The sequence below is a fragment of the Plasmodium brasilianum genome, chromosome 7 (assembly GCF_023973825.1).
Source record: "Plasmodium brasilianum strain Bolivian I chromosome 7, whole genome shotgun sequence".
Classification (NCBI taxonomy): Eukaryota; Apicomplexa; class Aconoidasida; order Haemosporida; family Plasmodiidae; genus Plasmodium; species Plasmodium brasilianum.
Window position 1 is genome coordinate 1,859,008 of NC_090120.1, and position 71,666 is coordinate 1,930,673.

Below are 71,666 nucleotides of genomic sequence, written 5' to 3' on the forward strand. Positions count from 1 at the left end.
GAGGGAACGACAGTTATCAGTTTATTCTGTATTTATCTTCGCTTACATCAGCTTTTTTAATTTTGTTTACTTTTTATCTCTCGTACAAGTTTGCTTGACAAGACCTTCGCGCACTCGCATTTCGCTTGTTGGCGTGTTTTTCAAACCGTGTTGTTAACATTAGTGCATTTGCTAAATTTGCGAAGTTTGCTAAATTTGCTAAGTTTGCTAAATTTGTTAAATTTGTTAAATTTGCTAAGTTTGCTAAATTTGTTAAATTTGTTAAATTTGCTAAGTTTGCTAAATTTGCTAAGTTTGTTAAATTTCCAAACTGTGAGTATGTGGGAAGTGCCTGAGCATACATGTAATAGGTATATATATACATACATATTTACATAACACATGGAATACTTATGAGAACCACGCATGTATGTGCACACATGACATACCGACAAAAAAAACCTTAACCGTTCAGGCGTTTTTGACTTTTTAAAATACATTATATATATTACATTTCGCAGTTGCTGCATTTTTTTAGTAATTTATCTTACATTATTGTGCGGTACTCCTAGCTTATTTTCGTTTTATTTTACTTTCGTTTCGTTGTTACCCTAATTTATGGCATCAACTCTGGAGTTTGCTTTTTTTTTTTTTTTTTTGTTTTTCTGTTTCATCTCGTCATATGAACATGAAACTTTTTTCATTTTAGCTGGAAAAAAAAAAAAAAAAAAAAAAATTCTAAACAAAGTTATACTGTTTAGAAGGGTTAGCAATTATGCGCAAAGGGGTAAGTGTAGCTATGTAAAATAAGGCACTAGGAAAAAAGAAAAAAAAAATGCGGATAAATGGGAAAAATAATTGCTATTTTTAAGAAACAGAAAAAGAGAAAAAATAAAATTTATATACGTTAACATGTGTACAAAACGTTATGTACATGGTAGCTGACCTTTTGCATAAAACAAGGACGACAAAAAGAATCAATTGCCGCCATAATAAACCCAGGGAAACGAAATAGAAAGTTCTATACGAAAAAGTATACATTAGACGAAAAAAGGCTGCTACATGTTTACGGCACGAAGGGACAAGATGAAACAGATAAATATAAAGAATTACATTGTAAAAAAGATGAACATATTTTGCTGCAATTTCTTAAAGGTAAACAAAGGGTACATGCATGTATTATTTACAAACGAAAAGAAAGCTTACAATAAATTTTTCATTTTTAAAAGTGGCATGGAAAATGAACATAGCAGTAAAAGCAAAATAGTGTTATTTAATATAGAAGAGGAAAGAAACAAAATTATAAGAAAAAAAATTAATAACTCACTTATTGGAGGTGTAATAATATCCTCACTATCTATCTGTTTAATTGAAATAAATATAATTTCAAGTTTATGTGGCTTTGTAATATCTGCTGGATTAATTTTATTTTATATTTTTTATTTTCTCTTTTACAACTCCGTTATATTAAGAGCAGTATTAGACATTGAGAATAAAAGTTTATTGTTATACCCTTATATGATATTAAAAAGAAAGAATTTGAAAAAACAGATTATTTTGTCATTGCATGAAATTAATAAAGTCAACAAAGTTAATAACTACATTCAGTTATATTTGAAAAAGCCCAAAATAAAAATTATACCCAATTTTAATTTGTTCATACCTCTGCATATTCCTAGATATAACACATCAAAAACTAGCAAACCGCAAGAAATTGCTAATTCTAGGGATGTTCTATATCCATACGACTACAATAACTTGAACATCTCTGTGTTCAGCCAACGTAAGCACATGGTCAACGTGCCTACAATTAAGAAAAACGTCGATGGATACCCCCTCAACGTGGCTGAAGAGAACAAGTTAATTTCGCTGCTCAGTGTGTAGCACAGGAAGCCGAATATAAGCGGCAATCCAATAGCAATATAGCAACAATCCAGAGGCATTGACCATGTTAGCGGAATGAACGACACTAATAAAGCCCCTGTAGGCGTACCTGCGAACGTTCGTGCACACTCAACGGTACTCCCTATTTACAAATTAAAATAAACTTTAGCTTGTTTGTTTTGCTTGTAAAAAAAGACTTTGCTGAATTTTACACACATGGATGTTTATGTACCTGTACGTGCGCATTTTTTTTTTTTTTTTTTTCCCCTTCAAAATAAAGCAGAGTGAGTAAAGCACTGCTTCGTATCTGTCTCGTAATAAAGAAATAATTAACTTAAATTAATTTAATTTAAATAAAAAAATGAAGTTGAATAAAATAAAAAAATGAAGTTAAATAAAACGCAATATATAATTAAATAAAATAAAAATAGCAAATTAAATAAAACGCAATATATAATTAAATAAAATAAAAATAGCAAATTAAATAAAACGCAATATATAATTAAATAAAATAAAAATAGCAAATTAAATAAAACGCAATATATAATAAGGGCAGTATAACACAGCGTTGCGCAGCATAATATACTGCGGTGAATAATTCGCCCGCGAAGTGAAGAAGTGTAAGACTAAAAAAAATGAACATACACACACATACGTTAGAATATGCGATATATTTAAAAAGAAAGGAGTCAATTAGAAAAAGCAATTTTTGCTAAGGAGCAAATATAAAAGCGTGCGTTGGTGTATCGCAAATATTGAAGTACACTTTGTCGATTCTTCATTTTTGCAATTTTGATGTTTTAAAGAGTAGCACGTTAAGACACCACAAATTAGATAGAGTTCACGTTCCCTTTTTTGGGTTTACTCGAAATAGTGTTGATATGGTGCACCTAATAAGTTGCAGCTGATAAAGTGCTGTTGATAAAGTTCTGTTGATAAAGTGCTGTTGATAAAGTTCTGTTGATAAAGTTCTGTTGATAAAGTTCTGTTGATAAAGTTCTGTTGATAAAGTTCTGTTGATAAAGTTCTGTTGATAAAGTTCTGTTGATAAAGTTCTGTTGATAAAGTTCTGTTGATGTCTACGTTTTCTTCGACGTTCCACGCAGGAGGCGGAGGGAAGCTGCGTCTCCCCCTTTGGTTCACTTGTTCATCATCTTGATCTGCTTTGATATGTTGAGCTTTGTGTTTTTCGTCTCGACAACTTTTGATATGTTGACGTAGTAGAGGTTAAAGTCTAGTCTTGCCGCTAGTAATCGAAGGGAGTGGAGTTTATCCCTTTTTGTATTTTTTGAATAAGCATGAATGTATTTGTTTTCACTTAATAGAAGACATATAAATTTATATATATAATTTCTGTAATACTTGAGTAACATTTTAATATCTTTTATAGTTTTTTCTCCTATAATATTATAATTAATATAATTGTTTATATAATCAACATCATTATCAAAATTAGTTTTGTTTTCTTTTCGTTCTTCTGTTAACTTTTTAATCTCTGTATAATTTTCACACACGGAGGAGATTAAAGCACTGGTTAAGTTTATAAACCTAGTTATGATATCTAGAATTTTGTTCAGGCAAATATGTGTTTCGTTTGGTTCATTTTTCCTGTTTTCTTTTGAGAAGCCGCGATTTCGTTCCCGAGTAGTTACTGCGCTCACTCTAATGTTATTACCATCATTGAGGTTGTTGATTTCACTATCATTGTCATTATGATTGTCTTTTCCACTTCCACTACCACTGTCACTTCCAACTCCATTATATCTACCGTTATGCTCGCGTGGAGATGCATATAAATCACTCAGGCTCCCGTCTGCGTCTAGTGAGCTGTTGAAATAGGCGTGCCTTGATTCATCATCTGACTCGTTAAACGGACAAGAGTTTACAACTAAATCGTTGTAACTTCCTAGGAATAAATCGAACTGTATTTGCGTTATATAATTGTAATGTTCTTGTATAAGTTGATCTAGATCATTACAAGAAAAGAGTCTTTTTTTAAAATCACTCCAGTTCATATCAATAATGTCATAATAAAAATATGATAAAATATTATGTACAAAATGGAACATTTCATTTCTAATTATATTGCAATAAATAAATACAGAGTTATAATAAACTATATTAATAATTTTAAAAAGATGAGTAAAAAGGTACCATATATTAGACAATTCACAAAAAATTTTTTTAATTTTTATTAATAATACATTTATACTTTTATATATAGATTTGATTTTTTTTGTAAATATTATATCAAGTGGTTTTTCAACTAAAAAGTCAAATACTAATACGTCCCATCCTATATCTCCTCTTCTAATATTAAATTTTTCAAGTGTTAACTTCTTTATTATATTCTGATTGGAGGTAAATAGAGAAGAAGATTTTATACATAGATCTAGTTTACTGTTAAGGTAATGTCTTTTCAATTCTTCTGCATTCATATATAAATCTGTTTTCATATTATCAAATATGGTTTCGAATAAATCTCCATCTACTAATAAAAGAAAATAGCGAAATGCTCTTAAGTGTTCATACAGTTCGTACTTTTTTATTAACAAGGTTATTAGTTTTTTATTTTTCCTTTCCGAAATTTTCTTAATGTAATAATCGATACTGTCAATGTATATGTTTACGTCATTTATGCAAAATACATCATCTAGTAAAGGTTCATCCTCCGGGTTTTCATCATCTTCACTGCTACTATATGGCGATTTAATACTGTAGTGCACACTTCCTTTGAGGCCCCTATTGCTTCTCTTCCGTGATATATCATGTTTGTTCGTATACTTGACCTTATTACAAATATTTCCCATTGTAGTGTATGTACTACCGCCCCTAAGATCAGCACCTCCAGCACCACCACTGGGGCATTTTAGCAAAACAATATTTTTCTCCTTTGCTAGAGGAAATACATTACATATAGCGTTCGCCGCTAATGCAGTGTGAAACTTAAAAGCGTCGTCATTGCTTGAGGAGTATAGACCACTACTCATGTTTGATGCACCTACTACATTGTTGTTATTCCCAAATAGGTTAAGCAGGTATACACTCTTTCCAGTGAGTAGTATCTTCTTAGCAGTATTGACACTTAGAAAAAGTGGAACATTGTTAAAATTTAAGAAAAATTTATATGTCCATATCTGTTCAGATGTAACTGTCTTATTTGTTGATATAAAGGTTTCATTATATTTATCTTTTAGTATACCATATTCAGTCCACTGTTTTAAAATTTCATTTATTGGTTTTATACATTTCTGTAAAATTTTTTTATAAATTTTTTGTTCTTCATAATCATACGCCTGTGATTTTGAATATAAAAAAGAGAGAAATCTACATCCAGTATTTCTTAACGATTCATCTACTACGTTTACTAAAACTCTCAGAATTTTGTATGACTCCTGTAATAACAAATACAGCTTGTTTATTCCAATATACACTGTATTTTTATGTATGTGTTCGTTAAGATCACTCTCTATGTATGATAATAATTTATAGTATTCATTCATGTATTCCCTTATAATTTGATGCAACGCATCAACTACTAGGCTCCCTTTCCTCCGCGGGCGAGCGATGCAGTTGCACTTACCGTTGTCGCAGTTGTCGTATTTGCCGCATTTCTCGCATTTGTTGCAGTTACTGCTACCGCTGTTTATGTTCATCCCCTCCATGTGCTTCTTACCACCACTGATGGGGTAATGGGATCTACTATCATCCGGATGGTTATTGTACGTGTTGGACACCCCGTAACTTGCCTTATCCCCGCTATGCCCACTATTATAAATGTTATCCATGTAATTCTTTCCATTGTGCATATTAATCATGTCGTTGTTATTACAATACACATCGTCCAGATTAATGTTATCATCACTACTATAAGCAGCATGATCATCTTCATAGCATAAGCTACTCGCCTTGCCACTATCGTTACTCCCAGAATGGTTTACATACATCTTTAACTTCTTAAATAGAATGCCTACATAGCTAATGTTATTTATAATATGATGCATACCTATGCTAATCTTTCTATTGTGTACAAAAAAAGAATTTTCAGTTTTATTATATTTAATGTATTCTCCATTTAATCCTTGAAGAGGGTATATAAGATCTTTTAATAGGAAACTCTCTTCTATATCCAAGTAGTGGAATTTGTTGTTCAGAATTATCGTTGCATATAAACTTTTGTTTATTAAATTGTTTCTGTGTAGAATGGAGTTATCATTTCTTCCCCTTCCACTTTGTCTCTCTGTTAGTCTCTCTGTTAGTCTCTCTGTTTTTCTGTCTTTATCCCTACCCCTAACGGTTAGCATTTTGTTGGTGCTTCCAACACCTCCATTATTGCTAATGCCGCTCCTTTGCGTTCTATCATTGGGTAGTTCTAGTTTATTCCCCTCCTCAGTCTTGTTAATTATAGTTAATTTTTTATACCCCTCATGGTTGGACATATTACTGTTTTGATTTGTGGTTAAGTTTCCATGCCCTACATCCCTTTTGGGGTTAACTGACGTTTCATCTTGCACATGTATATTATTGCTAATGTAGTTTACGTTATCATGTTCGCTTCTTTTGTTTTTATTTTGCTCATCTGTGTTTATACCATCACTCAACGGGTTAAGCGGCTGTACTGGATTATGCAGCTGCTGTGGATAGTGTGGTTGTTGTGGATTATGCAGATGAGGTGCATCCACTTTAACATTTCTGCTGATAGTCATAATGGTATTCCTGTTTTCATCCTCATATTGCTTCAACTTGAGGAGTATATGCAATATGTACTTGTAATTGATATTGCTCTCCTCGAGCTTCTTTAACATAAGTCTTATTTTATTCAGTGTGATATTGCTCTTTTTTAAACATGCATATTCAATTTCTTGCTTTATATTTTCATTTTCATTATACTGTAATACGTTAAAATTGATGAGAGACGAAAGTATTTTATTAAGTTTGTATATTAAATGTTTTACAAGCAATTTGTGCAGTTCTTCGTTTGGAGTGGTACCCGAAGTGGAGCAGGAAATGCCAGAGGTACCACCGCCATCACCTGGAGCACCACCACCAAGTGCAGCTCCATCTATGTATGCTACCTTTTTAGCTATAAAGAATAGGTACTTGGCAAATTGCGTAATGCTTTTAAAATTTTCCTCTTTCTTTTTGTTCTGATCGTGCATATTGTTATTTCCATCATTCGACAATCTGTGCTTCTCCTTGTCCATTCTGTATATCTCCCTTTCTTGTCGTTTTTTACCATACTCGATGCTTTGGTTGTATTCCCCATCTTTACTGTAATGTATTGCCTCTTCTCCTTTCACGTTAATATTATTAGCATAATTTTCTTTATATACATATGTATTTACCCCCTCTATGGTATTATTTGCCCCTTTATTTGCATTATTACCGTTGGCTATATTTCTATTTATGCCCACCTCATTCAGCATATTTGTGGGGGAAAAGCTCATTTGCGGTCAGGAACAATTTAACGAAATGGGCAAGAAATGGAAGAAAAACGGAGGAAGGGGACGGAAGGGGAAAAAGATGTATGATAATGGAAGAAATGGGAATAAAATGGAGGAAAAGGGATGGGAAAAAAAAAAAAAGAAGAAAAAATAAGAAAAAATATGAAAAAATATGAAAAAATAAGAAAAAATATGAAAAAATAAGAAAAAAATAAGAAAAAAATAAGAAAAAATAAGAAAATATAAGAAAAAATAAGAAAATGTATGAAAAAATAAGAAAAAATATTAAAAAATAAGAAAAAATAATATAATAAAATATAGCGAACACTCCATTTCTAAGACATTTTAAAAATATGCTTTCCTCTTTTAAAATTAAAATTTCCCCATTTTTTCATAAAGTTTGCTAATCGCATTTTCCTCTGTGTGCTATTCTTTTTCGTGAAGCAATTTTATCTCACCAAGTGGTTATGGGGATGCACAAAAAACGAAACAGACATATGCTATACCAGCATGTACGTAGTGGTTTGCTTAAATTTTTTTCCTTTTTAAAATGGGGAAATATTTTATTCTTTTACACATTGAAAAGGTATTCCAGATCAGAGGATTACTGCCTTTACTTTTGCTTTTGCTTTTGCTTTTTCTTTTTCTTTTTCTTTTTTTTTTTTTTTCCCTTTTCCTTTTTTTCCTTCCCTCTTTTCTTTATTTTTCCTTGCAGAAGAATGATTACTCGTGGCGCAGGCCAATGTCGAGTTCCCGTCGTTCTCTGCACATACATATATGTGTAATGTAAACGTGTAAACGTGTAAATGTGTAAACGTGTAAATGTGTATGTGCGACAAGTCCGCAATTTGGAAGAACAAATAAAGTCACTTGACGTAGTTTGTGTAAATTTATTTTACATGTAAGACTTAGAGGATGTTAAAAAAAAAAAAAAAAAAATATAGCCCTTTCCTTTTATTCTTTTTTAAACACAAGGGAAAAAGCATATTTCATTATGACTACCGGCTGGGGGTATTTTACCTAAGCTTGTGCGTATGCTTGAAACGTACTTACGCGTAATACGTATGTGAATACATACGTATAAACGCGTGTATATATATATATATATATATATGCAAGCATGTATACACTTTTTTGCCTTTTTTCATGAAATTCCTTCTTACGATATCCCTTTTTGAATTCCATTACAGTCCTTTTTTTTTTCTTTTTTTTTTTTTTTGTATTCCTTTTTGCGATAATGTATAAAAACATTTATGTATATATGTATTCACGTATTTACTAATTAACCCATATTTTTTTTTTTTTTTTTTTTTTTGAAGTGCACACCACTTGTCCTTTTCTCTTTTTACCTTTCCCATATTTACCGCAGTGGGGAAAGCAAAAATGGAGTTTACATTTGTAAGTTGATTCCAGTATGCGAGTGGAAATGTCAAACAGTGGAGTTGAATAAGTACAGTGAAATATTTTTATTTTATTATTTCATCGTTCCATTATTCCATTGTTCCATTATTCCATTATTTTATTGTTGCATTATTTTATTATTCCATTGTTTTATTATTCCATTGTATTATTGTTGCATTATTTTATTATTCCATTGTTTTATTATTCCATTGTTTTATTATTCCATTGTTTTATTATTTTATTTTTTTTTTTTGAGCTATTAAGCAGTAATAGCGGCATTATTGTATGTGAAAAAAAAAAAAAAGGAAAATAATAAAGATTGGCAAGGTGCAAATGGTTAATTAATTACTTATGTCGTATTTAGGTATGCTCCTTTATATACGTCTTGTTCGTCCAATCTTTTCCAGAAAATATGCAATGTGTAAACGGGTATACATGTATATATATATATATATATATATATATATATATATATATATGTATATGTACATATATGCAGGGAGCAAACTTTTGTAAGCCTGCTAGAGCTCGTCCAAATAGCTCTTATCGCGATTTATAACTGTTATAAAGCATTATATTTTTAATTAGAAAAATGTAAATTGTTTGAATATGAGGTTCCCTTTTTGATTGTCCTTTCGATGGTGAAGACTTTGCTCTACGGGTGAGGGCATTTCATCAGTGCTCGTGAAGAAGCGTGCTCACTCTTATTTTTCAAGCTCTATCCCACATACATGAGGAAATGTACAAACATATGCAAATATGTAGATAAATACGAAAATGTACATCCATATGCAAATACACACATAAATATACCACGACATACGTTTTTGCACTGACCATATGGAGCTGTTGATGGGTGTATGTAAACAATATTAACATTGAAAGGAAAAAAAGGAAGAAATATACGAGCACGTGCGCAGGGAAATAAAAAAAAAAAAAAAAAAAAAAAAAAAATGATACATTTAATTGGCAATTTTAAAAGATGCCCGTTGCACACTAAGGGAACTTCCTTTCGGGCATTTTGTATGTATTACGTTCTTCGCTTTTTTCCACTTCTTATCCTTTCTTACTTTCTAAGAAGATGTGCACACAATGATAAACACCTTCCCCCTGCCCCTCCCCCCAACCAATAGCAGTACCACACTAATATCTCAACCAGTAGGTTTTTTGGCGTAGATCAATGTACTGAGGCATACCATGCAATGCACCTATGGCAGCAACAGCTATATCGCGGTCATGGAGGTATTTCCAAGCAACTCTCTTTACTTCATCTGTGTCTATTTCATTTAATCTTAAAATAAATTCTGCTAATGGAATTTTTCTTCCGTAAACTAATATCTGTCTTGACACTTCTTCAGCTAAGGTAGATGATGATTCAAATATACTAATAAGCTGCGTTTTTAATTGAATTTTGGCTAGCTCTACTTCCTCATCTGTAATACTATAACTTAAGGAAGTAATACCAAACATTAATTCACCAAGGGCATGCTCAACAGCTAGCTCATCGCATTGTACATAAAAGCCAAATAGACCTGTGTTATTATAACATGTATTGAAAGAAGTAAAATAGTCAGCACATCCTATTGTCATCTTATTACATATATTATTAACAGTTCTGTTAGCAGATAATTTACCTGGTACTATACCCTCTTCATTTTTTTTGTAACTACCAATTATACATTGCATTAACATGAAGGTGATAGAGTCAGGTGATTTCCATTCTACTCCTTCAAATGCAACTGCTACATGTGCACTTGGCCCTGAGTCATCATCTCTAACAATGATTTCGGAACCGCAAAAGAATGGTTTTTCATCTATATTATTTTTTGTCAATATAGCTTTTTCCTGCGGTTTGAAGTGACCAAAATTCTGTTCAGCTAACTTAACAATCTGTTCATGTTCTACATTTCCAACTGCGCATAAAACCATTCTATCGGATGTATAATTTTTCTGTATGTAATTTAAAATTTCTTGCCTGTTCATATTTTTTATATTTTCCACAGGTCCTAAAATAGTATATCCTAATGGATGATCTCTAAAAGCAGTCATGTGTAATTTATCAAAAATTACTTCATCCTTTGACTTCTCTACTTCTTCCATCTCTCTTAGTATTACATGCTTTTCCATTTCTATTAAATTTTCATCAAATACACTATTCGTTAGTATATCCCCTAACAGTTCAATACACCATTTTATATCTTCTTTAAAGCATTTGCAATAGTAACCCGTCTGTTCTCTAGCTGTATATGCATTTAAATGTGCTCCCATGTTTTCTATCTCTTTTTCTAACTGTATTCTGCTTCTTTTACGTGTTCCCTTGAATATCATATGCTCTAAAAAATGTGCAACACCGTTGTTATACTTGTTTTCATATTTACTCCCACTACTTATCCATATACCTACTGTAGGTATTTCACAGCTATTTTTTACTGTAGCAATTTTTAGCTTATTCGGTAATTCACTAACTTTTGTAATTGTCTGATTGGCTATTTCTTGCGCTAGGTTTTGTGTTGTTTTGTTCCTTCGAGCAAAAGAGAAAATGCTCCCCCCGTGGGTCCAAACAATGGTACTTTGCACTCTTTTCCGGAGAAGGAGCATCTTATATGGAGCGTACTGAGGTAGGGGGATAAAATGTGTTTGCGCAGTGTGTAGTATGTACTATGTATAGTGTGTATTTGTGCAAAGTGCACTATCGAAGTATGTAATGTACACTATATGGCGTGTTGTTCGCACTGATGTTACCCCAAGCGACTATCTCAGATAAAGATAGTTGAAAACACGATGCACCAGAACGAATACGCTTCTACATCATATCATTCAAGCATTAACGTAGTAACATAGCACGAAGAAGAGCCGAGTGGAAGAGATACTATTTCGCTCAAAAATGGGAGGCACAATGAGATATAAAAAATTATTTCTTTATACATAAATAGTAGTATGCATATACATATATACATACATGAGCCTATATGTATGCACTCCCCCACACAAACATAAAATGCTTTATTTCTTATTCTGGTAGGCCCCTTTCGAAAATAAATAAAAAAAAAAAAAAAAAAAAAAAAAGGGAATACGAATATAAAAAAGCGTTTAAAAGTGGGCCCATTAAAGCTGGTGTACACTGCGCGGCAAATGCATAAGTACGTAAATAAGTACATACATATATATGTATATAAATACATACATACAGGCAGGTACATATATTCAACTACTCACTCTTAGATGTTCAAACAAATTCAAGCATACGCGCAGGAACTCGTTTCCAGTGACGCATATGCTTTTGCGTATGCCCGAATGAGCTTACCAATTTTTTTTTATTTTAATTTGAATTGGCTGATAATGTTTTTTTAAAAAGAATTACGTTAAAAAGGGGAAGCACAGACTTATGACTGTACATCAAAAAAAAAAAAAAAAAAAAAAAAATAAGAATAAATAAAATAAGAATAAATAAAATAAGAATAAATAAAATAAGAATAAATAAAATAAGAATAAATAAAATAAGAATAAATAAAATAAGAATAAATAAAATAAGAATAAATAAAATAAGAATAAATAAAATACTCAAAATAAGGAAAACACGCAAAATAAGGAAAATGCATAAAAAAAAAATGAGAGAATAGATGAAAAAATAAAATAAAATAAAACAGGACGTAAATCTGATTATTGTACGTGCATAACCATTTTGAAAACAAGTATGTACAAATGATAAGGAACAAACTGTTCGTTCACAAAATTAAAAGAAAGCAGGGGCAATGATACTACTATACATATAGTATTTATTTGTGCAGGCTAGAGTGAAAAAAAAAGAGAAAAAAAAAAAAAAAAAAAAAAAAAAAAAAATTATATTTTAAATACTAAAACAGTGTGAGGCATATTACTTTTAATGAAATATTATCGGAAAAACTGAAAATTCGTTTTTTATCCTTTTTTTTTTTTTATAATTATTTCGAAAAGGGACTTTGCCACGGGTACAGCTTGACAGATCACCATTTCCTATGCTACATGTACTGTCGTTCAAATATGTACACAAAAATTGCATACATTACATGTACATGTATGAACGTATATATATATTTATTTATTTATTTTAATAAAGTGGCTTCTTTATTTGTAATTATCCCTTTCCCAGAGGTACTTTAACAAAGGAGGGTCGTTCAACGTAAAGATGATACTTCCCCTTACGCAAAGGGATAGCAATGGATAGGTTCGTGCGTTCATATATTTTATATATGAACAAGGAAGAACGAACTCTACAGATGTGTAAAAGTGTTTTTGGAATGTACACGGATGTTAGTACCCATATGTAGTGAAATTTTGTATAAAAAAGGAAAAACTTTCATTCTGCATGGGTACTTGTTTATTTAGGGGAAAAAATACCATTTGCGTTTATTCCTCCTAATTGCCCCTTTGTACGTGTACAAGTGTATGTATATGTAGGTGTACATGTACACACATACATATACCCATTAATTTTTTTTTTTTTTTTTTTTGTTTATCTGTCATTTCACGTACATGCTAATGTGGAAACAAAACGTGGCAGCTAAATTTACCGAAACATCTTAATGTTACTCGCTCTTTTTATTAAAACCATAAAAATGGAAAATTTTCAAACTGGATATCCAGTCTTTATATAACGTCATGTACCATGTTGTTAATGCGTTCACCTGACCGAGAAAATGAGGATTGTTCATACTTAATTAAATATAAGAAGGAAACAAAAAGAAAGAAAAGAAAAAAAAAAAAAAATGGTCTTGACTGTTGTTTCATTAAAATTAAAATTTTCACGCTGATGAGCAGTTCAACAGAAGAATACATACATAAAGAAGCGCTCGTATGTATACACAGACATACACAAACATACATAGACATACATAGACATACACAGGCACACACAGGCATACACAAACATACATAGACATACACAAACATACATAGACATACACAAACATACATAGACATACACAGGCACACACAGGCATACACTTATGTACTGACAAAATGGGCTAGACTGGTTAAGTATAGGGGCACCTTTTTTTGGAGCCAAACACCTAAATATCTATCGACTTAATTTTTAATAAAGGCAAATGTAACACAATCTTATTATGGGTGAGAAATGCATTTTCTACGTACAATAGTTGTACATTGTTTTCTTTTTTGGAGTTTATCAGTTTTCCCCTTATGTTCCATTTGTTCTCTTTCGATTCCTTCAGTTCATTTAACGTGTCAGTTATTGCCTGATCCCGAAAAAAAAAAAAAAAAATAAAGGGGGGGGGGAAAAAAACATACATAGAAACATGCATACGTACGTATGCGCAGAAATATGTATAATGTGTGCATATGCAGATAAGTATACAAAGGTTAACGTAGGAACACACCTACAGAAATGGCGTAAAAATATTAACAATGTCTTTGCATATCCGTATGAACGATGAGAAAAAGCACAAAGAGGGATAGTTGTCATGTATTCTTTCTTCTTTTTTTTCTTCTTTTTTTTCTTCTTTTTTTTCTTCTTTTTTTTCTTCTTTTTTTTCATCTTTTTTTTCATCTTTTTTTTCTTCTTCTTTTTCTTCTTTTTTTTCTTCTTCTTTTTCTTCTTTTTTTTCTTCTTTTTTTTCTTCTTCTTTTTCTTCTTTTATTGTTTTTTTCCATTTTGTATGACTTACTAATTGAAATGAAAAAAGAATTTTATTATATAAGCTCCTGCTTATAACTCTTTTCTGTAAATACATATTAAGAAGGTAAATAAGGGACTCCCCTATAACAAAATGGAAATGAATATCATCAATGATTGGTATTTTTATATGATAGCACTGTCCATTATATCTGTTAATATTTATACACAAATAATGCTTATCATTGTTTTTGTTCTCTTCATTTGGTTTGCTCAACCCTTTGAGTGAATCTTCATCATTATTTTTATTCCTTCTACATCTGTTGAACTTTTTACATTCGTCTGAGTGTTTTATTAATGGTGATGGTAAGCTATCTTCATTGATGTTTTCAAAATTTTGAAAAAAAAGTTTGTCATCCATCCATGAAGGGGCGATAGTAAAGGTTAGCAGCAGGGGGGGAGGAAGTACATAGAAGTGTATATACGTAAGGATGCTCTTTAGTACGGATGCCTTTTAGTATGTGTGCGCTTATGTATGAGCTTACGCACGTATGCACATGTACGTATGTAACATTAAGTATAAGCGGGCTGATTCGTACTGTATAAATGGTTAGCCGAACTTCTGGGCACTTGACTTGCATTATGCTCTTAAGTAACGCAGATTGTATGGAATGTTATCCCACTTATTTGCTGCCCCTTATGCTATATTTGATGTATTATATTATTTTATTTCGTTATACATTATTTCATTTCATTATACATTATTTTATTTTATTATTTTTTATTTCATTTCATTATATATCATTTTATTTCATTATACATTATTTTATTTTATTATTTTTTATTTCATTTCATTATATATCATTTTATTTCATTATTTTTTATATCATTTTTTGAGGTATTTTCTTCACTTTCCCGAGAAGCTTTGTACTCATCAGAGTCAAGTTAAAAACATCATAATATAGAATGATGTGTATGAATTGTGTATGTATGCACATGTATGTGTTCTGCTTGATCACCTATGACAAAAATGTAGAAGTACGCTAAATAGATAAGAGGAAAACACTTCTCTTTTTCGACTCTTATATGTCAAGAAGAAAAAAAAAAAAAAAAAAAATAGAAAAAGCACTATCTGTAAAAAATATATTTTTTATTTTTGTTTTGTTATGCTTTATTATGTTTTATCATATTTTATCAAGTTTCGTTATGATTTACCATATTTTTTTATGTTTTATGTTTTATTTTTTTTTAAATCAGGTTAAGGAAAAAGGTATTTTTGGCTAGTCAGTAGTACATAGGGAATAGAGAAAAAAAAAAAAAAAAAAAAAAAAAATTTTCTACACATTGAGCAAAAAAAAAAAAAAAAAAACCCCTCTACACATAAAGCGCTATAAAGACAAGGTAATAGAATGCAAACAAAATTAACTTATGACAAAACAGAAGTTTATAATTTTTTTTTTTTTTTTTTTGATTAGTTAAATTAAATTATTCATTTAATTTGTCAAAGTGTGCATCGTTGGACGCATTTATGTTTTTGTTTAATGAGTACAGGTTTGCGTGAGCAACACAGGTATTGTGTATTCGGCACTCTGTATGTGTGTGAACGGGCAAGTGAATGGGGGTATAAATATGCACTAGATAAAATATGCCCCCATTGCACACATGCGCACGTGAAAATTTGTATGTACGTATATGTGTATGTGCACATGCCTCACGTGAATACACTGCACGTACATATGCTTCTACAGTAAGACCATACGTTGTACGCTTTCTTTTTTTTTTTTTTTTTTTTTTTTTGGGAACTCTCTATAAAAGTATAACTCACTTCCATCATGACGGTGCTGACCATTCAAGTAGGACAATGCGGGAATCAACTCGGCTTTGCATTTTTCGACATAATGTACAAACATATATGTGCATCAAAAAATGAAAATTTTAGAAATATGTTAGTTAATATGTATTTCGATGAGGAATGCCATTACGAAAACAACCTCTTTCCAGTCATTGAATATGATGCATATAATTATAACAAAGGAAGAAAATGCTACATACATGAAAATAATAACATACCTTGTTTAAATAATTATATTGCAAGGTGCATTTTAATTGATATGGAACCTAAAGTGATTGAAAAGTGCTTGTATTCAAATTTATCAGACAAAAATTGCAACGATTGTAGTTATACAAGCAAAAAAAGTAAAAAAACGAAGGAAAATTATGATCATGGTCAGACGGAAAGGACAACAGGAGGGGAGACGGGTCAGAAATATGTTTGCGGTCTTGAAGAATATTATGAACCTGTAAATAATTTTGTAAAAATATTTAATAAGGACCATAAGGGATGTACCGGGGGGGAGAAGTCTTATAATGGATCTGAAGTGAAGCAGTACAGCCACTCCTATGGGCAGTATAGTGAACCCGATGGGTCGAATAATTTCCCAGATGAGCAGTTTAATTTATCTGAAGTGCAGCATAATTTTCCGGATGGGCTATACAATGGGGGAGAAAAAAAAGGTAGAAAAATCAAAAGTGAATATTATATCAACGAATGGAAATATAACAACACCAATTTTGTGTATGGCTTGAACGGGTCAGGAAATAATTGGTCATACGGTTTTAATGTTCATGCAAAAAATATTTGTGAACATTTTATTAATTTAGTAAATAAAGAGTTCGAAAAAAATGATATGAAAGAAAGTATAGATAATATATTATTGTTTCATAGTTTAGCAGGCGGTAGTGGAAGTGGTATCAGTTCGTATATATCGTACATGTTAAAAGATGAATTTCCCAAAATCAATTTATTTAATATATGCGTCCTTCCTTATATGTTTGGGGAAATTAGTGTACAGAGTTTGAATTCTATATTATGTTTGTCCTCCCTTTATGATGTGTCCGATTGTTTGATCCTTTTTGAAAATGATAAATTTGAATTAATGTGTAAAAGAATTAATAATGAAAATATAAATACAGATGAGATTAATAAATACATTAGCTTATTTTTAGCTTATACCATTGGGTTACCCATAGATTTTACTAATTTAAAAAATAGCAATACGTATAAATATTCGAATATTATGAATTGCATATTGGCAGATCTGTGTTGTCATCCTAACTATAAATTATTATCAACACGTTATCTACCACAAGTTTTTAAAGAAAATATGAAATTTGAACAAAATTCTTTTAACATGTTATTAAAGCGAATGCATAAAATGGTAATAAAGGGTAGTATACTAGACTCTGATGTGACGAATACCAAAGGTATGATACCAATGACTGAGTCGTCTAACTTGGATGACTACTTTGCTCGCTTGCCGTCCAGGAGTTTACATAAGAGCGATATTTTTTCCAGAAATATACACATACCTATATATTTAAACGAGGCTCTTAGCAAGTCTTACGTGAATAGAGAGTATAACGCAATATTTTTAAAAAAAAATGCAAAAAGTTATTCGTCCAAAGGTCAAACCAGTCATCGCACACATCAGGCTCAACACATGCATCATTTAAAAAATATCACAGAGCCCCTATCCGGAAACAATTACACTCATAATAATATCATTTTTAACTGCAAAATGATAATGCGGGGAGAAATTAACGAAAATATTAATCTGGACTTATTTAAAAACCACGTTTTATATAATAACAAATCATTACATCCGATGGAGGTATATATTGATGAAAGCAAACACTTTTCCCATAACAGTTTATCTATGATATCGAATTGCTTAAGTCCAATACCAACTTTAAAAAAAATTTTGCAAAAAGCCAAAATGTTATATGCAACAAATGCGTATATTTATCAGTACAACAATTACGGTGTAACACATGACCATGTTCATAATTCTTTGATGTCCGTGGAGCAGATTGTTAACTCGTACGAAAATTTATCCTGTGAGTAGAAGCTTCATGAGGGGGGGGGGAGAATCCATACATCCACATCCAGATCGCATGAATGTACGTATTGAAGTGAATGCACATGTATGTATATATGAATGTACTGAAGCAAGTATATATATATGCATGTACAATGGAGGAGCAGTCTCGATGTATTTCTGTTTTTTAAAATTACTTTTCACATTTTCCATATTTTTCACATCTTTACAATGTACACACATATATTATCACGTATGCGTGAGAAGAGAGCCATTTTAACCCTAACTACACTTTTATACTATATCAACCACTTAAATTTCCTGGTTTTGCTTAAAAAAGTTAATGAAATTTTGGAATTGCGTTAAATCTTCGTTTTGTTCTAAGTTCTCTGTTTCTTCGTTTTTTAATTTACTGTTGTTGGCACCTCCGTTACTGTACATGTAAATGTCACTATTTCCACGATTGTAACTATTATGAACATGGTCATAATTTTGAGTAAAATTGTTCCTGTTGTTTGTATTACGGTCATTGGGAGGATTTTTATTTAAATTAATTCTGTATCCGTCTTCATTCTTAAACGGGTGCTTATTAAAATAACTCTCTTCTACCACACTGGACAATTTGTCTTTATTGTTAAAATTATTCATCATACTATTTTTGCTATTTAAAAATTTTTTTTTCATGTTTTTTGCGTATTTCATATTATTAGCATTATGCATATTTTGCATATTTGGCGCATTTCTGTATTTGACATTTTTCGAATATAGTAAGTCCTCCTCAAAACGGGGTTGAGTGAAAATACTGGTTTTTAAATTATCATCATAAATATTATCGGCATTTTCAATTTGGTAATTTTGTTGTTGCTCTATTCTCCTATCAATATGTTTTTGTACCCAATCTTTGAAGCTATTTTCATCCAAATTATAATTGAACCACATACTTTTGTCTGCGTGGTGAGCCCACGGCTTTTCATGAGTGTAGTCATATTTCATGAAAACCTTATTTTCTTTTGTAGCTATTTGTACTTGTGTTTCCAAATTGACATCCTGCTGTTCCTCATTCTGCAAAGGTGGGAAAAAGGGGAGGTGTTAACTGCGCTAGTTCGTTATTCTGTTAGGGCATTTTTGCTTCATCACTTTGATGTTCTACTGATCTGCAGCTCAACTGCTTTATTGTTTTATTTTATCATTTTACCGTATTATCAATTTATCATTTTGTTATTTTTTTTTTCATTTTTATTTTCACTTAATTTTTTATTTTAATTTTTATTTTCACTTAATTTTTTATTTTTATTTTTATTTTTATTTTCATTTTTATTTTCATTTTTCTTTTTTTTTTCCTTTTTTAACCTCCGCTTCCTTCCTCGCGTACGCATTGCCGTTCAGATTATTTTTGTTCCCTACATTAATATAGAAAAAAAAAAAAAAAAAAAAAAAAAATATATTATTTCAAAATTTAGATCTTTTTTGGTGAATTTTCATATTTGCCTTTTCCTTTACCTTCGTTTTCGTCTTTGCTTAATTCGGTTTCCCTGTAGAAATCATCAAAATTGGCTTCGGTTGAATTTCCAAACACAATTACCTGAACACGCAAGAAAAAAGTTCACCCATGTGTGTAATCGCAAACATGCATTTATGCTCGTATGCACATATTTATTCATGTATGTAAATATAATATATATATTTATATATATATATATATATATATATATATATATATATATATGCACATATATGTATATAAATATGAGTGTACGTGTGTTCCCACGTAGCAAGGAATAAATGCAACCGCGTAGAAAAACAGACTTGTATGTTATCTTCTTCATCGCTGTCCTCCATGGATTTTATTCTTCCAAGTCATAAATAATGGCACTTGTGTAACTGTAGGGCTTATATTTATTACTTTTATATGCATAAGTGCAGAAAGAATGTGTGATGAGCTTGAATTTCTTTTTCTTTTTTTATCTGAAAAAGCATTATAACATACAAGAATTATTACATAGCGTTATGTTAATACATCATGCTGACTTAAATGTGGACCCTATGCAATACATACTTTTCAGAATTTTACAATATATTGAAATGATAAAAAGTAAAATTTAACTGCTATTTGAACTGAAGAAACTTCTTCTTTTTTTTACTATTCAGAAGGTATTGCAGTTTGGTCTGTATTCCTTTGTTAAAAATATATAGTAAATAATTTTTCGTATGAACAAGTCATAAAAAAAAAAAAAAAAAAAAAAAAGAAATTGGCTAATACATGGGGAGAAAGGAATAAATTAAGAGGTATTTTGAAAAAATTAAAGAAAAAAAAAAAATTCAAGGAAAGAGAAATATTTTAATTGCACTCTAAAGAGTAAATCATAGTTTAGTAAGCTAAATGTAAACAGGAAAATAGAGGTTTTAAAAAAAAAGAATAAGGAAAATATTCGTACAAAAAAATGTTAATTTTGATTTTAATTCTCAAGGATATAATTTATAAATGGTGAGAAAAAAAAAAAAAAAAGGAAAAAGAAAATAAAATAAAAGAAATGAAATACAGTAAAATATAATAAAATAAAGCATGACTAAATAAAAACACGTACGACGCAAAAACAGGCAAAAACAAACATGCAAAAACTAAAAAAAAAAAAAAAAAAGGAAAAAAGGCAATGAGTTCAGTAAAATGGCGTATCAAACGTGAATAATTAATTAAGATGGAAAGGGGCTGATGGAAGAATTTATAACAGCAATGCGTCTAAAGTGCAATTGCTTGAGTGCTCAAAGTGGAGAAGCAAGACGTAGAGAATTTACACATATACATATATATACATATATGTATATACTTACATGGCCTCGTATACCTTTACATATATACACGTATGACTGTAACCAAATGACGGCGCCTACTCCTTTACCCAATTACGCATGGATTAACCGCTAACCGTAGAACGATAAAATATTACTCGAATTTACAATGTCCTGTTTTCCTGTTTTCAAATTTTTCAGGAGAAATAGTTTATCGTTTTCTTCGAAAAATAGAAAATATTCGGCGTGCAAAGCGTTAGCTTTTTTTAAAGCTTTAGATAGATTTAGATTATTTTGCAATAAGGCGTAAACTTTAAGGTTGTTCCTTCGTAGTTCATGTAAAATTTCGTAGTATTCTTTATGTGCATGTTCATGTATATTTTCTTGTGCGATATAAGGAAAAAAGGACACGATGTTTATATTTTTTTGTAAATTGTTGAACTCATCAGTATCGCAGTCATTGATGTTTCTGCTTCTGCTTCTGCTTCTGCTGCCCGTGTTCTTCTGCTTGTTGTTCTTGTTGAAAAGTATTTCAGTTATTACTACATCACCCATTCCAAAGCCTACAGCTGGTATTTGCCGCTTGTTCAATGAAAAATCGTAACGACCACCTCCGCATATTGCTCTATACTTTTTAGGCTTGTAAAAAACTTCGAAGATGACTTTATTATAATAATCCAACCCTCTTACTGTTGTTAAATCTATTTGAAAAAAGGAGTGAAAATTAATTTTTCTTAAATAAGATAAAACGCTTTTCAAATCAGTTAAGATGGATGTATTAAAGTTAAGGAACAATTCAAGATTATTATATGACTGTATATTTTGAAGAACTGTTGTAAAAATATTTACTTCGTTTTCCATTAAATAAGGAATATATTTTTTTAGTAATAATTTAAAAGCATATTTGGACACCTTATGGTATTTATCAAGTATATGTAATATTCTCTTATGTGTTTCATGTTGTATATAGTTATAAGAAAAATTGCTTAATGAATTTTTAAAAATCTTACATATAATATATTTTATAATTCTTTTATCATTAATTTTTATGACTATGTCCTTTTCTGTTAATTTAACATGATGAAAAAAATATATCAGTATAGTGAATAGTTCGATCTCTGCATTAATATTATCTATACCTAATATGTCAACATTCCATTGGTAATGCTCTCTTTTTCTACAAGATGATGTTTGTTCATATCTGAAGCATTGTCCCACTGTGCACATTTTATGTACCTTTTGAAAATTATGTACTAAATATTTCTTTTTATTTAAATTATCAAAATTGGTACTACTACTACTACTGCTACTGCTACTACTACTACTACTGCTACTGCTACTACTACTACTACTGCAGATTGTACTACTCTTATTGCTATCTGGTTTGGCCATGATATTACATACATGGTTACGTACGTGGTTACTTCCATTTATCGTATTTCCCTCTTCTTCCCTTTCCTTTTCTGTTATGAACCCATCTTTTAAAAACAAGTAGTTAATTAGCTGTGGTGTGATTTCTGGGCGCAGTATTAAATGCCTTTTATTTTTAACAAAATCATAAGCCTCATTGATATTACTCTTTTGAAAAATTTTATAATTTTCTAATACTGGCAAATCATATAAACTAAATGAAAAGCTCTCTGATAATTCTTTCCATATTTTAAATAAATATTCTCTTCTTTTGTAATTCTTGGGGTTAAATTCTCTTATACCCTTTACACTGTATACTACGATTTTTCGACTTGCTCGAAAATGGAAATTAATTTTTTTTTTTAATACGTTATGGTATAAAAAAAGAAATCTTTTCTTTTGATCGGTGCCTCTACATGAGCTACGAACTTTTAAAAACACTGCAATAAGGTACAGGATTTTCAAAAGCATATTTTATGGTTATAGACATGGGGGCAGGGGTGGTACACACATACATACATACATACATACATAATACATACATAATACATACATACATATATGTGTGCATATATGTACATACGTAGGTACGTGTGTATTTATGTATTCAAATATTCAAGTATTCATGCACTTATGCAATTACGGGAAGCAACTCGTGAAGCAGTTTTTCATTTTTATAATCCCATTTAAGGAGCTATTTCAGCATTTCAGTGGTACTAATTTATTAAATGTATACTACCAGGTATAACTCATTTTAAATTTCGAACCTTCAAGAATTCAAGAATGGTATAGCATAATATAAAATGGTACACGTGCTAAGAAAATTTGTAATGCATCGTACTGTAATGGACTGAAGTGTAATGAACTGTATTATATGTTCGTACTTTCTTCTTCATATGTTCTTTGTTTGTGCATTGTTATGAACAGGAGCTATACGAAACTCTTGAATTTATTCACCATGCCTTTAAGTTTTTACTTGGTTGTTCCTTTCTTTTTTTAAACATCAGTCGTATCGCCTACCTTTCTGAGTATTCTTTGTTTTCTTTGTTTTTTTTTTCTTTTTCTTTTTCTTTTTCTTTTTCTTTTTCTTTTTCTTTTTCTTTTTCTTTTTTTTTTTTTTTTTTTTTTTTTTTTTTTTTTTTTTTTTTTTTTTTTTTTGTTGTTTCCTTCCATATGAAGTATACCAAAGTGGGCCTTCATTTTTTGAGCGAGTTTGAAGAGAATTTATTTCAAGAGGAAAGGCAGTTAAAAATTGCAAAATATTGCACAAATTGCACAAATTGCACAAATTGAACAAAATTGTAGAAATTTACGCATTTTGTGATACACAATATTAGGGTTTAGGAGCAAGTGTAATATGTAAGTTCCCTGTATTCAGTGAAAAAAAAAAAAAAAAAACACAAGCGTCCATGTTTGAAATAGAGGGAAGAAGTAGCAATTTTAGTGAAAGGGGAAAAAGGTTAATCCCGTGAATGTTATTTGCAAATATTACATGACCCATTCAGGAAAAACATTACTTTTACCGAGAAATCGCATGACTCGTTCAGGTAAAACATTACTTTTACCGAGAAATCGCACGAGCGGCTTGGTAAATATGCGAATGTACGAAGAAAACATATGCATGTGCGCGAAAATGCAAATGCAAACGCAAATATAAATTTTTGAAAAAATTGTTTATTTTCAAAAAAGGAAAAATGGTTGTTTTTTATTTGGACGATCTGGAAGTATTTTTCCCTTATGATTACATATATCCTGAACAGTATGCATACATGAAATATTTAAAAAAAACGTTAGACAGTGAAGGGCACTGTGTTTTGGAAATGCCAACGGGTACAGGAAAAACAGTGGCTATTTTTTCCCTCATAACATCTTACCAATATTACAAAAATGATGAAGGCAAATTTATTTTTTGCACTCGAACTGTTGCTGAAATGGAAAAATCCCTCATAGAGTTGAAGAAAGTTATAATGTACAGAATTAATATAATCAAGAAGAGAAATGAGAAGAAGTGCAATGCAGATGGGGTACCAGAAAGGAAGTTGAACAGTAGTGAATGTGCAAAGGAGTCAAATTGTATACTGTATACAAATCAGTCTGATGGCATGCCAAGTACGGATCAACCAGATGGTATGATGCATACACAACAACAGGGCGAAGTCAAAAGTTTGAATAACAACTTAGCTGCTAATGAAAAGTTCGGTAAGAACAGCGAAATTTTAGCCATTGGAATAAGTGCTAGGAGATGTATGTGTGTTAATGAGAAGGTTTTATTAAAACATGAAAGGGAGAAAATTGATGAAGAATGCCGTAAATTGACAGCTACATTTGTAAGAGAAAAAAAGTATATCAATCGGAGGATTGATCAGGTTGGTCAGGCTGATCAGGTTTACCTGACTGACGTGGACAATATGGCTGCCCAAATTGACCGGACTGATTCAACGAATCGAGGGGGTGGGGCAAGTGCTGATAGGTTGTCCGAGTTCATTTTGAAAAACAAACATAACATAGATATAGAGGATTATTTTGATATATATAACTCGAAAAATAGTATAGAAGAATACGATAACATGGGCTTATGTGGGTATTTTGAAAATTTTAAAAAAGAGTTCGTGTATGAGTTAATAGAACCGGGTGTTTATACTATAGAAGACTTAAAGATTTTATGTAAGAATTACAAAAACTCCGAGAATGTGAATGTACCTATATGTCCATATTTCTGTGCAAAGAAAATTATTGAAATATCTAAGGTAATAGTATTAAACTATCAATATGTTATTGATCCAAAGGTTTCTAAGTCTATATTTTTAGGAAAAGACATGAGTAATCGTGTTAATTTTCATAAAAACGATATAATAGTTTTTGATGAAGCACATAATATTGACAGTGTATGCTTAGAAGCGCTAAGTGTAAACATTGACAGAAACATACTCAATAAAGCATCTATAAATATAAAGCGATTATTAAAAAAAATAGAAAATTCTAAAAGTTTGAATGAAAAGAAACTAAAAGAAGAGTGCAATAAAATTTTACAAAAAATTAAATCGCAAAAGTTGTGTAGAAGTAGTAGTACCCCCCAGGGTGAAGGCCCACTTGAAGAAGCACGTACTCATATCGAGACACACTTGAGTGTAGCTGCATGTCCAAATGGAGATGGACCTATTCATATGTTAGAGTTGGAGAAAAAATTATCAGGGGAAACGTCGAACGAATTGATACAAGGTATGGCTCAAGATGTGGGTGATAAGAAAGAGGGAACGGTACCAGTTTTGAATGAGAAAAATAATCTAACAGTTGGCCTTGTTAGATTTGATGATAGAGAGCACAGTTTGGAAGGGAACAGAGAAGGGGCTGCAAAAAAAAGGAAAGTGGAAGGGGGTGATGTGTACTTTGACGATGATATGAATCTCGTATTTTCGGGCATGTTGGGGGATAAGAACTGCACAACAGGAGACGATAAAACTGGATATGATAATGCAAAGGGGGATCAGGTGCAGCACATAGAAAGGAGTACATATAATAGTAGTAATAGTAACGAAGCTCTGATCGATGACCTGAGGAGAGTTCTCTCCCAGTCGGGGCATTCTGAGCAATCGAAGGAACAACCACAGCATCCATCGAACACGCCGCTTAACCATGGGAAGAGGGACTCTGATGATTTGTTGGTGGAGGGGAATCTATTCAAGGAAGGAGCAGGTCAGGGAAATTTTGATGGGAAAGCGGAGGAAGACCTTGCCGATCTTCATTATAGCCCGTTGTTGGTAGAAGATATAGTAAAAAATATAGTAATCCCGGGAAATATTAGAAAGTCGGAGCATTTTCTAAACTTGATGAGAATAATAGTGGTGTATTTAAAAAAATATATAAACATATACGAGATAACATCGGAGGGTCCTTTATCTTTTTTATATAAATGTGAGAAGGATACAAAATTGGATACGTCGTTTTTTAAATATTGCTTCGACAGGTTGAAATCGTTATTAAATGCATTGCAAATAGTAAATATAGATGATTACTCATCTTTAAATGTTGTTTGTAATTTTTGTACGTTACTGGGTAATTATGTAAAAGGATTTGTAATAATATGTGAGCCATATCCAGAAGCAACAGGAATATATGACCCGGTTATACAATTCGCATGTTTAGATTCATCTATTGCTATGAAATCTGTTATAAATAAATATAAGTCCATTGTATTAACAAGTGGGACTATTAGTCCATTAGAATTATATCCCAAACTTTTGAATTTTAAAACAGTCTTAACAGCATCTTTTCCAATATCATTTGATAGAAATTGTGTATGTCCACTTATCGTAACAAAGAGTTCAGATCTAGTACCATTATCATCGCAATATACATTACGAAACGATATGAATGTAATAAAGAACTATGGTATGTTATTAGTAGAAATGTGTAAAAATATACCAGATGGCATTGTTGCTTACTTCCCATCATATATATATATGGAACAAGTAATATCTTCATGGTATGAGTTGGGAGTTATATCAAATATATTGGAATATAAATTAATTTATATTGAAACAAAAGATATAGTATCAACAACTATAGCTTTACATAATTTTAAAAGAGCATGTGATTTGGGAAAGGGTGCTATATTTCTTTCTATCTGTAGAGGGAAAATTGCAGAAGGGATAGACTTTGATAAACATTATGGCAAATGTGTAATTCTGTTTGGTATACCTTATCAATATACTTTATCTAAAATTCTAAAATCTAGATTAGATTTTTTAAAAGAAACATATAATATACAAGAAAATGAATTTCTTACTTTTGATGCCATGCGACAAGCTTCTCAATGTGTTGGTAGAATTATTAGGAATAAAAAAGATTATGGCATTATGATTTTTTCGGACATTCGATATGCAAGAAATGATAAAAAAAGCAAACTTCCTCCATGGATTATTAAGTGTATGGACATATCGAACGTTAACTTGACTGTTGGGACAGCTGTTAACATTTCGAAAAAGTTCCTATTGGACATGTCAAAAGAGTATAAAGAAACGGGGCAAACGAAAATATCGCAGGAGCTTCTGCACAACCAGAGGAAGTGCTGGAGCATGGTTAAGTCGGTGCTCAACATGGACGACTTTATTTAGGTTGGTCATGTAGAGGTGGCTCTTCGCTGCTGGATAGGTTATGGGGTTCACATATTAGTATCATTTTTGTTTCTTTTGTGCATATACACACATATATATATGCATACATATATATATATATACATAAATACAAGTACATATATGTGTTATAGTTTATGTTGTCCATTTTTTTTTTTTTTTGGATCGTTGAGTCGAGTCGAGTCGAGTCGAGTCCTTTTTTTGGTGGGTTCCGTTTTAAGTAATGCCAGTTTTTAGGAGACATCATTATGGCATATATTTTTTATTTTATTTTATTTTATTTTATTTTATTATTTTATCGTTTACACTTTATTATATCATCGCTTTTATTTTATTATTTTATCGTTTACACTTTATTATATCATCGCTTTTATTTTTAAAACTGTTTTTACGTAACTGTTCGGTTTGGTATTACAGTTCCATTAGAGGATGGGGGTATGTTAATAACACTTCACAAGAAATGCAGGGCGAGCATAATTAAATGTAATCACTCGCTTGTTCTGACACACATGAAATGATACAAGGGTAATGCATTTGCGCACACCGTTTGACTAGGATAAGAACTTTCTGGAGAGGGCGTAGTGCAAATGCCTGTCCAACTTCTGATTTGTCAGTGGTATAAAGTAATCGAAAATATGCAAGAAATTTTTATTATTTACAAATGTGGATCCATCAGCTATAAGCATTTTTGGAATAAAGATGTTTTTAATGTAAGAGTAATATAAAGGTAGATCTGTGCAAATAAGCAAGTCGAAAGTCTTTGTCAAATTGGTTAGCTCATTCAAGTTGCATGTTTCTTTGTGTTGAATATTTGGAAAATAATTTTCTAGTTTTATTTCATTCATTTTATTTCCTAATATGATAATTTTGCCATTATTTCTTTTTAGTAAACTAAGGTATTTGTACGTTCTCTTCATGTATAACATGCTCACATATGGGTCTATTACATAGCTGGTATTTATTTTACTTCGAATTATATTATAGTGCATTTTTGCCTTATCTCGTTGACCTTCGTCTATTTTGCTTGTACTGATAGCTCCTTGTCTCGTTTATCTTCTTTTATCTATACTGTTCATCCCACGTTTTGCATAAGATTTGTGGTGTGTGCTATTTTTTCTTTTTTCTTTTTCGTCCCTCCTCTTCTATGAGCTAAAGTGGGGTGGATAAGTGGCTACGCCAAGATAAACGTCGAAATGTAAGTCTAGCAAAATAAATGCAAAGTTAATAAGTGCATAGTACAAGCGTTCACTTGAGGAAGAAAAGTTGAAGAAGCGATAAAGTAAAGAAGCAAGGAAATAAAGAAGCAAGGAAATGAAGAAGCAAAGAAATAAAGAAGCAAAGAAATAAAGAAGCAAAGAAATAAAGAAGCAAGGAAATAAAGAAGCAAAGAAATAAAGAAGCAAAGAAATAAAGAAGCGAAGAAATAAAGAAGCGAAGAAATAAAGAAGCGAAGAAATAAAGAAGCAAAGAAATAAAGAAGCAAAAAAATAAAGAAGCAAAGAAATAAAGAAGCAAAGAAATAAAGAAGCTCTTAAATAGAGATATATTAAATTGACAAAATAGCTAACAAATGAGATAATGAAATAATTTTCTGATTACTGGCGGGGTTGGAGTCACACGTGTGTGCTACAATAAATTGCAATACGTTGCAAGATCGGTTAATCCTTTTTCAAAATGGAACACTAGAGCGAAAAAAAAAAAAAAAAAAAAAAAAAAAGTAAACATGGCAGTAACCGTAATAACGGAAATAATGGCAATGTATGATAAAGAGGTAAAATCGACTAAACATTTAAGTATTTATTTTTTCCCCCTTTCAAAATAGCTAAAAAAAAAAAAAGAAAAGTTATATATTTTTTTGTTAGTTAATTTCTCCCTTACCACTTTTACTTAGCGTTTATTACCTTTTTCCATGTGTTCTCATCTTATTTATCATTTAAAATTTTTTTTTTTTTTTTTTTTTGAAAACATGAAAATTCCATTCAACGGCCTTGTGAAATGCCTATATCACTAATTCAGAAGAAAAAAAAAAAGAAAAAAGAAGAAAAAAAAAGAAAACAAACTTCATGCATCATCATTACAGTTATCTCCTTTTTAAGCAATAGGATAAATATTATTCTTAACTTGTATACAAAGGGATTTTAAGGGCAAGCCTCAGCATGTGTGTTGTACCGGCAATTTTGAGACATACACACATGCATACGTATATATATATATATATATATATATATATATATATATATAGGTATTTATGTTTATGCCGCATCTTTGAAGGCGCGGGCTGCAATAGATTTACGTTCCACTTAAACGGTAAAAGCGCAAGGGGTTCGAACAAGAGGACAGAGCACGGTTCATTTAAGGGGAAGAAGGATTAACATATATATATGTATATGTGTATGTGTAGGTATATATACATATATGTATGTGAATACACAGCTATATGCAACTACATACGTGCGCGATTGCAATAACGTTGACCCTTAACTCGCGAAAGAATGAACACATTTAATTTCTTTAAGAGATGTTGGTCTAATGTATTCAGGAAAAATGCATTACAAATAAAAAGTCGAAAGTTTGTTAGTACAAGAAAAGCTGTTGGAGGAGGGGGCGTAGGAACAATGCTTTTAATTTCACCTGTTTTATTTGAACAAAAAAATAAAGAAGAAGAAAATTCTCCGAAAAGTGAATATATATTTATGGCAGGAAAGAGTATCGACTTTTTAACACAAAAAATATTTGAAAATGAGTTTGGAACGTCTATATTATATTTAGCATTTGTTGTTGCATATTTAGCATTACTTGTTCATGACAATAAAATAAATTTAATGGTTCAGAAATTGAAATTCAAATATTCCAATAATATGTTTTCTATTGGTCATCCTAATTATAAGAAGTATTTGCATCAAAATGGTAACATGAAAAAGGATTAAAGCGGTAAGCAAAGGAAAGGACAGGGGAACGAACCACGAGCAGGTTACTGGATACACTCTCAGATATGTATGAAGAATTATATGCTCACATTTCTGGAAACGTCGGTTGCTGTTCTTCCCTTTGTTTGCGTATCACATAGTGTGGATGTAACAAATGGGGTATTGCAGCTTTTCCGCACGGCACAGAAAGCAAATCTTTATTACGTTTTATTAGGTGTATGTTTTATTAAGATTAGTTTTATGTTATTACATTTTATTTTATTATTATTATTATTTTTTTTTATTTCTTTGAACTTTTCGAAATAATATCTTTTGGCAAACCCCTACTCAGTTTTTACACAATTGTTTCTTTCCCCTTTTTTGTATTAATTCCTTTTTGTTACTGCTGCACATATTATGCTTCGCTTGGAAGTACTCACCCTTTTAGCTCTACCTATGCAATGGACTGTACATATACATATGGTACATAAGTATGTACACAAATATAGAATGAACTTTTTTTTTTTTTTTTTTCCAATTCTGTGTTATAACTCATCGTAACCTTATCAATTTTTTGCTTTCCATGCGAAACATTTCTTTATTTTAAAAGGATCGCCCTCCCCCCCAATTCATCTCGTTAAATCGTATCACCTTGTATGGTTCACTTGTTATTACTTTATTTTATTTTGTTAACATGGAATATGATACATCATAAGCGGTGCACACACACATATGTACATGCACATATGGAGTAGTGGCAAGTATCCCACTGCCCCCCCAAAATGGAAATGCTGTGAGTTATGTTAGCCTCTGTCATCTCGTAACATGATCAAAGGGGATGTTGAACGGTTAGGCAGTCACTACAATATGTATTTACCCATATTTACACATATATATACTTATGCATATTTACACATATATATACTTACACGTACTTACACGTACTTGCACGTACTTACACGTACTTACACGTACTTACACGTACTTACAAGTACTTACAAGTACTTACACGTACTTACAAGTACTTACAAGTACTTACACGCACTTACACGTACTTACACGCATACATAAATGTGTACATTATTCGCATGCAAGGATACGAGGTCGTTCGCTGCAAAATTGCGGGCGTTCCGACATCCTACTTCTTCTTCCCCACAGTGGTAAAGGGAATGTAAAATTGTTTTAATCTCTATTTTTTTTCTCTCTCTGCATCATTTTATCCATTCTGCATGATATAGTGTTTAACATTACATTTCTAATGAAGTATATTTTGTTTTTCTCGTCCCTTTCTTCTTAAATTTAAAGCCTTTGCAAGCTTTTAAAATGGTAAAATTTTTTTTACCTGAACATGTTCAAATATAATAAATGGGCATTTGTAAGACGTACTTACAAGAATTTTGTTACTCTCCGTTTTAAATGAAACCAATGCATAAATAGTTGTGCCTACATACGTAGAAACAGAATATATGTGTATTATTTATAGTAATGGGAATGTGCTTATTGTGTACACTTTTGTTTTATATGTATATTATTTAAAAAAAAAAAAAAAAAAAAAAAAAAGAAAGCGAATAAACTTTATGTATTGCAATTTTGCCAAAATAACGAATGGCGAATGGTGAAGAAAATAAAGAAAACTCTGGATATGTTCGCTTAAATTATGTAAATTTTCCTTTTCCCCTTTGTGTAAATTGTAGTTAGCAAAAAGCAGAAAAAAAGGCGTATCAATTCTTTGAAAAATGAAACACGAGGAAATACAATAAAGCGCATAGAGAAATCGCGAAAAATCAGCTACTTGTACTTGGAAATATTTTTGCCTGATTAATTAATAAAAAAAAAAAGAGCAAGAGAAAGGGAAATAGGTAGAGAAAGAGAAAGGGAAATAGGTAGAGAAAGAGAAAGGGAAATAGGTAGAGAAAGAGAAAGGGAAATAGGTAGAGAAAGAGGTAGAGAAAGAGGTAGAGAAAGAGGTAGAGAAAGAGGTAGAGAAAGTGGAATAGAAAGAGAAAGGGAAAGTGGAATAGAAAGAGAAAGGGAAAGTGGAATAGAAAGAGAAAGGGAAAGTGGAATAGAAAGAGAAAGGGAAAGTGGAATAGAAAGAGAAAGGGAAAGTGGTAGAGAAAGAGGTAGAGAAAGTGGAATAGAAAGAATAAGAGAAAGAACAAGAATAGGAACAACCGTTGAAGCAGGAGCCACCGCAAGAAATGCCAGGAACAATTATTCACAAGTCAGGTAGTTTACTAAATTCGTTGGTGAACAGAAATTTATGTACACTGTCAGGTATTTTTTTATCAAAGCATCCATATAAGCCCAAAACAAGAGAAATAATTCATCCCCATATGACCCCACCTGAATACCTGACTCCGTCAGGTTGTTTTAGTGCAAAAACGAATGGACTACAGCAGTACATTCCAAAGAATTATTATCGAATTAAATGGATCGAATCGATGAGAAGTGGTGAATATTTAGGGGAAGATTATCCATGGAATTTATTGCCCAATTGGAAATATTGGAAGAAAAGAAAGTATAATGTAACATATAATGAAATTCCTTGGTTCATTTCAAAAATAAAAGGAGTTTCCTACTATCAAAGATTGAATGTATGGATGGTTCAGTGGGTTGAAAATGGCGTTCATAGAATTCGAAGATTCAGGTGTGCTTTTGGAATTTTACAAGCAAAGCTAGCTGCTGAACAGTTCAGGAAAAATTTGGAAGAATCAGGTAGAGTAGACAACAGGAAATCAGAAAGACAACTAAGAATGGATTATATACAAAAGAGAGAGGAGCGAATACTGAGAAAGAAAAAATACTCCAAAATTTCCAAGGGTCAGTTTTAGTCCAAATGTGCGCACGGGGATGGATGGAAGTATGCGTATACGTGCGTGTATGTGTTTGCGCGTTTGGTGGGGTTAAAAATGTATTTTTCATCATATTTTTTGTAATACTTTTTCCATATTTTTTGTAATACTTTTTCCATATTTTGTGTAATACTTTTTCCATACTTTGTGTAATACTTTTTCCATATTTTTTGTAATACTTTTTCCATATTTTGTGTAATACTTTTTCCATATTTTGTGTAATACATTTTCCATATTTTGTGTAATACATTTTCCATATTTTTTTTTTATATTTTTTCTCCTTTTTTTGTTTATTCTTTTATTTGATAGAAGCGACCAGAAGTTTTATGTATAAATTGTTAAGTGCATACATGAGATATTCTATCGACTTGTGGATTGTAACATTACAGCTGCAAATATGTACAACCGCGGAAGTGCTAAATTGCACATTCACACAATCGCACTTATGCATATGTATACAAACCTGGGCAACCCTCCCCCCTTTCTACCCCATTCTGATTTATCTCTTTTGTATTAAAGCTTGTCGCTGCATTGAGGGAGGAACGTAAAAACGAGAAATAAAATTGAAAAAGACGGGGGAAAAAATAAAGCACAAAAAATATAGAATAAAAAAAAGTACATTTTAAATATAATAAATGATATATGGAAAAAAGTTGTTACGACCAAAAAATGAAACCCATCTGGGGCTTATTAAACAATTTCTGGGGTACCTTTATTTTTTATTTATTTATTTATTTTTTTTTTTTATTTCAAAAGGGAGAAGAAAGTTTTGTTTCTCGACATGTACATGTATATGTACGCATATATACGTGTGCATATACATATGTAACGGCTCACATTATCTATTATGCGATACTGCATAGCCCCTTTTTTCTTCGTAGCTAAAATATTAAAAAAAATTTTAAAATTCCTTCTAAACGTGTATACGCTGTTCATTTGAGCTAAAATTAACATATCACTTTTTCTTATTAAGTAGGAAGCACAAAGAGGTATGATCGGGGGAGTATACCATAATTCGCTTTACAAGTGTATAGAAACAGTTTTCTCATCATATGTACTTCAATCTGTTTGTACGTATATATAATGGTAGCCTTCAGAGGACTACGCAAAAGGGTGTATATGCATATGCATATATATATAGAAGTAGATCCATCTGGTCAGTTGCTTAACCGTCTCCTTTTTTTTTGTTCACTTGTTCGTTTGTTCACTTGTTCGTCTGTTTACTTGTTCGTCTGTTTACTTGTTCGTCTGTTTACTTGTTCGTCTGTTTACTTGTTCGTTTGTTTACTTGTTCGTTTGTTCACTTGTTCGTCTGTTTACTTGTTTGTCTGTTTACTTGTTTATTTTATTTTATTTATTTTTTTTTTTTCCCTTAACTGACCGAAACATTTTCAACGCGCAATACCATTTGACGGCTTCCAAACCTGCAAGATGTTCATCTCATTATAGAGTTTCGAAAAACATTCTTTTAATTTCTGGAGTACAGTATTCTATAGCAAGCTTGAGACGGACGTCCAAAGTGTTATCACAGTTTATTTTCCTATTTGGTGTGGTTAAAATAATTCCACCAAGGCATGAATTTCCTTCATTTTCATTTGAGGGTGGTGGAGGTAAATAATTGCCTGATTTGTCAATTTCTATTTTTACACTTTTGGTAATATTAAATTGTTTTTTTAATTTGTCATTATATTTTTGAACTGCTTCATTTAAAGAACTTTCAACAATAGACTTATCAATATCTCTACAACGGACTATAACATGTGGTTCTTGCATATAATATAATGACTGAACAATCAAATCTATTATAAGATTTTTATATTTCTCTTTATCTTTGTACAATTCCCCTAATCTATCACTACTTATTTTATAAATTTCTTTAAAAACTTGATCCTTTGCACACATTTTTTTAAGTCTAGCTTTATTAATAGCTGAAGAACGACTAATTGATCTTTTCACTTCCATCTGTTTTGCTTTTTTTTGAAACTCTAGTCTTATTTTCTCCTTCATCTTTTGGACTATTCTTAATTTTTCTATGTTAAAATCTTCTAGTGCCTTGGCCTCGATTTCATGCGCTTTATCTTTAGCTTCATTTAGGATGAAGTTTACCATTTGCTGTATTTGCTTCTGCGCTTCTGCATCGTCCTGCGATGTGATAAGGAACCAATCGCGGTGGTAAAAATGTATGTATGATGACAAGGTGAACATGTTAAGTAACTACGATACAGTGTCCAACACAGTGCCAAATACACATCCGTATAAAACGATTTGTTAATATGCATACATGTAATACACAGACAAAAACGAATGCATAAATGAACTTAATTCAGTTTCTTCTTCAATATGCAAACGTTTTGCATTTCTGCTAAATGGTAAAGTGCGTTACATGGACAAAGACATATATACGTTCTGGTGGTTGCTATTGCAAGTAAATGCAATGCCTTATGTGTAATTGAATACTTATATATATATATATATATATGTACATGCAATACATGTGAAAACACTCAATGCATATGTATGCGTCTGCCTCACGGGATACATAACAAAAAGTGCAAATTGAAACACAAAATTCGCTAAATTTGAATGTACTGCGCTATGTTAGAATGGTGTAATTTGGATAATGTGCAGTTACTATTATGTTTATTATTTTTTCCTCTTATTTGTTCCTTTTTTGTTTTCTTTTTTTCAACTTACTAAAGCCATCTTTTCCTCAAATATTTCATTACAGTTTATGTCAAGGTACGCGAATTGTTTTCTTCTATATGTTATTTAATGTACGGGGGGAAATAAATACATACAAGTATATATGTATGTATGTGTATATGTATACGTATATGTATTTATACAAATACGTTTATGTTCATATAAATTTATATATATATATATATATATATATATATATATATATATATCCTTTTTCCAAAAATTCAAAATAAATGGGGAAAAAGAAATTTTTTTTTAATTATCCGAATGGATTAACTTTAATTGGCAATATTTACGCGCGTATATATGCCATCTGATATGTATGTGTAAGTATAAAAATATATATGTAAATATGTATGTGTATATTATAATATATATATATATTATATATGCATAAAATAAGTACGTATAATTTATATACGCATAATTTATATACGCATAATTTATTTATGTATAAATTATATGCTTATAATTAAATATGAATAATTTATATGTGCATAATTAAATATGAATAAATTATATACGTACAATTACGTAAACGTAAACGTAAACGTAAATTTTAATTTTAATTTTAATTTATTTTATTTTTATTTTTTATTATTTTTATTTTTTATTATTTTAATTTATTTTATTTTTATTTTTTATTATTATTTTTTTTTTTTTTTGCCAAAATTGCAAGTTAATTTCACAGCTTTTTCGAGAGAGCAAATTGAATAGTACAAAACAGTAGGAATAATAAAATGAACAAAAATGCATTCTTTTAATTTTGAACAAAATGTTTACTATTTTTTATTTTTTTATGTTCTATGGAATATGCTAAATGCTAAGTTTGTTTAAGGATAAAAGAGGAATAGCGAAACGTAGTAAAGTATTTTCATTATCGTACAAGAGTTGCTTTTTATACGCATATTTATCATGTATGACTTAACGGCGTTTGATTACATATACAAGCGTAATAGGTGGAGCTAATTCATACATATATGCATACGTGCATATATATATGTATATACACGTGTGTGTGTATTTGCTTAGTTACACACGTAAGTATGTGCTTTCATGTAATCGAAACTTCGATGCATTTAGCTGCCCATTTGTTCAAATGAGAAGAAGAGCCATTCGGAAGTAGTTGTTGCACTTTTTACTCTTCTCAAATATTTTTTTTTTTAAAACTTCTAACCGTTTGTACTCTTCCCCTACAAGGCGTTTAAAAAGAGTAAGACGTAAATGTACGTATGGAATATACCCATTTTTTCTTTTTTCAATTTTCTTTTTCTTTCTCTTTTTCCATTTCTTTTTTTTTCTCCCTTTCCATTTCTTTTTTTTTCTCCCTTTCCATTTCTTTTTTAAACCCTTTTTTTTTAAACGTATAAACATATAAAAAATAAAAAGAGCAAGGGAATAATAAGGCCCCTTTTCATCTCTAAAATGATAAGTAGTTTGTGTTTAACATATACCGAGCTACAATAACGCAATAGCATCATTAATACGATAACGAAATAGCATCTTTTCTTTTATTATTTATAATTGCCATTTTATTTCGTCTGAACAGTGTTATATCGTTTTTACAACAGCTAGCCACTTTGTTTTGAAAAAAAAAAAAAAAAAAATCGGCAATAGGGCTAAACTTATGGGCTGCACATGATAACATAGCATAACAACGTAACATAACAACGTAACATGATAATGTGACAGACCAACTGTACATACATCAAATTACAAATCACTGCAGTGTTCTTTTTTCATGCAGTTGATGGGTGGCTAGCATTTATGTTCTTTAGATTTTCAAAGATAAAAAAATGGAAGGAGTGCAGCATTAAGTGCTCTTTTGCATGGGTTTGTTGTTTAGGTCCTTTCCATTTTAACAAATTTTTTTTTTTTTTTTTTTTTTTTTTTTCTTCCTTTTTTCTTTTAAAAAAAAAAAAAAAAAATCAGCATTCTACTGCTGGAAAATAGTTTGATTATTACACGCATTTAAGCATATATGTACATAAAATGCATATCTATGAAGGTATAAACTCTTGTACGAATGTATGAAGTACGGAAAGGATACTTGGCAAAAGATATTATGAGTGTTTCCATACATACAACATAACAAAGTTTGTTCTTCTAAATGTTCTGTTTGTACTTATATAGTTGTTGTTCTCTTTTTTTTTTTTTTTTTTTCCCCCCAACACTTCCACATTGAGGTTTTGGATGATATGTCCACATACGCACAATAAATAAATATGGATATGTGTAAAAAGTGCAACTACATGTACATATGTGCATTTTCCTATGAGGTTCATTCCTTCATTTTACGGGGTACACAGTGAAATGGCAAAAATATGGTTTTCCCTTATATATTATATATATATATATATATATATATATATATATGCATATGCATAAAAGTACTTCCATATGTACGTACGTTCATATAAACGCGTATTAATGACCCTAGGTGGCAAATATAGGAATATGTTCAGCTAGTGCTCGCTCCAATGTATGATTGTACATATGTTTTTACAAACCATCTTTCTACAATTTGCATATTTTTTTTTTTGTGCTTTTAATTTGCAGACCTATAAGGTAAACTTTGTTTCAACAACCGCACCTCCTTCAGTTGCTGCTCTTTTCGCTTTGTTTTTATCTTGCTTTTTATTTTCGCATTCTTTACTTTTCCTTTTATTTATGCATTTTTTACCTTGCCTTTTATTTCTTCATTTTTTACTTTGCATTTTCTGAACAGGATCATTCTTTCTTTTGGCTTTTCTATTTTGCCTCTTCGTTTTGCTCATTTTATTTGGACTTTTTCTATTTTGATTTTTTTTATTTTTCCTTTATTTACTTCAATTTGTTCTGTGTTTCCATTTTTTATTTTTATTTTTTATTTGTAATATATATTTTTATTTTATATTTGTAATATATATTTTTATTTTATATTTGTAATATATATTTTTATTTTATATTTGTAATATATATTTTTATTTTATATTTGTAATATATATTTTTATTTTATATTTGTAATATATATTTTTATTTTTTACTTTTGTTATTTATTTTTATTTTCTATTTTTATTATTTATTTTTATTTTCTATTTTTTTTCTCTCAGAATTAACCTACCTCTTTAAACTCAGTTTAGAACAAATAAATTTTTTTTTTTTGTGTGTATAGGATTATCACTGCCCGTTGTTCAATTTTAGTTGTATGTTTTTAAAAAAAAATTAAAAAAAAAAAAAAAAAGCAAGAACGAAAGAAGTAAAAAGCCAAAATAAATGAGATAAAAACGCAAAAACAATAGAGAACAAAACGCAAAAACAATAGAGAACAAAACGCAAAAACAATAGAGAACAAAACGCAAAAACAATAGAGAACAAAACGCAAAAACAATAGAGAACAAAAAACAGAAAAAAAAGAAAAAAGAAAAAAGGTAGACTATTATTGATTATTAACAAAATAAATTGAAGCATGGCTTTTGCGCGACTGCTGTAAGTTAAAAGAAAAAAAAAAAAATAAATAAATAAATATATACATAAATAAGTAATATAACAGAATAATAAAATTAAAGTACAATAAAATATAACAGAATAAGAACAATAAAGTGTAACAAAGTAAGCTCAAATAAGCCCCCAAAAGGCGAGCCCACTTTTATGAGCAAATTCTGCACAATCAGCCATCATAATGAGCATCTCATACCGTAGTTCACTGGAAGAGAAACAAGGAGATGATTCTAAAACACCATGAACAACATATGTACAACGGTAGTGGCTGTTAACATTTTAGAGTTCTTTCCCTGGTTAGATGACTTGTTTAAGTTAATGTACTTGGTAAGAGGGTCCTCTGTGAAATGGAGAGGGGGCAGGGGATAATGTGTACTTGTCTTGTACGTACGTACTCGTTTGGCATCTACGCATTAGTTTGAACTTTGTTCTGCATTTACATATATGTTTGCACTGAGTTTCGTATGTACTTGGGTGCACTATTTTTGCATAATTTTTTTCTTTTTTTTCGATCCTTTTTTTAGAACAAAGAATGGAGGTACACCGTCCTTGATGTTATCCGAAATACAAATTTCTTAAATGGGAAAACTATCATGCGATTAAAAAATAAAAAGTATATTTTGCTAATTTTAAAATATATGAAGTGCAACAATAAAAGAGGAAAAGCAATATGCGAGCATTTCGACCGTATAGACCTGGGGAGTTACAAGTTGTGCTACTTCCCTAATGTTTTGTAAGGATATGAAAAAAGGAAAAAAAGTATAAACAAATATGCGCGTAAAATTGAATGAATGTATGTATATATATATGTGTGTGAGCTCGTCTGTGTATACGGTGGTGTATTATTGTGTGTAATGAAAAGAAAGTCCGTCAGTTCGTGTAGTGAAAAGGAAGTACACCAGTTCGTGTAGTGAAAAGGAAGTACACAAGTTCGTGTAGTGAAAAGGAAGTACACAAGTTCGTGTAGTCAAACTGTTTTTTCCAACCCATCCTTTACCCATTCTATCTATACATGGTCTTTTTTCTTTTTCTTTTTCTTTTTTTTTTTTTTTTTTTTCACTATGAATGATATAAATATAATACGTGTTATTATGGACGTTTTAAAACGTTTTCCCTTTTTTTCTATCCTTTTTTCTCTCTTCCTTTCGCTGCTTTTTTCCTTCCTTTCTATCTCCCTTTATAGAGAGCTAATCATCGCGTCCTGTAACTTGAACCCTTTGTTCTTTAACTGCATCCAACACATATTTCCAAGATTGATATACTTTAAGTTGATTATTAGAACCCCTGTATGTATACCTCTTTTAAAAAACTTTTGCTTCAATTCGAAGAGTCTTAGGTATATGATTATCTGTTTTGTGAACAGTACCCTTGACAAGGAGTACAAAGAGAAATTGAGGAACAGCTTAACAACCTTTTTTCGACTTTGGAATATTAATGTTCAACTAATAACAGAGTAGAAGATGCATGCAAGAATGGATTCAAAAATGGACGCAAAAATGGAGGAAGAAATGGAAACGATCATTGAAGAGGAGGGGGAAAAAAGAAGCAACGTAACGGGGAAATGAAGACTACACAAAACAGCATAGCGATGTATACTTAAGTTCCCCTCAAGTAGTGATCCACATATTTATATGCTAACGAACGTTACAAAATTTTTTTTTTTCTGTTTTTACCAGTGTTTATGTGCTAGCTTCTTTGTAGTAGCTTTGATTTGACTTTTCCGTTTTTTAGTTTCATTTTTTTGGCTTTTCCTTTAATTAGCTTTCTTTTTTCTAGCACTACTTATCTCACACTATTTATCTTGCTTAAATTATCTCTCTTCTCACTGTTTTAACTTTTTATGAGAAGATGACCAAGCAAGAAGAACCCTTCTTTATGTCTCAATATCAGTAACATCTTAGAAAATTGCGGACACTAGCAATATTTGCATGTTTTAAAAATAAATAAATAAACAAGATGTAATTAAGTAAACTCAAGTGTACTGCAATGAAATGAATTGAAACACATTACAGTAAAATCATTAAGGTGAAATATTTTTAAATTACCTCCAATTTGTGAAAAAAAATAAAATAGCGCAATATAAAATAGCGTAATATAAAATAGCGTAATATAAAATAGCGCAATATAAAATAGCGCAATATAAAATAGCGCAATATAAAATAGCGTAAAATAAGAACGTAAAATAAAATAAAATAAAATAGCGTAATATAAGAACGTAAAATAAAATAAAAGGGGGGCGCAGGGGGAATGAAAAGACGGACTTTGTGTCCACGTTCCCTTTAGAGTTTCGAGGTCTTCACCTTCTTGTCGACTTATTAACACATTATACCTCACGTAAAAACGTACGTTATATTTGCAGCAACTATATTGTAATACCTTGTATACCGTTCATTTATAAGTATGTATACAACCTTCCATGAAAAATGGGATTGTGCAAAACCATCCGCAAATGAAATAAGCCAAGTGGTCTTTATCACATTTAGGTAATAACACACATATAGGCAGTACACATATATTGGTAGTACACACATATAGATATTACATTCATGTTAGTAAAAAAAAAAAAAAAAAAAGGGGAACTTCGGCAGTTGCCTTGAAGACGCATTTTATGCCCCGTTGTGTTATTCTTATTCGGGTGCTTTTTAAAAAATGGGCATGCTACATAATGTTGTACACTGCTAAGAAGAATTTATGGTTCACTGTTACGTAAAACTTTGTATATGCAATTGGCACAGACGTGCCCATGTACATATATATATATATATATATATGTATATATATATATAAATATATATATAAATATAAATATATATAAATATAAATATATAAATATATATATAAATATATATATAAATATATAATATATATATATATATATATATGCCTGTAAAAAAAAAAAACGTAGTATTATATTTTGCTAGTACCTTTTTTTTTTTTTTTTTGCTCATTGTTGGTGTGTTATTCTATACTGTTTAAAGTAAAATGTTTGCATTCTCTTTTTTGCAAGTGTACGATAATTTTTTCTAATTTTGTGTCATTTATTTTATGTCAATTTATGTTCACTACATTTTTACTTCATCTTTAATCCATTTTAATTTTTTTTTTTCTCATTCTATTTACATTTTTTTAATTTTTTATTTTTTTTTCCTCTTTGCATTTCATTTTCTGTTCCATATTCTGTTCCATTTTCTGCTCCATTTTCTGTTCTATTTTCTGCTCCATTTTCTATTCCATTTTCTGCTCCATTTTCTGCTCCATTTTTAGCTCCAACTTGAGTTCAACTCCTAATTCTCCTTTTTTCCTTTTTGATAGCAATTTAAAATAAAGCTAAATCATCGTTGAATCTAGTGCGCATAATTATACTTACGTACATGAATTAGTAAACGTTAAGAGTATATGTTTATGATGTAGTATATATCATACTCTGTGCACTTGCATCGTTACTCTGTACGTATATACATATATGTATATATAAGTATATATACGTATATGTACATATAATTTTCTATTTTGCCAGTTCAGGACTATTTAATAATAAGCGTTTTTCACGTTCAATGTTTTGCTTTCGCTCGCTTTCATTTCCTTTGTTTGCAGTTGATCATTTTTTACTCTATTTTTTCTGCTATTTTTTATTTTTCTATGTTTCTGTTTTTCTTTGTTTCTGTTTTTCTTTGATTCTGTTTTTCTTTGTTTATGTTTTTCTTTGTTTATGTTTTTCTTCATTTTTCTTTTTTCTTTTTTTTTTTTTCCTCTTTTTTCCATTTTTTTATTCTTTTTTTTTTTTTTTTCGAATAAGAGGGGTTTTTCCTGACGTGTTCATAAAAAAAAAAAAAAAAAAAAAAAAGAATTTCACATTAGTGTCCATAACATACAAAACTATATAAGCAGAAAAAACTATAGCATCTTTCTTTTGCTTTTTTTTCCCATTTATTTGTTACCCTTTCTGTTTTTTCGTATATTTTTTTTACCTTTTCTTTTATTTTGCTTTTTCCTTGTTTGCCATTATCCTTCCACCACTCGTCTGACGCATCCTACATATCTGAGACATTGGAGAGATATTTGAAAAATTATATCAGTGGAAAGAGCTATAGCTGTAGTGGATACACAGAATTGCCTTGCTTAACCGCGCGCACATACGTACAACATATACACACATACATTCTTGCATATGAGTACACTGCTTCCCCCCCCCTTCCCCTCATTCCACATTTTCGAAAATCAAATTATAGTTATACAAAAATAAAGTAGTATGGATGAAAGCGTGCGGTTATTTATGGAAGTGACTAAGGTGACAAATGAAAAGGAGGCAAAGGAAATAATAAAAACATGTCAAGGGAATTTAGAAGTAAGATTAAGATTTATTATTAAGTTGAAAAGGAAAGAGTATTAATGGGACTTCCTTTTTTTATTTTTATTTTCCATATCTTCAGTGTGTGTACCTTGTACATAATAATGTAATTGTCCGGTGGGCGGTTTCCCTTTTTCCAAATGTACATGCGGGAGTATCGTGGGCTCATATATAAGCATATGTGTACATGAATACGTTTGTGTATAGTGTTCACATGTGTATATGTCTTCGTGTGCATATGCATATTGTATATGTATATCTCTGTGTGCAGTATTCGCGTACATATATTTTTCTGTGTAGCATTCGAATGTGTATATTTATGTTTGTAGCATTTGCTTATATATACCTTTGTGTGTGTCTTGTTCATATAGGAAGCAATAAGTACGTACCTTAGCAAAGTGGATTTCCAGAATTTAGATGAGGTAGAAATGGAAAAGGAAAAAATAGTAAAAAATACTAAACGAGCGAAATGAACGAATAAACGAAACGAATTTGAGTCAGCGATACAAGCTGCAGCTAACCGAGCTGGTTATGAACCGAGTCTCAATAAGGAAAGCACGCAATGTACTCTTGCTGCTCGGCACGTCTCGCTTATTGCTCGTTTATTGTTTGATTATTGCGTGCTTACTACCTTCTTACTGCTCGTTTATTGTTTGATTATTTGCCTTCTTACTACCTTCGTATTGCTCTCTTATTGCGTTCTTACTATTTTCTTACTGCTCGTTTATTGGTTGCTTACTGCTCATTTATTGCCCCCGTTTTTACCGCTTCCCCGGAGCGCAGGTATCCACTCCAATGGGTTTTCCAGAAGATAGCCAAGGCAGTGTAAGACAGAGGAGAGCACAGGAAGAAGGATGCAAAGATAATATTTGTGAAAGGAGTGGTGAGAAGATAGAAAGGACAAATTTCTTGTATATCCTTAATCATATAGGGAGAATAATATGTCCTTTTTTTAAAAATATTTGTAATATCATTACTACTTGTTTTAAATTGTTGAGTACATATATTTTAAGTTCAGATAAAGAAAATACTTTCACGATGTATTATGAAAATATGTATGGTGAAAAACATGTAAATTTTTTCAAAGGGACTTTAAGTGAAGCAATAAATAAATCAAAAAAAGAGGAAAAATTATTATTGGTTTATTTACATATAGAAAATAATGAAAGCTCTTATTTTTGTAATTCAGTTTTTAATAATGAGGATATAAAATTATTTTTTGATGAAAATTGCATTTTATATGCACAGGATATATCAACAGGTGATATAAAAGAGTTAAGTGATATTATGAATGTTTTTATCCTTCCACAAATTAGTATTATATTAACATGTTATGTAAAAGAATATAAAGAATTGTCCATCATTTATGGTACACCAGATATTAGTCATATTATTAATTGTGTTACTCATTGTATTGAACAAATGCAAATGAAAAAAGAAAATATAAATAATTTGAAAAATAAAAATTATAATGATAGACTTATTAGAGAAGAACAAGATAGGGAGTATCAAGAAGCATTGAGAAAAGATAAATTAAAAGAAGAGGAGAAGAAAAAAAAAGAAAACGAAAAATTCAACAAATTGGAGTTGAAAAAAGATATAAAGAAAAAGAGACAAGAAAAAATTAACAAATTTCCCTTACCCATTAAGGAAAACGAACAAGTTACAAAAATATGTATACGCTTGCCGAACGGCATTAAAATTCAAAATAATTTTAGTGTCAATCACACCCTAGAGGATGTGTACGACTGGGCAGAGTGTTATGAGTTCTTGGCGGATAGAAATAGTAGTACCAGCAATACCAACAGGAATAGCAGTAGTAACAACAACAATAACAGCAATAGCAGTTGTAACAACAACAATAACAGCAATAGCAGTTGTAACAACAACAATAATAGCAATAGCAGTTGTAACAACAACAATAATAGCAGCTGCAATACCATTGGCGGTAATAACAATGTTAGTATTCCCTACAAATTCGAGCTCATCTGTGGTCATACCAAATCAGTGCTACAGAAAACCAAAAATAAAATAAAAGAGTATGATTTGTACCCTAACGCAGTTCTTAACATGAAGTCAAAAGACTCATCAGATGAGGAGTGACACATGGTGGGACCATAATCGGTATGGGGTTATTTTGGCGTAAAGCGGAGGAGGTGGGAGAAAAGAAAAAAAAAAAAAAAAAAGATACCAAAAAAGGAAAGAAAAAATGTACAAAATTAAGAAAAAAAAAAAAAAAAATAGAGAAAGCAAAAGAAAGCATACAAAGTAAAAAAATTAAGAAGGCAAAAAAAAAAAAAAAAACAAAAGAAAAGGAAAAAATGGAGTAATATTTTTTTTTTTTTTTTTTTTTTTTTTTTTTTTTTAATTTGTGGATTCATAGGGAGAGTACATAGAACCCTTTTTTACGTACACCATCTTTTTTGTTGTCTCTCGATGGTACATGCATGTATACCACAGTTACCCACGTTAGTACAAGAAAGTGCACTATGGGCATACAGTACACATATATATTTGCATTATATGAGTACGTCTTGCTACATCCGCATGTGCATCGTTTCCATCCCCCAAAGGAAATGCACTTTTTCAACTTATGTTTGTTACATAACCTTTTTTTATAAACCTCAATATTTTCTCTTCATTCCTCTTTTTAAAGAAAAAGAAGTCATGTATACGTGTTAGCGGAGTGAGTTTGGCAGTACAATAAGGGGTGCTGTAAAGATTGCGCTTCCAAATATCGGTATGTATTTATTCGAACGTTCATTCGAGAATTCATTTGAGCACCTACTTATGCGTGTTTATTATGCCATTTTGTAGGCTCCTCTATTTACTTGTTTACCTGCGTGCGAGGCACTTGCACATTATTGAGTATATACAATGTAAGCCGTGTGAGAGAAACGAGAAAAAAAAAAAAAAAAAAAAAAAAAATAGAGCGAAAAGTATAATACCCTATTAAGTAGAGTAGTAATATTCGCTGAGTGTGCTATGAATGTATTGCATATGGACATTGTCGTCCGCATATACAGTCATACCGGTGAACATGCAAGGAAGTGGACATAAATTGTAGATATACGCATAATATTGTACATAATGCCAAAAAACTTTATTTTTTTTAAGTTGATGCTGTACACTTTGTGCATGTGACGATGGGAAAGGGGCATATAATATAATACAATACACAGTATTGTGTTGTATTATTTAGGAAGATAAGTAAAGCGTTCAAAGAAAATTGTAATGATAATAGTGGACGTAATAAAAATGAATGTGAAAATGAGCATTGCTATGTTTATTCGTGTGATAATATACTAGGAAGTCAAAATATGTAGCACTATAGAACGCAGGGGGGGAGAAGAAACAATATATAAATATGTGTATATATATATATATATATATATATAATATATATATATATATATACATATATAAATGTATATAAATATATATATGTATTTTATTTTATTTTTTTCTTTTCTTTTTTCCTTTTTCGTTGTAATATAGTGATGAAAGAATACTAAAAGTGTACGTTTATTTTTTAATTTTTATTATTCTTTTGTCCATCCACTGTAATTCATTCCATCGTGCCATCTCCTGGTCTCGTCCCCCCGCATCTACTGTTACGACTTCTGTTACTGTTATTGTTACCTTTGACTTCATTTTTATTCCTATTTTTTTTTCGTTCTTTCGTTCTTTTGTTTATTCGTTAACCCGCTTATTCGTTTATTCGTTAACCCGCTTATTCGTTTATTCGTTAACCCGCTTATTCGTTTATTCGTTAACCCGCTTATTCGTTTATTCGTTTACCTGCTTATTCGTTTACCCGCTTATTCGTTTACCCGATTATTTGTTTACTCGCTTATTTGTTTATTCGCTTATTCGCATATTTTACATTTTTTATTCTCCATGTGCACTTCCCTGCACACACACACTTTTAATGCGTCCCTTTGCCTACCTAAGTACAACATTGTAATATTTTTTTTTTTTTTTTTTTTTTTTATTTCCCCATATATATATATACCTAATGTAGTATGTACGTTATTGTCTATACCTCAAGTCTCTGACCTTTTAAGGCTCAAGTTACACGCTTTTTATTTAACAAACAAAAATAAAAACAATAAAAAATAAAAATTATGATAAAGTAAAAATAAAAATCGTAAGACAGTGTATTTTTTCCCTTTTAAGAAACAAGCAGATATTCTTTTTTTTTCATTTTTACCCAGAGGAGAAATATAATTTTGATAATCCTCATAAAAGATAATAAAATAGTTAAATATACAAAAGGCTTAGTTATTTACTTTTTTTTTTTTTTTTTTTTTTTTTTTTTTTTTTTTTTTTTTTTTTGTTTTTATTTCTTCTTGTGGTGCTTACACATATGCACATACATGCGGCTACATATACATACATTCATAAACGTACAGACGATCATATACATATATTCAAAGACGTAATACATACATACATATACATGTATTCATATGAGGCCGTACATACATATGTGCATACAAATGCATAGAGAGATCTATTATATTCTTGCATTAAATCAGCGCAAGCTCCAAATATAATAGGAAGTCCGCACTTATGTAAAAAAAAAAAAAAGAAAATAAAAAGAGATAAAAAAAGATAAAAAAAAAAGGAAAAAAAAAAGCAATAGGCAATTAGCATTAGTTAATTATAGCACGGTAAATGGGCCTAAGGAATAATAATGTGGACGAGGAAATTAACTTAAAGATTGTGAGGAGTAGTGCATATATATATATATAATAATAAATATATAAACAAATAAACAGATAAACAAATAAACAGATAAACAAATAAACAGATAAACAAATAAACAGATAAACAAATAAACAGATAAACAAATAAACAGATAAACAAATAAACAGATAAACAAATAAACAGATAAACAAATAAACAGATAAACAAATAAACAGATAAACAAATAAACAGATAAACAAATAAACAGATAAACAAATAAACAAATTAACAAATAAACAAATACACAAATAAGAAGAGAATAAAAAAAAAAGGAAAACTTTACACGAACACTTGCACATAAAAGGGGTATCTCATTTAGATACCCCCACTCAGGATACGAAATAGTTTCATGTAAAAATTGTTAGAAAATAAAGAAGTAAATCCATATAACATCTTAATACAATTTCGAAAAAGGATAAAAGACAAATATAGGCATTTTTTTTTTTTTTCTTTTTCTTTATCTTACCATGTAAATACCTACCTAGATAAACAAAAAAAAAATTAGTTAACAAAATTGCAAAATTTATAGATGTATGTTAGAACTATTTGAGGACTTCGAGGGTACGTCATGTGAACCACTTACAAAAATATAGTAGCATCCTAAACAACATCAACAAAAGAAAGGAGAATAAAGGGAAAGAAAGATTTTTTTTTTTTTTTTATTAAAACGCATAAGTATGCATATCTCCCTCGTAAAGTTAAATACATGTTAGATGGTCACTTACACTTATATATATATATATATATATATTTTTTTTTTTAATATATGTAATCTTTTATTTTCTTATGTTATAAATTTTTTGATATATCATCAGGTTTTGTAAAAATGCTAAAAGAAAAAAAATTTCTTCGCTATTCTGTTTTTAATACTCTCCTTGATTAACTACTACAACTTGTAAACTTTTACAGAAGGTATTTACTTAAATAGGTATGCAAGGGTGTGTACATATGCATATGTTTATATACTTATGCGTCTCACACATATATATATGATTGTATATATTTATGTATGTGTTCCATATATGTACGTATAATTTGCGTGTATATAGTTATACGTTTTATACACGTATATATATATGCATGTATATATGTCTATATATACCACTCGTACATTTTAGCTAACACAAAAAAAAAAAAAAAAAAAAAAAAAGAAGCGTCCACACGTTCGCCCAATTTCACCCGTTGAACAAAAGATTATTAAAAAACATCCACGTGGAAAAAGTAATATAATAAAACCAAGTTATGTAAAGTTTTTCATAATTAATAAAAAAGAGAATATGAAATGTTTTAATATTTAAAAAAAAAAAAAAAAAAAATGGAAAATAAATGTAGTTGCAGATATAAGCAGTTCGCCTATTTCTAATTTTTTTTTATTTATTCGAGTGATTATATGATCGTATATTCATATATTTGTTTTACGCATTTTTTAGCTGTTTATTAGAATTTTTCGCTCATGTTTTGCTCATTTTTTGCTCATTTTTCGCTCATTTTTTGCTCATTTTTCGCCCATTTTTCGCCCATTTTTCGCCCATTTTTCGCCCATTTTTCGCCCATTTTTATGTTCGCTTGTTCAATTTATTTGCAATTAAATTCTTTGTATTTGCTAACGCAGGTTGAACTTCCAGAGAGTGCTATGTGTATGCACAGTTGAACTTTTGTACAACGATTTTACATATATAAGCATATGTACATATGAATATACATGTACACATGAATATACGCGTACATACAAACATACATGTAAATGTGAATGGCTAAAATGAGAGCAAATAAACGTTACATTGTAGTAAAAAAAATAGACAATATTTTTTTTGTACTGCTCTGAATGCACTTAATCATTTTATTTACAATATATTGTTTAATATTGCGTAAATGGTGCAGTTGAAGTGTGAGAGTGACCATACAGTTTTCTTTTCTTTTCTTTTTATTTTTTATTTTTCCTCTTTTCTCTTTATAATTTAAAAAATGAGAAAAATGTAAATACACGTTAATGCATAAATACACATTTGCGTCAATGAATCATTACATCACTGCGTTAGAGTAAAATTGTGAAAGAGCTAGGTGTACGTGAATACATGTATAAATATGTACATGTATAAATACGTACATGTATAAATATGTACATGTATAAATACGTACATGTATAAATATGTACATGTATAAATATGTGCATGTATAAATACGTACATGTATAAATATGTACATATATAAGTATGTACATATATAAGTATGTATCTGTGTGAATGCTCAAATATGCAAAAGCGTACTTATGTACACGCGCGTCCACCTTATCTTTTTCCTTACACCTCTTCGACTTGTTCTGATTTCCAAATTTTTTTTTTTTTTTTTTTTTTTTTTTTTGTTTATAACCCTATTTACATATTGAGAATATAAATATACATTAGTAACAATGATACAATTTTTAAAAAATTTGCAGTTAAATAAAAAAAAAGATAGCGGTGACCGAGCAATAGCTAAAAGGAAAAATAAAATGAAATATGAAGACTTCAACTTTATTCGAACGCTTGGAACAGGTAAGCAATATCCATTAGGTACATGCATATGCGTGTATGTGAACATGGATACATGTACGTGCGTTTGTATGTGGATGTATGCATGTGTGTATGGGTATGCTTCTATGTATCTATGCATGTAAGTGGATGTACGCACGTATGTGGGCTTATATATCCATTTACATGCGCGTTAAATGCCTTTTGTGTATGCGAAAAATCCCCCCTTTCCAACTTTGAATGCCTCAACATGTTAAGGTTCTTTTGGAAGAGTAATACTTGCAACATACAAAAATGAGGATTTCCCCCCTGTTGCCATTAAAAGATTTGAGAAAAGCAAAATTATAAGGCAGAAACAAGTTGATCATGTGTTTTCCGAAAGGAAGATATTAAATTATATAAATCATCCCTTCTGTGTAAGGAGCGAATGAGCGAATGAGCGTATGAACGAATGAGCGTATGCACGAATGAACGAATGAACGAATGAACGAATGAACGAATGAACGAATGAGCGTATGAACGAATGAACGAATGAGCGTATGAACGAATGAACGAATGAGCGTATGAACGAATGAACGAATGAGCGTATGAACGAATGAACGAATGAGCGTATGAACGAATGAGAGACGAAGTAGACCAAGTAGATGAACAAAGGTGTAGAGGATATTGTAATGGTGTGGTGAATGGAGCAGGAAAAGAAACATATGTATCTGTTTCCAAGTGGTCGTGTCTTCAACTTGGTCTTTTTATTCCTATTTTAGCTATTTCCTCTCGTACAAAGTTTTACACTTATCTTATTAGGAAAACCACCTTACAACAAATTATAACCACACATTACATATTCATTCTTTTAATTTTTTTTCTGAACATGTTCATAGGTAAATCTATATGGATCTTTTAAGGATGAGTCTTATTTATATCTTGTTCTAGAGTTTGTAATAGGTGGAGAATTTTTCACATTCCTAAGAAGAAATAAAAGATTTCCTAATGATGTTGGATGTTTTTATGCAGCTCAAATTGTTTTAATATTTGAGTATTTGCAAAGTTTAAACATTGTTTATAGGTAAGGCTATGTTTGTGCAATGTGTGCATATATAGACGTATACGCGAGTATATAGAAGTACATGCGATAACATCCATACATAAAAAGTATACTATTGTACATACATAGAAACATGAACACACATATGCACTTATTTACCATTCCCTTTGAAGAGATCTGAAGCCAGAGAATTTACTACTTGATAAGGACGGCTTTATAAAAATGACTGATTTTGGATTTGCTAAGGTCGTTGACACAAGAACATATACTTTGTGTGGTACACCTGAGTATATAGCTCCAGAAATTTTGTTAAACATAGGACACGGGAAAGCAGTACGAGCAAAAACGGTGTTAACATGAACGTTGGCTTTAACATGCACGATTATATTCACTATTACATACATGTTCACTTACACACGATAACACACATGTTCACTTACACACGATAACACACATGTTCACTTACACACGATAACACACATGTTCACTTACACACGATAACATACATGATAATGTGCATGTAATTACGCCTTTTTCCCTACAGGCTGACTGGTGGACGTTGGGAATATTTATATACGAGATTTTAGTTGGATGCCCCCCTTTTTACGCAAACGAACCTTTATTAATTTATCAGAAAATTTTAGAGGGCATAATTTATTTCCCCAAATTTTTAGATAATAGCTGCAAACATTTAATGAAGAAATTATTATCACATGATTTAACAAAAAGATATGGAAATTTAAAAAAAGGGGCTCAAAATGTGAAAGAACATCCATGGTTTTGTAATATCGATTGGCCTAATTTATTAAATAAAAAAGTTGAAGTTCCATATAAACCCAAATATAAAAATGTCTTTGATTCATCGAATTTCGAAAGAGTACAAGAAGACCTAACAGTCGCTGATAAAATTACAAATGAAAATGATCCATTCTTTGATTGGTGAATTAAGAGATAACTTATTTATATTCTACTGATATACAGTAGCATATATTTCTTATTTTTGTTTTTGTTTTTGTTTTATTAAACTTTAATTTGAAAATTTTCCTAATATGCTGTATGATTATATTTTTGAGTTGTTTTGACTTAAACGAGTTCTTATCAGCAATTTTCGTGGCTAGCTTTTTTTTTTTTTTTTTTTTTTTTTTTTGCACAACTGCATATGCACATTAATGTAGTACCCATGCATACGTACAAGCATTTATGCACATATTTGTGCATATTTATAAATCTGTACATATATACATATATGTTTGTGCATAATTTTTCATCTATCTATCCCTGTCTACCCCTATGTCTCTCTCTCTCTCTCTCTCTCTCTATATATATATATATATATATATATATGTATATATTCTCCTTTTTGCGTATTTACACATATCCGGTTGTCCTTTTTTTTGTTTAAAATATGTATGCGTAGATATGTACATACAAAACTGTTCATAAAAACCTGCACATGTCAGCATGTACATGTAAAAAATTAGTAAAAAGTCGTGAACCTCGCAAACGTTTACTCACAGAAGCACGAAGGACGCGTACACACAAATGTGCAATTATGATCATGTTTGTATATGTACATACATGCCCAAACATATTTATACATATATATTTATACATATATATTTATACATATATATTTATACATATATATATATATATGTGCACATATACGCTTGTGCCACTTTTTGCCGTTATGTATGTGTTTCATCTTTATAACGCTTTATACATTTTATCATTATTGGATTTTTTTTTTTTTTTTTTTTTTTTTATAAAATAAATTAAAAATAAAATTAATAAGAAAAATATGTAGACAAAAAAAAAAAAAAAAAAAAAAAAAAAATTGGCTCCCCTCATAAAATGTAAGGGGTATTCTACTACGGTGAAAAGTAAAATGGGTAAAGAAAAATAAGAGGCCATATATTATGGAAAAAAAAAAATATTAACAGAAAAAGTGGGCAGTGAATGTTGTGCAGGTGAGTATGTGTACGTGCAAAGGGGAAAACGTACAAAAATGCAGACATAAACAAGTAAAACATAAACATGTACAAGCCCATTTACGTATATACACATCTTCAACTTTTTGGAGGAGACTTGTCACTCGTAAAAGGAGTTTTACACCGGTTAACGTAAAGCCTGTCAATGCGGAAAAGGCTATATTTATTTCAATTTTTAATTTTCATTTTAATTATTATTTCAGTTTTTATTTTAATTATTATTTCAATTTTTATTTTAATTATTATTTCAATTTTTATTTTAATTTGATCTTTTTGTGCCCTTTAAGAGGAAGTAAACAACGTGAGACGTACATGACTGTTGTTCTGTAGTAACTCCTCGTTTGACATAAGTAATATGAGCAATATGACAAGTGCAAAGGTATTACTAGGTAGACCCTATTATTCTTTGTATTCCTTTCGTAAAAAACGAATAAGCATATATGACAAGCGCACACTCATGGGCACGCATATGAATATATGATGATAAAATGTATAAGCCCATGCGGAAGGTTGGGCGCTATTACTCTTGGATAGACTTGTGAACCCTATTCAGAGTGCCTTCCTGCCCTTTTTTAAGTAATAATTATATTTTTATAGTTCAAAAGATGAATCAAATCTTCAGGTATTTTATCTATATTCGTATACCCTATATTTTTTTTTTTTTTTTTTTTTTTTGATTCTTCTAGTGCATTAGTAGAAATGAAAAATGGAAAATTTCCGTTTCTTTTTGTCGCTTCCATTTTATTTGCCTTTCTAATATTATGTTTATTCATACATGGTTTTTCCATTTTGTTATATTTTAATAAATCAAAAGAGTAATTATATTTGTAATTTTGATCATAAAATTTATTAAAACTATTATTATACGGATCAGGTAATTTATACAATTTTACATCCACTTTAATTATTTTATAAAAATATTTATAAGTAAAATAATGTTTTCCAAAGATGTCAGAGGAGGAAGGACCATAATAAGGAGTTAAGTTTTCTTTGGCTGGGATCTTTGGCAAAAATCTAAATTTTCGGTCCATCGTTTCTAGTAGGTCATCTGCAAAAAGGACGATATGATTGCATGGAGGTTTTTATAGATGACTGAACATAAGTGAGAGGACGCGCTTAGATGTGCACGTGTATACGCATACACACCCATACATACACTTTTCGCTCCCCCTCCCCTCACCTCTATGTCTATATTACATTACGGCCTAACATGTAATTTAGCAAAAGAGGGGCAAAATAAAAAAAATGGGGTGGAACTGATAAACGCTAGAAGAGATGTGCATAGCAGCACATTACAGTATTCATAAAACGGGTAAAATGTGCAATATAGAAAATAAAAATGTAACATACAAATGGACGAATAAGACATACAAGACAAGTGCAAACTTGCAAATGTATATGCCACTAATGCTTACCATTATCACTGAAGTAAAAAACGTCTGGGCATATTTCTTTATATCTGTCTTTGCTGCAGATATCCTCCTTTAAAAGGAAAATTTCTTTCATTCGTTTATACAGTAAAAGTTCAATTACATCTAAAAGATGATCTACGTTTTTTGCTAAGCACTCCATCTTCTCTTCTTGTCTTTTAATAGAAAGGGAGATGTATTTCATATACTCTTCTCGTATCTGTTCTATGCGGTTCTGTTCTACGCGGTTCTGTTCTACGCGGTTCTGTTCTACGCGGTTCTGTTCTACGCGGTTCTGTTCTACGTGGTTCTGTTCTACGCGGTTCTGTTCTACGCGGTTCTGTTCTACGCGGTTCTGTTCTATGCGGTTCTGTTCTATGCGGTTCTGTTCTATGCGGTTCTGTTCTACATGGTTTTGATCTACTCGCCTTTTTTCTAAGCTGATTTTTTCCAATTGACTTGTCTCTCCGCTAATTTGCCTTTCAACAGTGTTGCCCACTTGGCAGTAAAATGTCGATGATGAGATATGCTCGAGGTTACATGCATTTTTTAAAGAACTATTTAAGAAAAAAATTTCGTCATCGGATTTTATTTTTTCTCGTATTAATCCTACTTTTTGTTTTTTCCCAATTTGATTATATACATTTTTTTTAAAATTTATGTCATAAACTTTTTTGGTTTCGTTTTTATAAAACTTTTTTTTTTTTTTTTTTTTTTTTTTTTTTCGATCTAATTTGAACGTTTTACATTTTATTAATTTTCTATTTTTAAAGCTACTAAAACTTTGACCATATCCAGTAAAACTTTTGTCAAAAGTATTGTTCTTAAGAATGACTAGATTATTAAAGCTTGCAATCATAAAATTAAATGGACAAAAATCTTGTCCTCTTAAGGAGGAAACGCCTTTGTTGATTTCATTTTCCTGTCTGGAAACGTACTCTTCCTTTCTATCGATATGTTCATCCTTATTTGTAGAAATACGTTTACTCAGTTGTTTCCAATTTAATATGCTGTTACATTTTGAATATTTAGATGAGGAGTCTCTTTTCAAAAGGGTATCAAATAGATCGAAGGAATTGCTGTTTGTTAGAATTCTACTGTACATACTATTCATTCTAGAGAGGGAGTTGAAAAATATTTGATTTTCTGTTTTAAAATCTTTATAGTTGTATTTCGACATTTTCTGCTCCAGATTATTATGCACATTTGAATCGCTTATTAGTTTTCTTGTGTCTCCGTGCATGGATTGTGTACTCGGATTATTATATTCCTCATTCCGCATTATTATTTATTTTTTTTTTTTTTTTTTTTTCCCCTTCCCCACTCCTTTTCCCTTCCTAGTTATATCTTATCTAAAATGTTTGTACTATCGAAAGGTACAAAAGTAGATAAAAATTTTGTAGTCAGACAATAAAATAGAAAGTTGTGTATTATTGCCTGTACACGTTGAAAAAATTTTGTTTTTCCGCTTTTAAAAAAAAAAATACAAGATAAAAAAAAATTTTGTTTGGAGTCTTTAAAATAGTATAATATGTATGCGAGGAGATAAAAATAAAAGTTTGAAATGATTATGCTGCACGTTTGCTAACTGTTTACATTTTCCCACTAAAAATGGGAATTAAAATTTAACGGTTTTGCCACCCCTCTTTTTACTCCTTCCCCTAAATATGCATTCGTGTGTACGCATACATATAGTCATGTAATCTTTTAAATTACATGTATGAGTGTAAAGATGTTATCACAAACTATTAGAAATTGTATGTTTTGATAAAAGTAAAATAAATGGGAATCGATAGTCCTATCATTCGTCTTTCCTTCCACGCGTTTGTCACGTACATGTGTATATATGTATACATGTATGTACATGTGTATATATGTATACATGTATGTACTTGTGTGTATATGTATACATGTATGTACATGTTTGTATATGTATACATGTATGTACATGTGTGTATATATAATTTTACTTCTCCTCGTATATTTATAAATGAACTTCAAATTTTAATTCATTTGCTTAAAAGAGTGCGACACAATTTGGTTCACTTTAAAATATGGGGAAAAAAAAAAGGTATCATTTGCTTCCAAGTTCTGTCGAACCTTTTTTGTAATAGACATGCACACCAATTTTGAAAACATATACGTGTACATTAGCATTAGTATATACAAGTACACACATACTTATATACGTAAGAATGCACGCTACTTGGTACAATTTTTGAGTTTTTTAAAATGAAGGTTGTTTTTCACAGTACGGAGTTGAAAATAAAAATCATAATTTGAGCACTTCTTTATTTTTTAAATGACAAAAATTTGTGAACTTGTGTTTATGTCTATTTTTAAAAAGGCAAGAAGTTAATGGGCTATTTAAAAGAAAAAGGAAAAAAAAAAAAAGATTAACATAAATGTTAACGTAAAAGTTAACGTAAAGGTGTAAGGTAAAAGTATAAGGTAAAAGTGTAAAGTAGAAATCACATGTACAGTTAATAAAAAGAAGATAACCCAATTGTGCAATTGTACAATTGTGCAAACGTGCTTTGTCTGAACATTTATGCGCATGCCTTCTGGGAGGGGGTGATGGTCATAAAAACCTGTCTGTTCAGGTGAAAATTTTAAAAATAGGATAAAAAAAAAAATAAATAAATGAATAAAAAAAATTAAGCATAATAAAGCAAAATGTAGCAAAATTATGCATAATAAAGCAAAATGTAGCAAAATTATGCATAATAAAGCAAAATGTAGCAAAATTATGCATAATAAAGCAAAATGTAGCAAAATTATGCATAATAAAGCAAAATGTAGCAAAATTATGCATAATAAAGCAAAATGTAGCAAAATTAAGCATAATAATGCATAATGTAGCAAAATTATGCATAATACAGGAAAATAAACAAAATAAACAAAATAAAGCAACGTTTGGCAAAATAGAACAAAAAAAAGAAAAACAAGTTAAATGGACCAAGTAATTTTCATAGGATGTTGTGGGGTAATTTTGAAACTTTGTAACCCATTCATCGCAATATCTCCATTCTGATATGAATTAAAATCAACAAAAGCTACATTTCTTCCTGGGATGTATCTAGCCTCAACAAATCCTGGATATTGATTAAATAAAATTTCTAGTGCATTTTTATTAATTTCATTTGGTAAATTCTGAACAAACAAGGTAAATAAGTTTATTTTATTTTCATAAGTATTTGCTGATTTGTAATTCTTAATTGGCTTATATGTACCCTCTAATTCTTCAATTTTTTTTGACTTTGTTTTTGCATAATTAATGTTTATATTTTTATTTAAAAAAGACTTTCCTTTTAAATTTTTATAAGCCAAAGTTGACGATGCAATATTGCTAAAAATAACAAATGCTTGTCCTCTTAACCTATTCGATTTTTTTAAAACCACATCCAGCACATTCCCATATGGGCAAAAAAATTCATATAACAAATATTTCAAATCGTTTACATTTATTTTTTCTTCTAAGTTATTTACATATAACGTTTGGTTTGGGGGAATGTCAAAGCTTTCCATTATCTTGGACAGGGTAAGGACAGTCGTCGAGGTGCGCGCTTCACATGTACTCGTGATATAAACGTATAGGTATATGTCTATGTACAGGCGTAAATGTATATATGTATATATTTATTCGTGCGTGTATATTTATGCGCACATGAGCACATATGTGGGGTGTTAGTACACACTATCGCAAGAACAGGTTAACAAATGCCAAGATAACACAAACTATTGATACGTAGATTGATAAGCGATCACCGATAATTGCAAACTTGCCTAAGGTACCTAAAAACCCGTTTTTTTTATTATCGAAAATGCTTGGAAATCTTGGCTTTAAATAAGTACATGTACATATACATAATATTATGACTGTTATCATAGATTCCAAATTAAATAGTGCTGACATTATCTTGGCTCTTTTTATCGTTTATCTTCCCTTTTGCTCCTTATTCACCTTACGCGCCTTATGCTCCTTTCTATTACTTTTTCTTTTTATTCCTTCTTTCTGTTCTTTTTTTTTTTTTATAATTTTATTGTTTTACGTGTTTTCCGTTCCTTTTTAAAATAACATGAACGAGGAGGAAAAGAAAAAAAAAATTTTAATTAAAATTAATACAAAATAAAAATGAACGAAAAATGAACGAAAAATGAACGAAAAATGAACGAAAAATGAACGAAAAATGAACGAAAAATGAACGAAAAATGAACGAAAAATGAACGAAAAATGAACGAAAATGAACGAAAATGAACGAAAATTATACGAAAAATAAAATAAGAATAAAAATAAAAATAAACCCTACTCCTTTGTTACACAGTAAATTTTGGCGATACTTTTTTTTCAAAAAAAATTGAGCAACGTTTGAACAATTTTTTCCTCACATTATAGCTATATTAAAAAGGAACATAATAAAGTTAGTGAACAGTTAAGCGAAAAATAAAGCAATAAGGAATAGGTGCAAAATTAGTACATTATTGAAAAAAAAAAAAGAAAAAAGAAATAACACTATTATTATGATGGATTTTTAATTTGGTAAATTAAAAAATATGGCGAAAGGGCATTATTAGTAAATTTAACCAATATATATATATATATATATATATATATATATATGGGCATATATGGTAGGGGAAGAGTAATATTATTCTGTTGATATATTTGCTGTAGCGGCGATGTAGTCGCATATATGTATTATACACATTCTCATTATGCACAGTTGCACAAAAAATTTTAGAGCTTTTCCTTCTTGACGCACTAGGTATTAAAATTCTTTGAAAATAATAATAAACAATGTTTGAAATGAAAAGTGCTAACTGAACACTTCGTTGATGGAATTACGTGACGTAAAGGAGCACATTTTTTTTGTTTTATCATCGCATGGACCTTAAAAATATGCATACGTAAGTACATATATATGTGTATATATTTATATGTGTATATATTTATTTAACTGCTAGAATAAAGAGTAAATTTGGATTAATTTTTCCTTATATTTCCACTGCTTGGTAATAATTAAATCGGGGAGAAATTCTTTAATTACATGTGAGAAGTAAACACACAAGTTAAAAAAATTAAAAACAAAAAGAGCTAAAGATACGTGTTATCATATCAGCTGTGCATTATTTTTGATACGCCAATGGCATTAACAAATTTTTTTTAAAAAAGCTATTAATCTCATTAATGTTGATACTTGTGAGAAGTATAATTTAAAAAAAAAATAAAAATAAAATAAAACGAAAAGGAGAAAACGGGGAAAACGAGGAAAACGGGGGAAATTACATGGAATGTTGTTCCAAAATGTAATGAAAAAAGGCATGTTTATTTGTAAGAATATACGTACATTTATAAGCCTGTGATTATATACACGTATGAACATATGCAAATATACACATTAGTATATGTAGACATAACATAAGCACGTAAAAAACAGACACCCATAGCTATCAAATATTGCAAATAATCAAATTCTCATTTCTGCGGAAAACGCACAAACGGGTAAATAATACGTGAATGGATTAAAAAAAAAATAATAATAAAATATGTTGTATGTACCTCCACAATGAAATAAGAAGTATGAACGAAAAAAGCGTAAAAGAAAAGAAATTCAAAACATTGCACAGAAATGCAAAATAATGAACAGGAATTTCCTGAATGAAAGAGAATAAACTAATTATATAAATACGAATCTAGGAAATGATTTAATTGACAACAAGAGTGAGAAAAAAAAAAAAAAAAAAAAATGAAAAAGAGAGCCTTAAAAAGAAAAACGAACCTTACACCGTTTACGAGATCACAGAAAACATAAAATTTGGAGTAATTTTTTTTTTTTTTTTTTTTTTTTTTCCTGGACAAGTTATGAATCTTTCAAAATGTACAAACACATACATGTGAAAAGATGCAAAGTGGTGGTGGTGAGGGACACATAAATACAATCAGCTTGCATATATACATGATCAATATATGTAACAATGGATGATGAAGAACTATGGGATGCGCACGCATGTGTGCACATATACGTGAGTGCTACTTCGTTCTTACGAAGCCTGCCCTAGGTATTCATGGACTGAAGCAGTTTTTTGGAACTAATAATTTCTGTTGTAAATATTAAATAATTATAATTTTGATTGTTTTTATTTAATTTACGAATGGAAGCAATTTCAGCATATGAAATCCCACCGACATAAAAAAGGATTACATTTTTTTTTTTTTTTTATTGTTTATTTTTTTGGGTATATCAAGAATATTATCGAATCCTACTGCATTTTGAACAATGTCTAAAGTTGGTCCATTGAGAAGATTAAAAATTTCTGGAAAGACTTGTATGTTATTTTTAACAACTCCCATATATTCAATTAATCGGACCGATAATGGTGCATAACCATTACATACATATGATATATCATTTTCTTCATTAGATAATAAATTGAAATGATTTTTTAAATAGTTCCAAACAAATTTTTGTTTTGATTGATGTTTTAGAATATTACAAAGATGCAATTTATTTAGTCTTGTTAATTCATTTATTCCGTATTGTTCTATAATATCTTTTTTTATTCCATTTATGTAGCTTTCATTACATCCGTTAGTTATAACACAAAAGAGACATAAGATCCTGTACACTTCAAATATACTTTCATTTGTGTATATTAATAATTGAATTTTTTGAGCAATAGTAAGTAAGGCACTTTTATTTGTGTTTGTATTTAATTGTATTATTTCATCTTCTAATTTTAATTTATTATAACTGTGTTCCTTCTTAATAGTGCTTAAAATGAAAGAAGCAATGTTAACATGTGTAGATACGGAATTATGTTCATAATGTTTTTCTTTAAATTTTCTCATGTATTCATTTATTTGTTTTATATCTTTTAAGGAATCTTTCTCTTTATACGTTCTTTGAATATCACTCGCTTTTTTATGTAAAAAGGTACCTACATCATTTTGATTCAAATCTTTTATATCATTATACAACACATCTACGGAACTTTTTAATTTTACTCTTATTTTCATACTATTTATATCCTCTGCACTGTTCTTATCTTTTTTTCTTCTCAATGGATTTTGATCATCATTAAATATAATATATCGTGGGATTTCTATTTGTAAATTTTCAATACAAAATAAATGATCAAGTAAACCTTCATAAGTAAAGGGGGTGCAAAATGGAGTTACCATATCCATTTTCCTGTCTATTATAATACAAGAATCAATATCATCGCATATATTTAGTAAGAAATTGAAATCGCTTATTCCTATTCTTTCTAGCAAATAATTTTTCTCTTTTTTTTCCTCCTTCTCTAATTTTTCCCTGTCCTTTTTTTTCAAAAAAAATTTCGTGTTGTCCAGTTTGTTCATGAAATCGGCGCAGTTCGGTGCGTATCCTACCCCATCGTCTTCCTTGTTATTTGCGTCCTCTTGGTTCCCTTCTACTATAGCTCCTTTTACATTACTCCCTTCTTTTTTCCTTCCTTTTAGGTTTCTCCCCTTTTTTTTCGTTCTTTCCTCTCTCTTCCCCTTTTCCTTTCCTCCCACTTGTTTCCTCCCCTTTCTTTGCTCTTCTGGTACTACTATTGTCTCTCCAATAGTTTCACCTTCCTGTGGGTTCTTCTCTTTTCCCATCATAGGGGAGCGAGAATGAGCCATGTTTTTCTCTTTCAATTTTTCTATTCCCTTCGATTCACTTCCCTCTTTTGTAATTCCAGCGCAGTAGGATTTATTTGAGGAAGACAACCTTTCTGAGTATATTCTCATATTATCATACACATACTTATTATCTTCAAATTTTGACAACTCCTTCCTTTTCTCGTTCGGTTTATAATGTTCTCCCAACTCCTTTTTCTTTTCCTGTTCAAGAAAATTCTTCTGTTCTGTTCTACTTGAAAGTATATTAGTTCGATCTTCATAATAATCCTTCTTATAGTTAACCCCATCAACAGATGTGTTCCTTGTATAGTAAGAATTGCCATTGCTAATGTCGTTGTTCGAATTGCGTGAAGCTGTATCTCTGTTCCCATCAAAAATATTTAAATTTCCTTTCATTTTTATTTGTTCTTTCTTATCTTCTTTTCCACTTGAGTTCATCTGCGATATGTGCTGTTCTCTTTTAATTACGGGAATTAGAGCTTTTTCGCCATACCAGGAATCAAGCTTGTCACTACTGTTGTTGTCATTGTCGTCCCCCTTATCCTCATCGATTTTATCGTTGTAGCTGTCATTGTCGTCTTCCTCCTCCTCCTCCTCCTCTTCTTGGATATATTTTATTTTCACTTTCCCCTGTGCACGATTCTTTAAGCCTTCCTTATGCTTATAATACTCATTTTCCTCACATGCTTTCTTGAAGTTCTGCTCATACTCGATTTTTTTTTTCCCTACTTCAACGACATCATCATCAGCTTCGCCATCTTCATCTTCCTTTTCTTCCTCTTCCTCCTCATCGACTCCATCGTCCTCATCTTCTTCATCATCATCTTCTTCATCATCATCTACTTCATCATCATCTACTTCATCCTCATCTTCTTCATCCGCTTCTTCTTCATCCGCTTCTTCTTCATCCGCTTCTTCTTCATCCGCTTCTTCTTCATCCGCTTCTTCTTCATCTGCTTCTTCTTCATCCGCTTCTTCCACATCTTCTTCTTCTTCTTCTTCTTCTTCATCCTCTTCATCCTCTTCTCCCTCATTCTCCTCCCCTTCAATATGCTTTGCTTCTTCCCCTTTAACCCTCATTTGGCGATGCCCCCGGGTTGCTAAACCGTCTTGATGAAGTTTCCCCGCAGCATGATCCTCTCCTGTCTCTACTTCGTTCTCTTTCACTCCCCCATTGTAACTTCTTATAAAACCGCTATGCTCAACTGACTCTGTCTTTTGCTCATATGAGTTAGCCATTTTTATCATATTTACACTTTTGTTCATATTGCTCCCACTGACAGTAATTTTTTTTTTTTTTTTTTTTTTTTTTTTTTTTTTTTTTTTTTTTTTCCTTGCTTGGTCATATTTTTTGTACATATTTTCAGATAGGAATATTTTATGGAGAGCATATTTAACTGGTACAACTGTTGGTTCATTTGAATTTTTAAAATATTTTAAGTCTTGGAAGTTTTGTATATTACTTAGTATATCAAAGAAATCATCATCAAAATTATTTGGTACCTGAATGTTAAAATTACTAGCTACAATTTCTTTCCTTAAATCTATTAACTGTTCAGAAATAAATTGAGACAAATGTCCCAAAGATTTTATATTTTTAAATACCCCATTAAAAAGGTATTGAAGAAACATTAAACTGAATGAACAAAATATAAGGTTACTAAAATCGTTATCTACATAATATTCTTTAAATAAATTTTTGAATTCTAAACTATACACATCATTGTATATAGGAATAAAATAAAGAGGAAATAGAATTATTTTAATACTTACATCAAGAACATTATTTTTCAAAATTTTCTCTTTACACATATGTGTCATGTAGGGAATAAATATAAAAACATATTGTTTATCTGTAATTTTCCCTTTCTCAATTTTTTCAACTATTTTAAATATTTCTTCAATTTCGTAAAAATATGGACGTATAAAAAATAAAATATTCCTTATTTTATTTAATTTATTTGTATTAATTAATTCTGTTTCGTTGTTCAGGAAAAATATATGTTCAAATTGTTCTTTATTTATATCTTCATCACTTAGTATAACATTCAAAATGATATGCAGCGACTTTTCAAAAAATAAGCATTTTTCCCCCTTGAAATTCTTTAGTATGTTTAACAGCAGAATCCTTTCCTGCTCCTTCAGCTCCGTCAGGGTGTTCATAGTTGCTGCCCTTTGCTGCGTGTGTTATGTGTGTAAGGGGCTATTCATACATAAGGCGTATATATATTTATATATAACTATATATCTCTACATATGCTATACATATGCTATACATAAAGAGACTTATATTTATACGTATATGCTGCATGGGCTACGTATGTACAGATTTACATAAAAAGGGCCTTCTCTATACGTCCACGTGGTATACCGATTTGCATACAAGAATATTTCAAAAAATTGTGTGCAACTTCGAACATGAGGGTTCATAATAAAAGGATTTTATATCGATGACTATGTTTATTACTAATGGTAGCTTCGTTACAGTATATCCTTATCTTGTATGTGCTACGTTAAATGTATGGTTTTATTTTTTTATTTTTTTAATTATTTACAGCATATACATACAACATATTATATTACATAAATACACAAACAAATATATACGTACATATATACATTTACATACATATGTATATAACATATTATATATTAACAATATATTTTTTTTTTCTTTCTCCCTTTCCCTTTGCTTTCTTACTGCTGCATTTGTAGCTGTCATTGCAATTGTTACCTTACTTAACGATGTTTAACTCGGACGAGCATTTTATAAATGGAAAGTTTAAAAAAATTATAAAAAGATCAATGGGTTTATAAAAAGACCAATGGGATTATAAAAAGATTAAAAATAATTTTTTTTTGCAATTTGGTCATATTATGCTGTAGGGAATATGACAGAAACATAAAAAAAAATATATGAATTCAGCCAAAATTAAGAAAATATAGAGGGTTTGAAAAAAAGAAATATTTGGAGACTACGTAAAAAGAAAAAAAAAAAAAAATAGAATAAAATAGAACTGTGACTTCGTGCTAAACTACGAGTTCGTATCCTTAAACATTCTAGATGGACAATTTGAGTGGAAAATAAAGCCCAAACGTGATTTTTTTTTTTTTTTTTTTTTTTTATTTAATTTAAATTCATTTTATTTATTTAATTTTATTTTTATTTTCCCTCTTATATATATTTTACAATGCTATACTATTACCATACGCACGTGAAACAAAAAAATTTTAGTTAAGTTCTTGTACATTATTATATATATACAAATGTACATTACTCAGTAGTAGCAGTATCAGTAGCATCTGCATCAGCAGTATCGAGATTTACATTTTTTCCACTGTTATTTTTATACACAATGCAGTTAATAAAGGAAGGATATGCATTTTTTACCTTATATTTATCTAAAATATTGTGGGGTTAAGGAAATAAAACGAAATACTATGAAAATCTATAAAATATTATAAAATACTATAACGCTATAATAATATAAAAAAAAAAAAACACGAGAGACAACATATTTTGAATTTAATAAATTGTAAGTTAAATTTAGATATTTAAAATTTTTTTTTTTTTTTTTTTTTTTGGTTGGGGTGGGGGAATCTTCATTTATAGTAACTTATTTAGTATGGGCTTTTGTATTTGATGACTTTTTGAACTTATTGTACTTTCCATTTCCTTCCAAGTATTTTCAGAATAAGAGATAAAAATTAAACAATCATGTTTTTACAAAAATATGTGCACGGTTTGTTAGATACACTCTTGTGCATATTATATATATTTTTTTTCATGTTTATTTTGCAGGTACTGGGCAGCTATTATTCCAAGTGCAACTATTTTTACGTTCCTTTGTTTTATCCTTTTTACAATCATATACTCATTTGTTAAAACGGAGCCACCTAGTTCAATACACCTAGTCGAAGGTTATTTCCTGCACAGTTCATAATAAATTTTTTTAATGTACATTTATACGTTTGGTGGAGTTGTAATTGGTCTCGTACATACATATGTAGGTGAATGCATATATATACACATACATAAACACGTAGATATGTATACGTAAATATGAATATACAAATATATGTCTTTTTTTTTTTTTTTTTTTTTTTTTTTTTATTTTGTAGATGAATATTCCTGTTTCAAGGATAAAATCACTGGAAGGTCAATGGACAATATGAACGACATAAAGATCGAACAAATTAACAAATTATTTTATGAAACCTCCTTATATTTTGAATAGTCGAATATCTAACGAATCTGTCGCATCATTTTTCATTCAGTGTCTTTTCTAGTTAAACATAAATTTAGTCAAAAAAAAAAAAAAAAAAAAAATGTTAAGGAAATGGCCTTTTTTTTTAACATTTTCAAGTGTGCACGTGTAAAAAAGATCATTAAACTATTTTTACTGTTTTCATTGTGTTACGTTTTTCTTAGTGTATATCTTACGTTACATGCAAAAAATATATTAGGTGAACCTTCTTTTTTTAATATATTCTGTATAGGCACAATTCGGATATATATATGACACATAAAATTAGGTTGCAAGAATTTTATTTTATTATTTTGTTTTTATTCCATTTTTAACCTGCATTGAGAATGTTATTACCCTTGTGCATGTTAATGCAAGTTTTTAAAGTTATTACTATTTAACTGATACGTGCTTTGCTTGGAGAATAAAAACATATAACTAGTAATCCTTAAACGGAGAATACAAACTGAAACGTACCTGTTGTACTAAATAGAAAAATAAATTAACATCTTTAAAAGAAGAGAGCTTAAATTTATGGTTTTAAAATTATTTTATTACCAAGGTTAGGTTGTTGTATTGTCCTCTTTTTTTTTTTTTTTTTTTTTTTATAAGTAGAACGAACCACTGTTCATACTGCTTCAAACTCAGGAAATCCAACGAGAGGAATATAGGAATGACGGGATGAAACGCTTTATCGATATATTGACTCACCAACGTGCCCAAAGTGGAACATAATTTTTCGTACATATGTATATGCGTACATGTGTTAATTTGTTTCCTTTTTTTTTTTTTTTTCGTTCATTCTATTTTATTTGAATGGCTGAATATCAAAATGCATTCGCTGTCATGACTTTTTGGGTAAAATTTTTATAAATGGAGGATCCACTGAATTTTCATTCTAACGAGCTTCCATAAGGTTTAACAGTTCTTATGCAGATAAGACTGTTAAACAATTCCTTTCGACGAATCATAGTTTTTCAAAAAGTGCAGAATAGTAGATACAAATGTGCAAAGTTGTTGCTTATGAAACAGGAGCTGATTATACTTATGAGTTTATTAAGAACATATTTTGTGTATAATGTCTGCTAGCGTTAGTGTTTATATATAAGAATGCGCACGAAATGGATGCTATTATATATATGTCGTTATAAAGTATTTTTTCCATATTATTAATTTGTTTATTTTCTTATGTGGATCAAATGGATGGCTTAGAATCAATCAGAAATGTCCTTGCTTTACATAGTTGTCTTTAAAATGGAGTAAATTATTTTAGCTTTCTTAAAAAAAAAAAAAAAAAAAATTTTTTTTTAAAACAGCCAAAATGACTTTTCCGTTCATAATATTTTACTTATTTTATTTTTTTTCTTTCAAATTTTGGCACAGAATAATAAGTATCGATGTTTGTGAGTTCAGATGTTACGTAGAATTCAGTGCTTTGGTGAACAGTAATAAGCTTTTAATGCATTTTATTATTTTTTTTTTTTGAATTTTCATAATTTTGCCTTCACGTATATGTATATGCATATATATGTGCATATGTATGTATACTTTGAGTACCAAAGGATGATCATATAATTTGGTTGAGGGGTTAAACCCAAAGATTTATAACCCAATAACTACGTTGTCCTTAGTTCGTGTGTGCAAATGCATATTTTTTTAAACTCTTGTTTAGAAAGTTGTAGGAAAAAAAAAAAAAATAGAAAAAACAGGCATACTCTGTATGAACGTGTATTACATGTTTCTTTTTCTCTTGGAAATATGCATATAGAAAAATTTGACGTATATTGTTCCTTTTCGGTTGATAAATACTATAACAGTATGATGCATTTTTACCTGTAGCTTACATGCAAAATGCAAAATGTAATTATAAATTAATAAGCTGGGGAGTCACTTCAAAATTAATTATAAAATGTATATTTATTATATTTATTAATAAGGTCATAATTTTTTACAAAAAAAACCTGACACGGTAATGTAAAAGGAGTTGCCATACTATTTGAGTATACTAATATGAATATTTTATTATATATTTTTTTTATTTTATTATATATTTTTTTATTTTTTTATTTTTTTATTTTTTTATTTTTTTATTATTTTATTATTTTTTTTTTATTTTAAATTGTTGAGAAGAATTTTAAAGTTATATAAGAACATTTATCATAGCTAGAAAAAAAAAAAATAATTTCCCCATTTTGAAAAACACATTTTTTTTGTGCTTCTAAATTTTTAATAATGTATATTTTTCCAGTGATCAATAAAAGGGAGTTAAAAATAAGGCATAATAAATGAGTTATCAGATTATTGCGTATTTTTTCAATGTCCATATGTAATATATTTACTACACATATTTTTCTTGCACACGCATACGTAAAATACACTTCTACCTAGGTGATATTATTCATGTTCAAATGTGTAATAAGCTCAATTGGAAAGAAGAAAATACACATCATTTCGTTTTGTATTAGTTGTAGTTAAACAGAAACATATACCATTGCAACATAAATGGGAGTCCCTATAAATAAACTGGGCGAGGATTAATTGTACAACATTGGGTGGACAAGGTCACATATATATACATATTTCTACATATCTACATATCTATATATCTACATATCTATATATCTACATATCTATATATCTATATATCTATATATCTATATATCTACATATCTATATATCTATATATCTATATATCTACATATCTATATATCTATATCTATATATATATCTATATATATGTGTACACATTTTGTGGTGAAAAAATTCCCTATTCGCACAAAGTGAGATACCTAGACATACCAATTTTCCTATTAGCAGAAAAGAAAATGGTTTTTCAAGAGTTTAAAAAATAGCTTAAATAATAAAAAAAAAAAATAAATAAAAATAAATAAATAAATAAATGAACGAATGGGTATATGAATATTATTTTAAAAGATAACAAATTTAACAGAACGTTTAAATTTTCTCATTTTTTTTTTTTCCTTTTACCTATTAAATACACATAATGACGGTGCGTATTCTTATTTTGTGAAGATTGTACTCACAATAAATTGGTGGTGTAATAACATGTACTTGTGTATAAAATCGCGAGGAAGCTTAGTTGAAGGAGATATAAAAAAAAAAAAAAAATGAAAAAGAAAGAACTTATTGTTACATGCATATTTGAAAAAAAAAAAAAAAAATTGCAATAATGATTTGTTTGCACTGTTCACTGTTGCTCAAAGTAACGACAAACGGACAAGAAAAATCGTTGTATGTAAGTAAAGTGTGTATGTATGCGTAAAGGACGTATGCACGCGTAAATCCATACATGAATATATGGGTATATATATTGCATTTCTTAACACTTTTAAATGTTCGGTTGAATATACTGTAATTGCGGTAAGCTATGTAAACACTTTTTTTTTTTTTTTTTTACTATAAAGGTGTGTACTTTTGAACATGTAAATATATTTGTATTATTTTATGTAACACATCTGAAACGGGCTGGATGTTTCATTTTTATTCATATGTCAACATACACATATATGTGAAATTGATAATGGTACTAATAAAAATATATCATTTTTGTTGTTTATCTTAATTTTTCCCTTTTAACTAGATTTACATATGCACCAATGAAATCAGAAAATTAAAACATTTTGAAATAATGAAAATTTCAAATACCTTTGTTTAGTGCCTGTACATTTGTTACACAGCATCATTGCAGCTACGTATAATTGAGTATATATAACACAGCAGTCATTAATTTGACTACAATATGGTAGTAATATAATTTTATGCTAGGATGTGTTAGAAATGATATAAAGAAATGTTTAACTCTTTAATAAGAGTATATACGAATGTAAGTCATGTTATATACTACTTTGCACTGCAGGAAAAAAAAAAAGGAAAAAGGAAAAACACATTAAAAATATTAACAAATTTTAGTAAATTTCAAAAATTATAATAAATTTCAACAAAATTTAGTAAATTTTAATAATTTTAAAATATTATGATTAATTTGTTGTGTTCCTGTGGGCAAAACATGGAACTGGTGGAATGAGGAATAAATAGTATGTGAAAAGAAAAAGTAAAGAAGCAAGAGGGAAGGAACAAACCGCATACAAAAATATGCCAATGCTAATATGCACATGCATTCATATACATAAGTATAACTCGTATATTGAACTCTCATATACGCATTTATAAATAGGTGCAAAGTGTAAATGTGTATATATATATATGTATAAATATATGAAATTCA

At 29.9% G+C, this 71,666-nt stretch overlaps 19 protein-coding genes across 19 annotated transcripts; 8 read left to right on the plus strand and 11 right to left on the minus strand.

Moving 5' to 3' along the window:
- Positions 1 to 1,041: 1,041 nt before the first annotated feature.
- Positions 1,042 to 1,863, plus strand: MKS88_002120 (uncharacterized protein; the record flags this gene model as incomplete). Its single annotated transcript, XM_067215104.1, has 1 exon — positions 1,042 to 1,863. The coding sequence occupies one exon, from the start codon at positions 1,042 to 1,044 to the stop codon at positions 1,861 to 1,863; it is 822 nt and encodes a 273-aa protein (XP_067074414.1).
- An 861-nt stretch (positions 1,864 to 2,724) lies between these two features.
- MKS88_002121 (gamma-tubulin complex component) lies at positions 2,725 to 7,310 on the minus strand (the record flags this gene model as incomplete). The annotated part of the gene is made up of 2 exons (XM_067215105.1): positions 2,725 to 3,064; positions 3,226 to 7,310. The coding sequence occupies 2 exons, from the start codon at positions 7,308 to 7,310 to the stop codon at positions 2,725 to 2,727; spliced, it is 4,425 nt and encodes a 1,474-aa protein (XP_067074415.1).
- Positions 7,311 to 9,851: 2,541 nt separating this feature from the next.
- Positions 9,852 to 11,306, minus strand: MKS88_002122 (mitochondrial-processing peptidase subunit beta; the record flags this gene model as incomplete). The annotated part of the gene is made up of 1 exon (XM_067215106.1): positions 9,852 to 11,306. The coding sequence occupies one exon, from the start codon at positions 11,304 to 11,306 to the stop codon at positions 9,852 to 9,854; it is 1,455 nt and encodes a 484-aa protein (XP_067074416.1).
- Positions 11,307 to 13,756: 2,450 nt separating this feature from the next.
- On the minus strand, positions 13,757 to 14,740 carry MKS88_002123 (uncharacterized protein; the record flags this gene model as incomplete). The annotated part of the gene is made up of 2 exons (XM_067215107.1): positions 13,757 to 13,942; positions 14,111 to 14,740. 2 exons carry the CDS (start codon positions 14,738 to 14,740, stop codon positions 13,757 to 13,759), a joined length of 816 nt encoding a protein of 271 aa, XP_067074417.1.
- Positions 14,741 to 16,151: 1,411 nt separating this feature from the next.
- On the plus strand, positions 16,152 to 18,224 carry MKS88_002124 (tubulin delta chain; the record flags this gene model as incomplete). Its single annotated transcript, XM_067215108.1, has 1 exon — positions 16,152 to 18,224. The coding sequence occupies one exon, from the start codon at positions 16,152 to 16,154 to the stop codon at positions 18,222 to 18,224; it is 2,073 nt and encodes a 690-aa protein (XP_067074418.1).
- Positions 18,225 to 18,509: 285 nt separating this feature from the next.
- MKS88_002125 (uncharacterized protein) lies at positions 18,510 to 20,036 on the minus strand (the record flags this gene model as incomplete). The annotated part of the gene is made up of 4 exons (XM_067215109.1): positions 18,510 to 19,259; positions 19,548 to 19,597; positions 19,698 to 19,779; positions 20,004 to 20,036. 4 exons carry the CDS (start codon positions 20,034 to 20,036, stop codon positions 18,510 to 18,512), a joined length of 915 nt encoding a protein of 304 aa, XP_067074419.1.
- A 1,080-nt stretch (positions 20,037 to 21,116) lies between these two features.
- MKS88_002126 (histidine--tRNA ligase) lies at positions 21,117 to 22,865 on the minus strand (the record flags this gene model as incomplete). The annotated part of the gene is made up of 1 exon (XM_067215110.1): positions 21,117 to 22,865. One exon carries the CDS (start codon positions 22,863 to 22,865, stop codon positions 21,117 to 21,119), a length of 1,749 nt encoding a protein of 582 aa, XP_067074420.1.
- Positions 22,866 to 24,088: 1,223 nt separating this feature from the next.
- On the plus strand, positions 24,089 to 27,508 carry MKS88_002127 (TFIIH basal transcription factor complex helicase XPD subunit; the record flags this gene model as incomplete). Its single annotated transcript, XM_067215112.1, has 1 exon — positions 24,089 to 27,508. One exon carries the CDS (start codon positions 24,089 to 24,091, stop codon positions 27,506 to 27,508), a length of 3,420 nt encoding a protein of 1,139 aa, XP_067074421.1.
- Positions 27,509 to 28,077: 569 nt separating this feature from the next.
- Positions 28,078 to 28,515, minus strand: MKS88_002128 (uncharacterized protein; the record flags this gene model as incomplete). Its single annotated transcript, XM_067215113.1, has 1 exon — positions 28,078 to 28,515. The coding sequence occupies one exon, from the start codon at positions 28,513 to 28,515 to the stop codon at positions 28,078 to 28,080; it is 438 nt and encodes a 145-aa protein (XP_067074422.1).
- Positions 28,516 to 30,018: 1,503 nt separating this feature from the next.
- On the plus strand, positions 30,019 to 30,453 carry MKS88_002129 (ATP synthase-associated protein; the record flags this gene model as incomplete). The annotated part of the gene is made up of 1 exon (XM_067215114.1): positions 30,019 to 30,453. The coding sequence occupies one exon, from the start codon at positions 30,019 to 30,021 to the stop codon at positions 30,451 to 30,453; it is 435 nt and encodes a 144-aa protein (XP_067074423.1).
- A 1,584-nt stretch (positions 30,454 to 32,037) lies between these two features.
- MKS88_002130 (AP2 domain transcription factor) lies at positions 32,038 to 33,266 on the plus strand (the record flags this gene model as incomplete). The annotated part of the gene is made up of 3 exons (XM_067215115.1): positions 32,038 to 32,125; positions 32,274 to 32,661; positions 32,810 to 33,266. The coding sequence occupies 3 exons, from the start codon at positions 32,038 to 32,040 to the stop codon at positions 33,264 to 33,266; spliced, it is 933 nt and encodes a 310-aa protein (XP_067074424.1).
- A 1,464-nt stretch (positions 33,267 to 34,730) lies between these two features.
- Positions 34,731 to 35,990, minus strand: MKS88_002131 (V-type proton ATPase subunit E; the record flags this gene model as incomplete). The annotated part of the gene is made up of 2 exons (XM_067215116.1): positions 34,731 to 35,429; positions 35,982 to 35,990. The coding sequence occupies 2 exons, from the start codon at positions 35,988 to 35,990 to the stop codon at positions 34,731 to 34,733; spliced, it is 708 nt and encodes a 235-aa protein (XP_067074425.1).
- A 3,720-nt stretch (positions 35,991 to 39,710) lies between these two features.
- Positions 39,711 to 40,995, plus strand: MKS88_002132 (uncharacterized protein; the record flags this gene model as incomplete). The annotated part of the gene is made up of 4 exons (XM_067215117.1): positions 39,711 to 39,797; positions 39,995 to 40,203; positions 40,654 to 40,806; positions 40,923 to 40,995. The coding sequence occupies 4 exons, from the start codon at positions 39,711 to 39,713 to the stop codon at positions 40,993 to 40,995; spliced, it is 522 nt and encodes a 173-aa protein (XP_067074426.1).
- Positions 40,996 to 42,998: 2,003 nt separating this feature from the next.
- On the minus strand, positions 42,999 to 43,679 carry MKS88_002133 (uncharacterized protein; the record flags this gene model as incomplete). Its single annotated transcript, XM_067215118.1, has 3 exons — positions 42,999 to 43,277; positions 43,409 to 43,501; positions 43,629 to 43,679. The coding sequence occupies 3 exons, from the start codon at positions 43,677 to 43,679 to the stop codon at positions 42,999 to 43,001; spliced, it is 423 nt and encodes a 140-aa protein (XP_067074427.1).
- Positions 43,680 to 43,743: 64 nt separating this feature from the next.
- MKS88_002134 (UBX domain-containing protein) lies at positions 43,744 to 45,921 on the plus strand (the record flags this gene model as incomplete). The annotated part of the gene is made up of 4 exons (XM_067215119.1): positions 43,744 to 43,815; positions 43,901 to 43,942; positions 44,190 to 44,264; positions 44,602 to 45,921. 4 exons carry the CDS (start codon positions 43,744 to 43,746, stop codon positions 45,919 to 45,921), a joined length of 1,509 nt encoding a protein of 502 aa, XP_067074428.1.
- Positions 45,922 to 50,980: 5,059 nt separating this feature from the next.
- MKS88_002135 (cAMP-dependent protein kinase catalytic subunit) lies at positions 50,981 to 53,065 on the plus strand (the record flags this gene model as incomplete). The annotated part of the gene is made up of 5 exons (XM_067215120.1): positions 50,981 to 51,104; positions 51,339 to 51,496; positions 51,959 to 52,143; positions 52,296 to 52,455; positions 52,667 to 53,065. 5 exons carry the CDS (start codon positions 50,981 to 50,983, stop codon positions 53,063 to 53,065), a joined length of 1,026 nt encoding a protein of 341 aa, XP_067074429.1.
- A 1,620-nt stretch (positions 53,066 to 54,685) lies between these two features.
- On the minus strand, positions 54,686 to 56,804 carry MKS88_002136 (uncharacterized protein; the record flags this gene model as incomplete). Its single annotated transcript, XM_067215121.1, has 2 exons — positions 54,686 to 55,161; positions 55,529 to 56,804. 2 exons carry the CDS (start codon positions 56,802 to 56,804, stop codon positions 54,686 to 54,688), a joined length of 1,752 nt encoding a protein of 583 aa, XP_067074430.1.
- A 1,667-nt stretch (positions 56,805 to 58,471) lies between these two features.
- Positions 58,472 to 59,438, minus strand: MKS88_002137 (protein kish; the record flags this gene model as incomplete). The annotated part of the gene is made up of 2 exons (XM_067215123.1): positions 58,472 to 59,053; positions 59,271 to 59,438. 2 exons carry the CDS (start codon positions 59,436 to 59,438, stop codon positions 58,472 to 58,474), a joined length of 750 nt encoding a protein of 249 aa, XP_067074431.1.
- A 2,283-nt stretch (positions 59,439 to 61,721) lies between these two features.
- On the minus strand, positions 61,722 to 65,336 carry MKS88_002138 (vacuolar protein sorting-associated protein 33; the record flags this gene model as incomplete). Its single annotated transcript, XM_067215124.1, has 1 exon — positions 61,722 to 65,336. The coding sequence occupies one exon, from the start codon at positions 65,334 to 65,336 to the stop codon at positions 61,722 to 61,724; it is 3,615 nt and encodes a 1,204-aa protein (XP_067074432.1).
- Positions 65,337 to 71,666: the final 6,330 nt, after the last annotated feature.